Here is a 72,089-nt window from a genome sequence, read left to right as displayed (position 1 = left end):
CAGGATTCCCACGTGAGTCCCATGTGATTGACACATGATTCCCACGTGATTCCCATGGGATTCTCACGTGATTCCCATGTGATTGACACGTGATTCCCACGTGATTGACAGGTGATTCCCACAGGATTCCCACGTGACTCCGTCGTGATTCCCACGTGATTGACAAGTATTCCCACCTAATTCCGACGTGATTGACACGTGATTCCCACGTGATTGACACATTCCCACGTGATTCCCACGTGATTGACACGTGATTCCCACGGGATTCCCACGTGATTAACACGTGATTCCCACGTGATTCCCACGTGATTGACACGTGATTCCCACCTAATTCCCACGTGATTGACACGTGATTCCCACGTGATTCTCACGTGATTGACACATTCCCACGTGATTCCCACGTGATTGGCACATGATTCCCACGGGATTCCCTCATGATTCCCTCGTGATTCCCACGTGATTGACACGTGATTCCCACCTAATTCCCACGTGTTTGACATGTGATTCCCACGTGATTCCCACGTGATTGACACATTCCCACGTGATTCCCACGTATATAACAAGTGATTCCCACATGATTCCCACGTGATTGACATATTCCCACGTGATTCCCACGTGATTGACACGTGATTCCCACGTGAGTCCCATGTGATTGACACATGATTCCCACGTGATTTACACGTGATTCCCACGTGATTCCCACGTGATTCTCACGTGATTCCCATGTGATTGACACGTGATTCTCACGTGATTGACAGGTGATTCCCACGGGATTCCCACGTGACTTCCTCGTGATTCCCACGTGATTGATACGTGATTCCCACCTAATTCCCACGTGATTGACACGTGATTCCCACGTGATTCCCACGTGATTGACACATTGCCACGTGATTCCCCCTTGATTGACACGTGATTCCCAAGGGATTCCAATGTGACTCCCTCGTGACTCCCACGTGATTGACCCGTGATTCCCACCTAATTCCCACGTGATTGACACGTGATTCCCACGTGATTCCCACGTGATTGACACGTGATTCCCACGTGATTCCCACGTGATTGACACGTTATTCCCTCGTGATTGCCACGTGATTGACACAGGATTCCCACGTGAGTCCCATGTGATTGACACATGATTCCCACGTGATTCCCACGTGATTCCCACGTGATTCCCACGTGATTCTCACGTGATTCCCATGTGATTGACACGTGATTCCCACGTGATTGACAGGTGATTCCCACAGGATTCCCACGTGACTCCGTCGTGATTCCCACGTGATTGACAAGTATTCCCACCTAATTCCCACGTGATTGACACATTCCCACGTGATTCCCACGTGATTGACACGTGATTCCCACGGGATTCCCACGTGATTAACACGTGATTCCCACGTGATTCCCACGTGATTGACACGTGATTCCCACCTAATTCCCACGTGATTGACACGTGATTCCCACGTGATTCTCACGTGATTGACACATTCCCACGTGATTCCCACGTGATTGGCACATGATTCCCATGGGATTCCCTCATGATTCCCTCGTGATTCCCACGTGATTGACACGTGACTCCCCCGTGATTCCCACGTGATTAACACCTGATTCCCACGTGATTTCCACGTGATTACCACGTGATTGACACGTGATTTTCACGTGATTCCCATGTGAATGGCACTTGATTCCCACGTGATTCCCACGTGATTGACACGTGATTTTCACGTGATTCCCACGTGATTCCCACCTGATTGACACGTGATTCCCACGTGATTCCCACGGGATTGACACGTGATTCCCAAGGGATTCCCACGTGATTTTCCCGTGATTCGCACGTGATTGACACCTGATTCCCACGTGATTCCCACGTGATTGACACATTCCCACGTGATTCCCACGTGATTGACACGTGATTCCCACGGGAATCCAACGTGACACCCTCGTGATTCCCACGTGATTGACACGTGATTCCAACCTAATTCACACGTGATTGACACGTGATTCCCACGTCATTCCCACGTGATTCCCACGTAAATGACAAGTGATTCCCACATGATTCCCACGTGATTGACACATTCCCACGTGATTCCCACGTGATTGACACGTGATTCCCACGTGAGTCCCATGTGATTGACACATGATTCCCACGTGATTTACCCGTGAATCCCACGTGATTCCCACGTGATTCTCATGTGATTCCCATGTGATTGACACGTGATTCCCACGTGATTGACAGTTGATTTCCTCGGGATTCCCAGGTGACTCCCTCGTGATTGCCACGTGATTGACACGTGATTCCAACCTAATTCCCACGTGATTGACATGTGATTCCCTCGTGATTCCAACCTAATTACCACGTGATTGACACGTGATTCCCACGTGATTGACACGTGATTCCCTCGTGATTGCCACGTGACTGACACGTGATTCCCACGTGAGTCCCATGTGATTGACACATGATTCCCACGTGATTTACACGTGATTACCACGTGATTCCCACGTGATTCTCACGTGATTCCCCTGTGATTGACACGTGATTCCCACGTGATTGACAGGTGACTCCCACGGGATTCCAACGTGACTCCCTCGTGATTCCCACGTGATTGATACGTGATTTCCACCTAATTCCCACGTGATTGCCACGTGATTCCCACGTGATTCCCACGTGATTGACACATTCCCACGTGATTCCCACGTGATTGACACGTGACTCCCACGAGATTCCCACGTGACTCCCTCGTGATTCCCACGTGATTTACACGTGATTACCCCGTGATTCCCACGTGATTCTCACGTGATTCCCCTGTGATTGACACGTGATTCCCACGTGATTGACAGGTGACTCCCACGGGATTCCCACGTGTCTCCCTCGTGATTCCCACGTGATTGACACGTGATTCCCACCTTATTCCCACGTGATTGACACGTGATTCCCAGGTGATTCCCACGTAATTGACACATTCCCACGTGATTCCCACGTGATTGACACGTGATTCCCACGGGATTCCCACGTGACTCCCTCGTGATTCCCACGTGATTGACACGTGATTCCCACCTAATTAACAAGTGGTTGACACGTGATTCCCACCTGATTCCCACGTGATTGACACATTCCCACGTGATTCCCACGTGATTGACACGTGATTCCCACGGGATTCCCAGGTGACTCCCTCGTGTTTCCCTCGTGATTGACACGTGATTCCCACCTAATTCCCACGTGATTGACACGTGATTCCCACGTGATTGACACGTTATTCCCACGTGATTCCCACGTGATTGACACGTAATTCCCTCGTGATTGCCACGTGATTGCCACGTGATTCCCACGTGAGTTCCATGTGATTGACACATGATTCCCACGTAAATGACAAGTGATTCCCACATGATTCCCACGTGATTGATACATTCCCACGTGATTCCCACGTGATTGACACGTGATCCCACGTGAGTCCCATGTGATTAACACATGATTCCCACGTGATTTACACGTGATTCCCACGTGATTCCCACGTGATTCTCACGTGATTCCAATGTGATTGACACGTGATTCCCACGTGATTGACAGGTGATTCCCACGGGATTCCCATGTGACTCCCTCGTGAGTCCCACGTGATTGACAGGGGATTCCCACCTAATTCCCACGTGATTGACACGTGATTCCCACGTGATTCCCACGTGATTGACACATTTCCACGTGATTCCCCCTTGATTGACACGTTATTCCCAAGGGATTCCCACATGACTCCCTCGTGATTCCCACGTGATTGACACGTGGTTCCCACCTAATTTCCACGTGATTGACACGTGATTCCCACGTGATTCCCACGTGATTGACACGTGATTCCCTCGTGATTGCCAAGTGATTGACACATGATTCCCACGTGAGTCCCATGTGATTGACACATGATTCCAACGTGATTCCCACGTGAGTCCCATGTGATTGACACATGATTCCCACGTGATTTACACGTGATTCCCACGTGATTCCCATGTGATTCTCACGTGATTGCCATGTGATTGACCCGTGATTCCCACGTGATTGCCACGTGATTGCCACGTGATTCCCACGTGATTGACACATTCCCACGTGATTCCCACGTGATTGACACGTGATTCCCACGGGATTCCCACGTGACTCCCTCGTGATTCCCACGTGATTAACACGTGATTCCCACGTGATTCCCACGTGATTGACACGTGATTCCCACGTGATTCCCACGTGATTGACACGTGATTCCCACGGGATTTCAACGTGACTCCCTCGTGATTCCCACGTGATTGACACGTGATTCCCACCTAATTCCCACGTGATTGACACGTGATTCCCACGTGATTCCCACGTGATTGACACGTGATTCCCACGGGATTCCCACGTGACTCCCTCGTGATTCCCACGTTATTGACACGTGATTCCAACCTAATTCCCCCGTGATTGACACGTGATTCCCATGTCATACCCACGTGATTCCCACGTAAATGACAAGTGATTCCCACATGATTCCCACGTGATTGACACATTCCCACGTGATACCCACGTGATTGACACGTGATTCCCACTTGATTGACACGTGATTCCCACGTGATTCCCACGTGATTCCCATGTGATTTCCATGTGATTGCCATGTGATTGACACGTGATTCCCACGTGATACCCACGTGATTGACACGTGATTCCCACTTGATTGACACGTGATTCCCACGTGATTCCCACGTGATTCCCATGTGATTCCCATGTGATTGCCACGTGATTGACACGTGATTCCCACGTGATTCCCACGTGATTGATACGTGATTCCCACGTGAGTCCCATGTGATTGACACATGATTCCCACGTGATTTACACGTGATTCCCACGTGATTCCCACGTGATTCTCACGTGACTCCCATGTGATTGACACGTGATTCCCACGTGATTGACAGGTGATTTCCACGGGATTCCCACGTGACTCCCTCGTGATTCCCATGTGATTGACACGTGATTCCCACCTAATTCCCACGTGATTGACACGTGATTCCCACGTGATTCCCACGTGATTGACACATTGCCACGTGATTCCCCCTTGATTGACACGTGATTCCCAAGGGATTCCCATGTGACTCCCTCGTGACTCCCACGTGATTGACACGTGATTTCCACCTAATTCCCACGTGATTGACACGTGATTCCCACGTGATTCCCACGTGATTGACACGTGATTCCCACGTGATTCCCACGTGATTGACACGTGATTCCCTCGTGATTGCCACCTGATTGACACAGGATTCCCACGTGAGTCCCATGTGATTGACACATGATTCCCACGTGATTCCCACGTGATTCTCACGTGATTCCCATGTGATTGACACGTGATTCCCACGTGATTGACAGGTGATTCCCACAGGATTCCCACGTGACTCCGTCGTGATTCCCACGTGATTGACAAGTATTCCCACCTAATTCCGACGTGATTGACACGTGATTCCCACGTGATTGACACATTCCCACGTGATTCCCACGTGATTGACACGTGATTCCCACGGGATTCCCACGTGATTAACACGTGATTCCCACGTGATTCCCACGTGATTGACACGTGATTCCCACCTAATTCCCACGTGATTGACACGTGATTCCCACGTGATTCTCACGTGATTGACACATTCCCACGTGATTCCCACGTGATTGGCACATGATTCCCACGGGATTCCCTCATGATTCCCTCGTGATTCCCACGTGATTGACACGTGATTCCCACCTAATTCCCACGTGTTTGACATGTGATTCCCACGTGATTCCCACGTGATTGACACATTCCCACGTGATTCCCACGTATATAACAAGTGATTCCCACATGATTCCCACGTGATTGACATATTCCCACGTGATTCCCACGTGATTGACACGTGATTCCCACGTGAGTCCCATGTGATTGACACATGATTCCCACGTGATTTACACGTGATTCCCACGTGATTCCCACGTGATTCTCACGTGATTCCCATGTGATTGACACGTGATTCTCACGTGATTGACAGGTGATTCCCACGGGATTCCCACGTGACTTCCTCGTGATTCCCACGTGATTGATACGTGATTCCCACCTAATTCCCACGTGATTGACACGTGATTCCCACGTGATTCCCACGTGATTGACACATTGCCACGTGATGCCCCCTTGATTGACACGTGATTCCCAAGGGATTCCAATGTGACTCCCTCGTGACTCCCACGTGATTGACACGTGATTCCCACCTAATTCCCACGTGATTGACACGTGATTCCCACGTGATTCCCACGTGATTGACACGTGATTCCCACGTGATTCCCACGTGATTGACACGTTATTCCCTCGTGATTGCCACGTGATTGACACAGGATTCCCACGTGAGTCCCATGTGATTGACACATGATTCCCACGTGATTCCCACGTGATTCCCACGTGATTCCCACGTGATTCTCACGTGATTCCCATGTGATTGACACGTGATTCCCACGTGATTGACAGGTGATTCCCACAGGATTCCCACGTGACTCCGTCGTGATTCCCACGTGATTGACAAGTATTCCCACCTAATTCCCACGTGATTGACACATTCCCACGTGATTTCCACGTGATTGACACGTGATTCCCACGGGATTCCCACGTGATTAACACGTGATTCCCTCGTGATTCCCACGTGATTGACACGTGATTCCCACCTAATTCCCACGTGATTGACACGTGATTCCCACGTGATTCTCACGTGATTGACACATTCCCACTTGATTCCCACGTGATTGGCACATGATTCCCATGGGATTCCCTCATGATTCCCTCGTGATTCCCACGTGATTGACACGTGATTCCCACCTAATTCCCACGTGTTTGACATGTGATTCCCACGTGATTCCCACGTGATTGACACATTCCCACGTTATTCCCACGTAATTGACACGTGATTCCCACGGGATTCCCACGTGACTCCCTCGTGATTCCCACGTGATTGACACGTGATTCCAACCTAATTTCCACGTGATTGACACGTGATTTCCACGTGATATTCGCGTGATTGACACGTGATTCCCACGTGAGTCCCATGTGATTGACACATGATTCCCACGTGATTTACACGTGATTCCCACGGGATTCCCACGTGACTCCCTCGTGATTCCCACGTGATTGACACATGATTCCAACCTAATTCCCACGTGATTGACATGTTACTCCCTCGTGATTGCCACGTGATTGACACGTGACTCCAACCTAATTCCCACGTGATTGACACGTGATTCCCTCGTGATTCCCACGTGATTCTCACGTGATTCCAACGTGATTGTCACGTGATTCTCTCGTGATTCCCACGTGATTGACACGTGATTCCCCCGTAATTCCCACGTGATTTACAGGTGATTCCCTCGTGATTCCCACGTGATTGACACGTGATTCCCACGTGATTGACACTTGATTCCCACCTGATTCGCACGTGATTGACACGTGATTCCCTCGTGATTTCCACGTGATTAACACGTGATTCCCCTGTGACTGACACGTGATTCCCACGTGATTCCCACATGGTTCCTCGTGATTGACACTTGATTCGCACGTGATTCCCACGGGATTGACATGTGATTCCCACGTGATTCCCACGTGATTGACACGTGATTCCCTCGTGATTGCCACGTGATTGACACATGATTCCCACGTGAGTCCCATGTGATTGACACATGATTCTCACGTGATTCCCACATGATTCCCACGTGATTGACACATTCCCACATGATTCCCACGTGATTGACACGTGATTCACACGGGATTCCCACGTGACTCCCTCATGATTTCCACGTGATTGACACGTGATTCCCACGTCATTCCCACGTGATTCCCCCGTAAATGACAAGTGATTCCCACATGATTCCCACGTGATTGACACATTCCCACGTGATTCCCACGTGATTGACACGTGATTCCCATGTGAGTCCCATGTGATTGACACATGATTCCCACGTGATTTACACGTGATTCCCACGTGATTCCCACGTGATTCTCACGTGATTCCCATGTGATTGACACGTGATTCCCACGTGATTGACAGGTGATTCCCACGGGATTCCCACGTGACTCCCTCGTGATTCCCACGTGATTGACACGTGATTCCCACCAAATTCCCACGTGATTGACACGTGATTCCCACGTGTTTCCCACGTGATTGACACATTCCCACGTTTTTCCCCCTTGATTGACACGTGATTCCCAAGGGATTCCCACGTGACTCCCTCGTGAATCCCACGTGATTGACACATGATTCCCACCTAATTCCCACGTGATTGACACGTGATTCCCACGTGATTCCCACGTGATTGACACGTGATTCCCACGTGATTCTCACGTGATTGACACATTCCCACGTGATTCCCACGTGATTGGCACATGATTCCCACGGGATTCCCTCATGATTCCCTCGTGATTCCCACGTGATTGACACGTGATTCCCACCTAATTCCCACGTGTTTGACATGTGATTCCCACGTGATTCCCACGTGATTGACACATTCCCACGTGATTCCCACGTATATAACAAGTGATTCCCACATGATTCCCACGTGATTGACATATTCCCACGTGATTCCCACGTGATTGACACGTGATTCCCACGTGAGTCCCATGTGATTGACACATGATTCCCACGTGATTTACACGTGATTCCCACGTGATTCTCACGTGATTCCCATGTGATTGACACGTGATTCCCACGTGATTGACAGGTGATTCCCACGGGATTCCCACGTGACTCCCTCGTGATTCCCACGTGATTGACACGTGATTCCCACCTAATTCCCACGTGATTGACACGTGATTCCCAAGTGATTGACAGGTGATTCCCACGGGATTCCCACGTGACTCCCTCGTGATTCCCACGTGATTGACACATGATTCCCACGTGATTTACACGTGATTCCCACGTGATTCTCACGTGATTCCCATGTGATTGACACGTGATTCCCACGTGATTGACAGGTTATTCCCACGGGATTCCCACGTGACTCCCTCGTGATTCCCACGTGATTGACACGTGATTCCCACCTAATTCCCATGTGATTGACACGTGATTCCCACGTGATTGACAGGTGATTCCCACGGGATTCCCACGTGACTCCCTCGTGATTCCCACGTGATTGACACGTGATTCCCACCTAATTCCCACGTGATTGACACGTGATTCCCACGTGATTCCCACGTGATTGACACATTGCCACGTGATTCCCCCGTGATTGACACGTGATTCCCAAGGGATTCCAATGTGACTCCCTCGACACTCCCACGTGATTGACACGTGATTCCCACCTAATTCCCACGTGATTGACACGTGATTCCCACGTGATTCCCACGTGACTCCCTCGTGATTCCCACGTGATTGACACGTGATTCCAACCTAGTTCCCACGTGATTGACATGTGACTTCCTCGTGATTGCCACGTGATTCACACGTGATTCCAACCTAATTCCCACGTGATTGACACGTGATTCCCTCGTGATTCCCACGTGATTCTCAAGTGATTCCAACGTGATTGACACGTGATTCCCAACTAATTCCCACGTGATTGACACGTGATTCCCACGTGCTTCCCACGTGATTCCCATGTGATTGACAGGTGATTCCCACGTGATTCCCACGTGATTGACAAGTGATTCCCACGGGATTCAAACGTGACTCCCTCGTGATTCCCACGTGAGTCCCATGTGATTGACACGTGATTCCCACGTGATTTACACGTGATTCCCACGTGATTCCCACGTGATTCTCACGTGATTCCCATGTGATTGACTCGTGATTCCCAAGTGATTGACAGGTGATTCCCAAGGGAATCCCAGGTGACTCCCTCGTGATTCCCACGTGAGTCCCGTGTGATTGACACATGATTCCCACGTGATTCCCACGTGATTCCCACCTGATTGACACGTGATTCCCACGTGATTCCCACGTGATTGACACGTGATTCCCAAGGGATTCCCACGTGATTGTCCCGTGATTCGCACGTGATTGACACCTGATTCCCACGTGATTCCCACGTGATTGACACATTTCCACGTGATTCCCACGTGATTGACACGTGATTCCCACGGGAATCCAACGTGACACCCTCGTGATTCCCACGTGATTGACACGTGATTCCAACCTAATTCACACGTGATTGACACGTGATTCCCACGTCATTCCCACGTGATTCCCACGTAAATGACAAGTGATTCCCACATGATTCCCACGTGATTGACACATTCCCACGTGATTCCCACGTGATTGACACGTGATTCCCACGTGAGTCCCATGTGATTGACACATGATTCCCACGTGATTTACCCGTGAATCCCACGTGATTCCCACGTGATTCTCATGTGATTCCCATGTGATTGACACGTGATTCCCACGTGATTGACAGTTGATTTCCACGGGATTCCCAGGTGACTCCCTCGTGATTCCCACGTGATTGACACGTGATTCCCACCTAATTCCCACGTGCTTGACACGTGATTCCCATGTGATTCCCACGTGATTGACACGTGATTCCCACGTGACTCCCATGTGATTGACACATGATTCCCACGTGTTTCCCACGTGATTCACACATTCCCACGTGATTCCCACGTGATTGACACGTGATTCCCACGGGATTCCCACGTGAATCCCTCGTGATTCCCACGTGATTGACACGTGATCCCCACCTAATTCCCACGTGTTTGACACGTGATTCCCACGTGAGCCCCATGTGATTGACACATGAATGCGACGTGATTCCCACGTGATTGACACATTCCCACGTTTTTCCCCCGTGATTGACACGTGATTCCCTCGGGATTCCCACGTGACTCCGTCGTGATTCCCACGTGATTGACACGTGATTCCCACCTAATTCCCACGTGATTGACACGTGATTCCCACCTAATTCCCACATGATTGACACGTGATTCCCACCTAATTCCCACGTGATTGACACGTGATTCCCACGTGATTCCCACGTGATTGACACATGACTCCCCCGTGATTCCCACGTGATTAACACCTGATTCCCGCGTGATTTCCACGTGATTACCACGTGATTGTCAAGTGATTCCCACTTGATTCTCACATGATTTCCTCGTCATTGACACGTGATTCCAACGTGATTCTCACGTGATTGACAAGTGATTCCCACGTGATTCTCAAGTGACTCCCACGTGATTCCCACGTGATTGACACGTGATTCCCCCGTGATTCCCACATGATTGACACGTGGTTCCCACGTGATTCCCACGTGACTAACACGTTATCCCCACGTGATTAAAACGTGATTCCCCCTTGATTCCCACGTGATTGACACGTGATTCCCACGTGATTCCCACGTGATTGACACGTGATTCCCCCGTGATTCCCACATGATTGACACGTGGTTCCCACGTGATTCCCACGTGATTGACACGTGATTCCCCCGTGATTCCCACATGATTGACACGTGGTTCCCACGTGATTCCGACGTGATTAACACGTGATCCCCACGTGATTAAAACGTGATTCCCCCTTGATTCCCACGTGAATCACACGTGATTCCCACGTGATTCCCACCTGATTGACACGTGATTCCCACGTGATTCCCACGTGATTGACACGTGATTACCACGGGATTCCCAGGTGACTCCCTCGTGTTTCCCTCGTGATTGACACGTGATTCCCACCTAATTCCCACGTGATTGACACGTGATTCCCACGTGATTCCCACGTGATTGACACGTGATTCCCACGTGATTCCCACGTGATTGACACGTGATCACGTCGTGATTGCCACGTGATTGACACGTGATTCCCACGTGAGTCCCATGTGATTGACACATGATTCCCACGTGATTCCCACTTGATTGACACATTCCCACGTGATTCCCACGTGATTGACACGTGATTCCCACGGGATTCCCACGTGACTCCCTCGTGATTTCCACGTGAATGACACGTGATTCCCACCTAATTACCCTGTGTTTGACAAGTGATTCCCACGTGATTCCCACGTGATTGACACGTGATTCCCACCTTATTCCCACGTGATTGACACGCGATTTCCACGTGATTCCCAGGTAATTGACACATTCCGACGTGATTCCCACGTGATTGACCCGTGATTCCCACGGGATTCACACGTGACTCCCTCGTGATTCCCACGTGATTGACACGTGATTCCCACCTAATTCCCACGTGTTTGACACGTGATTCCCACCTGATTCTCACGTGACTCCCACGTGATTGGCACGTGATTCCCACGGGATTCCCACGTGATTCCCTCGTGATTCCCACGTGATTGACACGTGATTCCCACCTAATTCCCACGTGTTTGACACGTGATTCCCACGTGATTCCCACGTGATTGACACATTCCCACGTGATTCCCACGTGATTGACACATGATTCCCAAGGGATTCCCACGTGACTCCCTCGTGATTCCCATGTGATTGACACGTGATTCCAACATAATTCCCACGTGATTGACACGTGAATCCCAAGTGAATCCCACGTGATTGACACGTGATTCCCACGTGAGTCCCATGTGTTTGACACATGATTCCCACTTGATTTACACGTGATTCCCACGGTATTCCCATGTGACTCCCTCGTGATTCCCACGTGATTGACACTTGATTCCAACCTAATTCCCACGTGATTGACATGTGACTCCCTCGTGATTGCCACGTGATTTACACGTGATTCCAACCTAATTCCCACGTGATTGACATGTGATTCCCTCGTGATTCCAACCTAATTACCACGTGATTGACACGTGATTCCCACGTGATTCCCACGAGATTGACACGTGATTCCCACGTGATTCCCACGTGATTGACACGTGATTCCCTCGTGATTGCCACGTGACTGACACGTGATTCCCACGTGAGTCCCATGTGATTGACACATGATTCCCACGTGATTTACACGTGATTACCACGTGATTCCCACGTGATTCTCACGTGATTCCCCTGTGATTGACACGTGATTACCACGTGATTGACAGGTGACTCCCACGGGATTCCAACGTGACTCCCTCGTGATTCCCACGTGATTGATACGTGATTTCCACCTAATTCCCACGTGATTGCCACGTGATTCCCACGTGATTCCCACGTGATTGACACATTCCCACGTGATTCCCACGTGATTGACACGTGACTCCCACGAGATTCCCACGTGACTCCCTCGTGATTCCCACGTGATTTACACGTGATTACCCCGTGATTCCCACGTGATTCTCACGTGATTCCCCTGTGATTGACACGTGATTCCCACGTGATTGACAGGTGACTCCCACGGGATTCCCACGTGACTCCCTCGTGATTCCCACGTGATTGACACGTGATTCCCACCTTATTCCCACGTGATTGACACGTGATTCCCACGTGATTCCCACGTAATTGACACATTCCCACGTGATTCCCACGTGATTGACACGTGATTCCCACGGGATTCCCACGTGATTCCCTCGTGATTCCCACGTGATTGACACGTGATTCCCACCTAGTTAACAAGTGGTTGACACGTGATTCCCACCTGATTCCCACGTGATTGACACATTCCCACGTGATTCCCACGTGATTGACACGTGATTCCCACGGGATTCCCAGGTGACTCCCTCGTGTTTCCCTCGTGATTGACACGTGATTCCCACCTAATTCCCACGTGATTGACACGTGATTCCCACGTGATTCCCACGTGATTGACACGTTATTCCCACGTGATTCCCACGTGATTGACACGTAATTCCCTCGTGATTGCCACGTGATTGCCACGTGATTCCCACGTGAGTTCCATGTGATTGACACATGATTCCCACGTAAATGACAAGTGATTCCCACATGATTCCCACGTGATTGATACATTCCCACGTGATTCCCACGTGATTGACACGTGATCCCACGTGAGTCCCATGTGATTAACACATGATTCCCACGTGATTTACACGTGATTCCCACGTGATTCCCACGTGATTCTCACGTGATTCCAATGTGATTGACACGTGATTCCCACGTGATTGACAGGTGATTCCCACGGGATTCCCATGTGACTCCCTCGTGAGTCCCACGTGATTGACACGGGATTCCCACCTAATTCCCACGTGATTGACACGTGATTCCCACGTGATTCCCACGTGATTGACACATTCCCACGTGATTCCCCCTTGATTGACACGTGATTCCCAAGGGATTCCCACATGACTCCCTCGTGATTCCCACGTGATTGACACGTGGTTCCCACCTAATTTCCACGTGATTGACACGTGATTCCCACGTGATTCCCACGTGATTGACACGTGATTCCCTCGTGATTGCCAAGTGATTGACACATGATTCCCACGTGAGTCCCATGTGATTGACACATGATTCCAACGTGATTCCCACGTGAGTCCCATGTGATTGACACATGATTCCCACGTGATTTACACGTGATTCCCACGTGATTCCCATGTGATTCTCACGTGATTGCCATGTGATTGACCCGTGATTCCCACGTGATTGCCACGTGATTCCCACGTGATTCCCACGTGATTGACACATTCCCACGTGATTCCCACGTGATTGACACGTGATTCCCACGGGATTCCCACGTGACTCCCTCGTGATTCCCACGTGATTAACACGTGATTCCCACGTGATTCCCACGTGATTGACACCTTCCCACGTGATTCCCACGTGATTGACACGTGATTCCCACGGGATTTCAACGTGACTCCCTCGTGATTCCCACGTGATTGACACGTGATTCCCACCTAATTCCCACGTGATTGACACGTGATTCCCACGTGATTCCCACGTGATTGACACGTGATTCCCACGGGATTCCCACGTGACTCCCTCGTGATTCCCACGTTATTGACACGTGATTCCAACCTAATTCCCCCGTGATTGACACGTGATTCCCATGTCATACCCACGTGATTCCCACGTAAATGACAAGTGATTCCCACATGATTCCCACGTGATTGACACATTCCCACGTGATACCCACGTGATTGACACGTGATTCCCACTTGATTGACACGTGATTCCCACGTGATTCCCACGTGATTCCCATGTGATTTCCATGTGATTGCCATGTGATTGACACGTGATTCCCACGTGATACCCACGTGATTGACACGTGATTCCCACTTGATTGACACGTGATTCCCACGTGATTCCCACGTGATTCCCATGTGAATCCCATGTGATTGACACGTGATTGACACGTGATTCCCACGTGATTCCCACGTGATTGATACGTGATTCCCACGTGAGTCCCATGTGATTGACACATGATTCCCACGTGATTTACACGTGATTCCCACGTGATTCCCACGTGATTCTCACGTGACTCCCATGTGATTGACACGTGATTCCCACGTGATTGACAGGTGATTTCCACGGGATTCCCACGTGACTCCCTCGTGATTCCCATGTGATTGACATGTGATTCCCACCTAATTCCCACGTGATTGTCACGTGATTCCCACGTGATTCCCATGTGATTGACACATTGCCACGTGATTCCCCCTTGATTGACACGTGATTCCCAAGGGATTCCCATGTGACTCCCTCGTGACTCCCACGTGATAGACACGTGATTTCCACCTAATTCCCACGTGATTGACACGTGATTCCCACGTGATTCCCACGTGATTCCCATGTGATTGACACATTGCCACGTGATTCCCCCTTGATTGACACGTGATTCCCAAGGGATTCCCATGTGACTCCCTCGTGACTCCCACGTGATTGACACGTGATTTCCACCTAATTCCCACGTGATTGACACGTGATTCCCACGTGATTCCCACGTGATTGACACGTGATTCCCACGTGATTCCCACGTGATTGACACGTGATTCCCTCGTGATTGCCACCTGATTGACACAGGATTCCCACGTGAGTCCCATGTGATTGACACATGATTCCCACGTGATTCCCACGTGATTCTCACGTGATTCCCATGTGATTGACACGTGATTCCCACGTGATTGACAGGTGATTCCCACAGGATTCCCACGTGACTCCGTCGTGATTCCCACGTGATTGACAAGTATTCCCACCTAATTCCGACGTGATTGACACGTGATTCCCACGTGATTGACACACTCCCACGTGATTCCCACGTGATTGACACGTGATTCCCACGGGATTCCCACGTGATTAACACGTGATTCCCACGTGATTCCCACCTGATTGACACGTGATTCCCACCTAATTCCCACGTGATTGACACGTGATTCCCACGTGATTCTCACGTGATTGACACATTCCCACGTGATTCCCACGTGATTGGCACATGATTCCCACGGGATTCCCTCATGATTCCCTCGTGATTCCCACGTGATTGACACGTGATTCCCACCTAATTCCCACGTGTTTGACATGTGATTCCCACGTGATTCCCACGTGATTGACACATTCCCACGTGATTCCCACGTATATAACAAGTGATTCCCACATGATTCCCACGTGATTGACATATTCCCACGTGATTCCCACGTGATTGACACGTGATTCCCACGTGAGTCCCATGTGATTGACACATGATTCCCACGTGATTTACACGTGATTCCCACGTGATTCCCACGTGATTCTCACGTGATTCCCATGTGATTGACACGTGATTCTCACGTGATTGACAGGTGATTCCCACGGGATTCCCACGTGACTTCCTCGTGATTCCCACGTGATTGATACGTGATTCCCACCTAATTCCCACGTGATTGACACGTGATTCCCACGTGATTCCCACGTGATTGACACATTGCCACGTGATTCCCCCTTGATTGACACGTGATTCCCAAGGGATTCCAATGTGACTCCCTCGTGACTCCCACGTGATTGACACGTGATTCCCACCTAATTCCCACGTGATTGACACGTGATTCCCACGTGATTCCCACGTGATTGACACGTGATTCCCACGTGATTCCCACGTGATTGACACGTTATTCCCTCGTGATTCCCACGTAATTGACACGTGATTCCCACGGGATTCCCACGTGACTCCCTCGTGATTCCCACGTGATTGACACGTGATTCCAACCTAATTTCCACGTGATTGACACGTGATTTCCACGTGATATTCACGTGATTGACACGTGATTCCCACGTGAGTCCCATGTGATTGACACATGATTCCCACGTGATTTACACGTGATTCCCACGGGATTCCCACGTGACTCCCTCGTGATTCCCACGTGATTGACACATGATTCCAACCTAATTCCCACGTGATTGACATGTTACTCCCTCGTGATTGCCACGTGATTGACACGTGACTCCAACCTAATTCCCACGTGATTGACACGTGATTCCCTCGTGATTCCCACGTGATTCTCACGTGATTCCAACGTGATTGACACGTGATTCTCTCGTGATTCCCACGTGATTGACACGTGATTCCCCCGTAATTCCCACGTGATTTACAGGTGATTCCCTCGTGATTCCCACGTGATTGACACGTGATTCCCACGTGATTGACACTTGATTCTCACCTGACTCGCACGTGATTGACACGTGATTCCCTCGTGATTTCCATGTGATTGACACCTGATTCCCACGTGAGTCCCACGTGATTGACACATGATTCCCACGTGATTTCCACGTGATTTACACGTGATTCCCACGTGCTTCCCCCGTGATTCCCATGTGATTGACAGGTTATTCCTACGTGATTTTCACGTGATTGACACGTGATTCCCGCATCATTCCCCCATGATACCCACGTAAATGAAAAGTGATTCCCACATGATTCCCACGTGATTGACACATTCCCACGTGATTTCCACGTGATTGACACGTGATTCCCACGTCATACCCACGTGATTCACACGTAAATGACAAGTGATTCCCACATGATTCCCACGTGATTAACACATTCCCACGTGATTCCCACGTGATTGACACGTGATTCCCACGTGAGTCCCATGTGATTGACACATGATTCCCACGTGATTTACAAGTGATTCCCACGTGATTCCCACGTGATTCTCACGTGATTCCCATGTGATTGACACGTGATTCCCACGTGATTGACAGGTGATTCCCACGGGGTTCCCACGTGACTCCCTCGTGATTCCCACCTGATTGACACGTGATCCCCACGTGATTCCCACGTGATTGACACATTGCCTCGTGATCCCCCCTTGATTGACTCGTGATTCCCAAGGGATTCCCACGTGACTCCCTCGTGACTCCCACGTGATTGACACGTGATTCCCACCTAATTCCCACGTGATTGACACGTGATTCCCACGTGATTCCCACGTGATTGACACGTGATTCCCACGTGATTCCACCGTGATTGACACGTGATTTCCTCGTGATTGCCACGTGATTGACACATGATTCCCATGTGAGTCCCATGTGATTGATACATGATTCTCACGTGATTCCCACGTGAGTCCCATGTGATTGACACATGATTCCCACGTGATTCTCACGTGATTCCCACGTGATTCTCACGTGATTCCCATGTGATTGACACGTGATTCCCACGTGATTGACAGGTGATTCCCACAGGATTCCCACGTGACTCCGTCGTGATTGCCACCTGATTGACAAGTATTCCCACCTAATTCCCAAGTGATTGACACTGATTCCCACGTGATTGACACATTCCCACGTGATTCCCACGTGATTGACACGTGATTTCCACGGGATTTCCACGTGATTAACACGTGATTCCCCTGTGACTGACACGTGATTCCCACGTGATTCCCACATGGTTCCTCGTGATTGACACTTGATTCGCACGTGATTCCCACGGGATTGACATGTGATTCCCACGTGATTCCCACGTGATTGACACGTGATTCCCTCGTGATTGCCACGTGATTGACACATGATTCCCACGTGAGTCCCATGTGATTGACACATGATTCTCACGTGATTCCCACATGATTCCCACGTGATTGACACATTCCCACGTGATTCCCATGAGATTGACACGTGATTCACACGGGATTCCCACGTGACTCCCTCATGATTTCCACGTGATTGACACGTGATTCCCACGTCATTCCCACGTGATTCCCCCGTAAATGACAAGTGATTCCCACATGATTCCCACGTGATTGACACGTGATTCCCATGTGAGTCCCATGTGATTGACACATGATTCCCACGTGATTTACACGTGATTCCCACGTGATTCCCACGTGATTCTCACGTGATTCCCATGTGATTGACACGTGATTCCCACGTGATTGACAGGTGATTCCCACGGGATTCCCACGTGACTCCCTCGTGATTCCCACGTGATTGACACGTGATTCCCACCTAATTCCCACGTGATTGACACGTGATTCCCACGTGTTTCCCACATGATTGACACATTCCCACGTTTTTCCCCCTTGATTGACACGTGATTCCCAAGGGATTCCCACGTGACTCCCTCGTGAATCCCACGTGATTGACACGTGATTCCCACCTAATTCCCACGTGATTGACACGTGATTCCCACGTGATTCCCACGTGATTGACACGTGATTCCCAACTAATTCCCACGTGATTGACACATTCCCACGTGATTCCCACGTGATTGGCACATGATTCCCACGGGATTCCCTCATGATTCCCTCGTGATTCCCACGTGATTGACACGTGATTCCCATGTGAGTCCCATGTGATTGACACATGATTCCCACGTGATTTACACGTGATTCCCACGTGATTCCCATGTGATTGACAGGTGATTCCCACGTGATTCCCACGTGATTGACACGTGATTCCCACGTGATTCCAACGTGATTCCCATGTGATTGACAGGTGATTCCCACGTGATTCCCACGTGATTGACACGTGATTCCCACGTGATTGACACGTGATTCCCACCTGATTCGCACGTGATTGACACGTGATTCCCTCGTCATTCCCACGTGATTGACACGTGATTCCCACGTGATTTCCACGTGATTTACACGTGATTCCCACGTGCTTCCCACGTGATTCCCATGTGATTGACAGGTGATTCCCACGTGATTCCCACGTGATTGACACGTGATTCCCACGTGATTCCCACGTGATTCCCATGTGATTGACAGGTGATTCCCACGTGATTCCCACGTGATTGACAAGTGATTCCCACGGGATTCCCACGTGACTCCCTCGTGATTCCCACGTGATTGACACGTGATTCCCACCTAATTCCCACGTGATTGACACGTGATTCCCACGTGATTCCCACGTGATTGACACGTGATTCCCACGTGAGTCCCATGTGATTGACACATGATTCCCACGTGATTCCCACTTGATTGACACATTCCCACGTGATTCCCACGTGATTGACACGTGATTCCCACGGGATTCCCACGTGACTCCCTCGTGATTTCCACGTGAATGACACGTGATTCCCACCTAATTACCCTGTGTTTGACAAGTGATTCCCACGTGATTCCCACGTGATTGACACGTGATTCCCACCTTATTCCCACGTGATTGACACGCGATTTCCACGTGATTCCCCGGTAATTGAAACATTCCCACGTGATTCCCACGTGATTGACCCGTGATTCCCACGGGATTCACACGTGACTCCCTCGTGATTCCCACGTGATTGACACGTGATTCCCACCTAATTCCCACGTGTTTGACACGTGATTCCCACCTGATTCTCACGTGACTCCCACGTGATTGGCACGTGATTCCCACGGGATTCCCACGTGATTCCCTCGTGATTCCCACGTGATTGACACGTGATTCCCACCTAATTCCCACGTGTTTGACACGTGATTCCCACGTGATTCCCACGTGATTGACACATTCCCACGTGATTCCCACGTGATTGACACGTGATTCCCAAGGGATTCCCACGTGACTCCCTCGTGATTCCCATGTGATTGACACGTGATTCCAACATAATTCCCACATGATTGACACGTGAATCCCAAGTGAATCCCACGTGATTGACACGTGATTCCCACGTGAGTCCCATGTGATTGACACATGATTCCCACTTGATTTACACGTGATTCCCACGGTATTCCCATGTGACTCCCTCGTGATTCCCACGTGATTGACACTTGATTCCAACCTAATTCCCACGTGATTGACATGTGACTCCCTCGTGATTGCCACGTGATTTACACGTGATTCCAACCTAATTCCCACGTGATTGACATGTGATTCCCTCGTGATTCCAACCTAATTACCACGTGATTGACACGTGATTCCCACGTGATTCCCACGAGATTGACACGTGATTCCCACGTGATTCCCACGTGATTGACACGTGATTCCCTCGTGATTGCCATGTGACTGACACGTGATTCCCACGTGAGTCCCATGTGATTGACACATGATTCCCACGTGATTTACACGTGATTACCACGTGATTCCCACGTGATTCTCACGTGATTCCCCTGTGATTGACACGTGATTACCACGTGATTGACAGGTGACTCCCACGGGATTCCAACGTGACTCCCTCGTGATTCCCACGTGATTGATACGTGATTTCCACCTAATTCCCACGTGATTGCCACGTGATTCCCACGTGATTCCCACGTGATTGACACATTCCCACGTGATTCCCACGTGATTGACACGTGACTCCCACGAGATTCCCACGTGACTCCCTCGTGATTCCCACGTGATTTACACGTGATTACCCCGTGATTCCCACGTGATTCTCACGTGATTCCCCTGTGATTGACACGTGATTCCCACGTGATTGACAGGTGACTCCCACGGGATTCCCACGTGACTCCCTCGTGATTCCCACGTGATTGACACGTGATTCCCACCTTATTCACACGTGATTGACACGTGATTCCCACGTGATTCCCACGTAATTGACACATTCCCACGTGATTCCCACGTGATTGACACGTGATTCCCACGGGATTCCCACGTGACTCCCTCGTGATTCCCACGTGATTGACACGTGATTCCCACCTAATTAACAAGTGGTTGACACGTGATTCCCACCTGATTCCCACGTGATTGACACATTCCCACGTGATTCCCACGTGATTGACACGTGAATGACACGTGATTCCCACCTAATTACCCTGTGTTTGACAAGTGATTCCCACGTGATTCCCACGTGATTGACACGTGATTCCCACCTTATTCCCACGTGATTGACACGCGATTTCCACGTGATTCCCCGGTAATTGAAACATTCCCACGTGATTCCCACGTGATTGACCCGTGATTCCCACGGGATTCACACGTGACTCCCTCGTGATTCCCACGTGATTGACACGTGATTCCCACCTAATTCCCACGTGTTTGACACGTGATTCCCACCTGATTCTCACGTGACTCCCACGTGATTGGCACGTGATTCCCACGGGATTCCCACGTGATTCCCTCGTGATTCCCACGTGATTGACACGTGATTCCCACCTAATTCCCACGTGTTTGACACGTGATTCCCACGTGATTCCCACGTGATTGACACATTCCCACGTGATTCCCACGTGATTGACACGTGATTCCCAAGGGATTCCCACGTGACTCCCTCGTGATTCCCATGTGATTGACACGTGATTCCAACATAATTCCCACATGATTGACACGTGAATCCCAAGTGAATCCCACGTGATTGACACGTGATTCCCACGTGAGTCCCATGTGATTGACACATGATTCCCACTTGATTTACACGTGATTCCCACGGTATTCCCATGTGACTCCCTCGTGATTCCCACGTGATTGACACTTGATTCCAACCTAATTCCCACGTGATTGACATGTGACTCCCTCGTGATTGCCACGTGATTTACACGTGATTCCAACCTAATTCCCACGTGATTGACATGTGATTCCCTCGTGATTCCAACCTAATTACCACGTGATTGACACGTGATTCCCACGTGATTCCCACGAGATTGACACGTGATTCCCACGTGATTCCCACGTGATTGACACGTGATTCCCTCGTGATTGCCATGTGACTGACACGTGATTCCCACGTGAGTCCCATGTGATTGACACATGATTCCCACGTGATTTACACGTGATTACCACGTGATTCCCACGTGATTCTCACGTGATTCCCCTGTGATTGACACGTGATTACCACGTGATTGACAGGTGACTCCCACGGGATTCCAACGTGACTCCCTCGTGATTCCCACGTGATTGATACGTGATTTCCACCTAATTCCCACGTGATTGCCACGTGATTCCCACGTGATTCCCACGTGATTGACACATTCCCACGTGATTCCCACGTGATTGACACGTGACTCCCACGAGATTCCCACGTGACTCCCTCGTGATTCCCACGTGATTTACACGTGATTACCCCGTGATTCCCACGTGATTCTCACGTGATTCCCCTGTGATTGACACGTGATTCCCACGTGATTGACAGGTGACTCCCACGGGATTCCCACGTGACTCCCTCGTGATTCCCACGTGATTGACACGTGATTCCCACCTTATTCACACGTGATTGACACGTGATTCCCACGTGATTCCCACGTAATTGACACATTCCCACGTGATTCCCACGTGATTGACACGTGATTCCCACGGGATTCCCACGTGACTCCCTCGTGATTCCCACGTGATTGACACGTGATTCCCACCTAATTAACAAGTGGTTGACACGTGATTCCCACCTGATTCCCACGTGATTGACACATTCCCACGTGATTCCCACGTGATTGACACGTGATTCCCACGGGATTCCCAGGTGACTCCCTCGTGTTTCCCTCGTGATTGACACGTGATTCCCACCTAATTCCCACGTGATTGACACGTGATTCCCACGTGATTCCCACGTGATTGACACGTTATTCCCACGTGATTCCCACGTGATTGACACGTAATTCCCTCGTGATTGCCACGTGATTGCCACGTGATTCCCACGTGAGTTCCCTGTGATTGACACATGATTCCCACGTAAATGACCAGTGATTCCCACATGATTCCCACGTGATTGATACATTCCCACGTGATTCCCACGTGATTGACACGTGATTCCCACGTGATTCCCACGTGATTCTCACGTGATTCCAATGTGATTGACACGTGATTCCCACGTGATTGACAGGTGATTCCCACGGGATTCCCATGTGACTCCCTCGTGAGTCCCACGTGATTGACACGGGATTCCCACCTAATTCCCACGTGATTGACACGTGATTCCCACGTGATTACCACGTGATTGACACATTCCCACGTGATTCCCCCTTGATTGACACGTGATTCCCAAGGGATTCCCACATGACTCCCTCGTGATTCCCACGTGATTGACACGTGGTTCCCACCTAATTTCCACGTGATTGACACGTGATTCCCACGTGATTCCCACGTGATTGACACGTGATTCCCTCGTGATTGCCAAGTGATTGACACATGATTCCCACGTGATTCCCATGTGATTGACAGGTGATTCCCACGTGATTCCCACGTGATTGACACGTGATTCCCACGTGATTCCAACGTGATTCCCATGTGATTGACAGGTGATTCCCACGTGATTCCCACGTGATTGACACGTGATTCCCACGTGATTGACACGTGATTCCCACCTGATTCGCACGTGATTGACACGTGATTCCCTCGTCATTCCCACGTGATTGACACGTGATTCCCACGTGATTTCCACGTGATTTACACGTGATTCCCACGTGCTTCCCACGTGATTCCCATGTGATTGACAGGTGATTCCCACGTGATTCCCACGTGATTGACACGTGATTCCCACGTGATTCCCACGTGATTCCCATGTGATTGACAGGTGATTCCCACGTGATTCCCACGTGATTGACAAGTGATTCCCACGGGATTCCCACGTGACTCCCTCGTGATTCCCACGTGATTGACACGTGATTCCCACCTAATTCCCACGTGATTGACACGTGATTCCCACGTGATTCCCACGTGATTGACACGTGATTCCCACGTGAGTCCCATGTGATTGACACATGATTCCCACGTGATTCCCACTTGATTGACACATTCCCACGTGATTCCCACGTGATTGACACGTGATTCCCACGGGATTCCCACGTGACTCCCTCGTGATTTCCACGTGAATGACACGTGATTCCCACCTAATTACCCTGTGTTTGACAAGTGATTCCCACGTGATTCCCACGTGATTGACACGTGATTCCCACCTTATTCCCACGTGATTGACACGCGATTTCCACGTGATTCCCCGGTAATTGAAACATTCCCACGTGATTCCCACGTGATTGACCCGTGATTCCCACGGGATTCACACGTGACTCCCTCGTGATTCCCACGTGATTGACACGTGATTCCCACCTAATTCCCACGTGTTTGACACGTGATTCCCACCTGATTCTCACGTGACTCCCACGTGATTGGCACGTGATTCCCACGGGATTCCCACGTGATTCCCTCGTGATTCCCACGTGATTGACACGTGATTCCCACCTAATTCCCACGTGTTTGACACGTGATTCCCACGTGATTCCCACGTGATTGACACATTCCCACGTGATTCCCACGTGATTGACACGTGATTCCCAAGGGATTCCCACGTGACTCCCTCGTGATTCCCATGTGATTGACACGTGATTCCAACATAATTCCCACATGATTGACACGTGAATCCCAAGTGAATCCCACGTGATTGACACGTGATTCCCACGTGAGTCCCATGTGATTGACACATGATTCCCACTTGATTTACACGTGATTCCCACGGTATTCCCATGTGACTCCCTCGTGATTCCCACGTGATTGACACTTGATTCCAACCTAATTCCCACGTGATTGACATGTGACTCCCTCGTGATTGCCACGTGATTTACACGTGATTCCAACCTAATTCCCACGTGATTGACATGTGATTCCCTCGTGATTCCAACCTAATTACCACGTGATTGACACGTGATTCCCACGTGATTCCCACGAGATTGACACGTGATTCCCACGTGATTCCCACGTGATTGACACGTGATTCCCTCGTGATTGCCATGTGACTGACACGTGATTCCCACGTGAGTCCCATGTGATTGACACATGATTCCCACGTGATTTACACGTGATTACCACGTGATTCCCACGTGATTCTCACGTGATTCCCCTGTGATTGACACGTGATTACCACGTGATTGACAGGTGACTCCCACGGGATTCCAACGTGACTCCCTCGTGATTCCCACGTGATTGATACGTGATTTCCACCTAATTCCCACGTGATTGCCACGTGATTCCCACGTGATTCCCACGTGATTGACACATTCCCACGTGATTCCCACGTGATTGACACGTGACTCCCACGAGATTCCCACGTGACTCCCTCGTGATTCCCACGTGATTTACACGTGATTACCCCGTGATTCCCACGTGATTCTCACGTGATTCCCCTGTGATTGACACGTGATTCCCACGTGATTGACAGGTGACTCCCACGGGATTCCCACGTGACTCCCTCGTGATTCCCACGTGATTGACACGTGATTCCCACCTTATTCACACGTGATTGACACGTGATTCCCACGTGATTCCCACGTAATTGACACATTCCCACGTGATTCCCACGTGATTGACACGTGATTCCCACGGGATTCCCACGTGACTCCCTCGTGATTCCCACGTGATTGACACGTGATTCCCACCTAATTAACAAGTGGTTGACACGTGATTCCCACCTGATTCCCACGTGATTGACACATTCCCACGTGATTCCCACGTGATTGACACGTGAATGACACGTGATTCCCACCTAATTACCCTGTGTTTGACAAGTGATTCCCACGTGATTCCCACGTGATTGACACGTGATTCCCACCTTATTCCCACGTGATTGACACGCGATTTCCACGTGATTCCCCGGTAATTGAAACATTCCCACGTGATTCCCACGTGATTGACCCGTGATTCCCACGGGATTCACACGTGACTCCCTCGTGATTCCCACGTGATTGACACGTGATTCCCACCTAATTCCCACGTGTTTGACACGTGATTCCCACCTGATTCTCACGTGACTCCCACGTGATTGGCACGTGATTCCCACGGGATTCCCACGTGATTCCCTCGTGATTCCCACGTGATTGACACGTGATTCCCACCTAATTCCCACGTGTTTGACACGTGATTCCCACGTGATTCCCACGTGATTGACACATTCCCACGTGATTCCCACGTGATTGACACGTGATTCCCAAGGGATTCCCACGTGACTCCCTCGTGATTCCCATGTGATTGACACGTGATTCCAACATAATTCCCACATGATTGACACGTGAATCCCAAGTGAATCCCACGTGATTGACACGTGATTCCCACGTGAGTCCCATGTGATTGACACATGATTCCCACTTGATTTACACGTGATTCCCACGGTATTCCCATGTGACTCCCTCGTGATTCCCACGTGATTGACACTTGATTCCAACCTAATTCCCACGTGATTGACATGTGACTCCCTCGTGATTGCCACGTGATTTACACGTGATTCCAACCTAATTCCCACGTGATTGACATGTGATTCCCTCGTGATTCCAACCTAATTACCACGTGATTGACACGTGATTCCCACGTGATTCCCACGAGATTGACACGTGATTCCCACGTGATTCCCACGTGATTGACACGTGATTCCCTCGTGATTGCCATGTGACTGACACGTGATTCCCACGTGAGTCCCATGTGATTGACACATGATTCCCACGTGATTTACACGTGATTACCACGTGATTCCCACGTGATTCTCACGTGATTCCCCTGTGATTGACACGTGATTACCACGTGATTGACAGGTGACTCCCACGGGATTCCAACGTGACTCCCTCGTGATTCCCACGTGATTGATACGTGATTTCCACCTAATTCCCACGTGATTGCCACGTGATTCCCACGTGATTCCCACGTGATTGACACATTCCCACGTGATTCCCACGTGATTGACACGTGACTCCCACGAGATTCCCACGTGACTCCCTCGTGATTCCCACGTGATTTACACGTGATTACCCCGTGATTCCCACGTGATTCTCACGTGATTCCCCTGTGATTGACACGTGATTCCCACGTGATTGACAGGTGACTCCCACGGGATTCCCACGTGACTCCCTCGTGATTCCCACGTGATTGACACGTGATTCCCACCTTATTCACACGTGATTGACACGTGATTCCCACGTGATTCCCACGTAATTGACACATTCCCACGTGATTCCCACGTGATTGACACGTGATTCCCACGGGATTCCCACGTGACTCCCTCGTGATTCCCACGTGATTGACACGTGATTCCCACCTAATTAACAAGTGGTTGACACGTGATTCCCACCTGATTCCCACGTGATTGACACATTCCCACGTGATTCCCACGTGATTGACACGTGATTCCCACGGGATTCCCAGGTGACTCCCTCGTGTTTCCCTCGTGATTGACACGTGATTCCCACCTAATTCCCACGTGATTGACACGTGATTCCCACGTGATTCCCACGTGATTGACACGTTATTCCCACGTGATTCCCACGTGATTGACACGTAATTCCCTCGTGATTGCCACGTGATTGCCACGTGATTCCCACGTGAGTTCCATGTGATTGACACATGATTCCCACGTAAATGACAAGTGATTCCCACATGATTCCCACGTGATTGATACATTCCCACGTGATTCCCACGTGATTGACACGTGATTCCCACGTGATTCCCACGTGATTCTCACGTGATTCCAATGTGATTGACACGTGATTCCCACGTGATTGACAGGTGATTCCCACGGGATTCCCATGTGACTCCCTCGTGAGTCCCACGTGATTGACACGGGATTCCCACCTAATTCCCACGTGATTGACACGTGATTCCCACGTGATTACCACGTGATTGACACATTCCCACGTGATTCCCCCTTGATTGACACGTGATTCCCAAGGGATTCCCACATGACTCCCTCGTGATTCCCACGTGATTGACACGTGGTTCCCACCTAATTTCCACGTGATTGACACGTGATTCCCACGTGATTCCCACGTGATTGACACGTGATTCCCTCGTGATTGCCAAGTGATTGACACATGATTCCCACGTGAGTCCCATGTGATTGACACATGATTCCAACGTGATTCCCACGTGAGTCCCATGTGATTGACACATGATTCCCACGTGATTTACACGTGATTCCCACGTGATTCCCATGTGATTCTCACGTGATTGCCATGTGATTGACCCGTGATTCCCACGTGATTGCCACGTGATTCCCACGTGATTCCCACGTGATTGACACATTCCCACGTGATTCCCACGTGATTGACACGTGATTCCCACGGGATTCCCACGTGACTCCCTCGTGATTCCCACGTGATTAACACGTGATTCCCACGTGATTCCCACGTGATTGACACCTTCCCACGTGATTCCCACGTGATTGACACGTGATTCCCACCTAATTCCCACGTGATTGACACGTGATTCCCACGTGATTCCCACGTGATTGACACGTGATTCCCACGGGATTCCCACGTGACTCCCTCGTGATTCCCACGTTATTGACACGTGATTCCAACCTAATTCCCCCGTGATTGACACGTGATTCCCATGTCATACCCACGTGATTCCCACGTAAATGACAAGTGATTCCCACATGATTCCCACGTGATTGACACATTCCCACGTGATACCCACGTGATTGACACGTGATTCCCACCTAATTCCCACGTGTTTGACACGTGATTCCCACCTGATTCTCACGTGACTCCCACGTGATTGGCACGTGATTCCCACGGGATTCCCACGTGATTCCCTCGTGATTCCCACATGATTGACACGTGATTCCCACCTAATTCCCACGTGTTTGACACGTGATTCCCACGTGATTCCCACGTGATTGACACATTCCCACGTGATTCCCACGTGATTGACACGTGATTCCCAAGGGATTCCCACGTGACTCCCTCGTGATTCCCATGTGATTGACACGTGATTCCAACATAATTCCCACGTGATTGACACGTGAATCCCAAGTGAATCCCACGTGATTGACACGTGATTCCCACGTGAGTCCCATGTGATTGACACATGATTCCCACTTGATTTATATGTGATTCCCACGGTATTCCCATGTGACTCCCTCGTGATTCCCACGTGATTGACACTTGATTCCAACCTAATTCCCAAGTGATTGACATGTGACTCCCTCGTGATTGCCACGTGATTTACACGTGATTCCAACCTAATTCCCACGTGATTGACATGTGATTCCCTCGTGATTCCAACCTAATTACCACGTGATTGACACGTGATTCCCACGTGATTCCCACGAGATTGACACGTGATTCCCACGTGATTCCCACGTGATTGACACGTGATTCCCTCGTGATTGCCACGTGACTGACACGTGATTCCCACGTGAGTCCCATGTGATTGACACATGATTCCCACGTGATTTACACGTGATTACCACGTGATTCCCACGTGATTCTCACGTGATTCCCCTGTGATTGACACGTGATTACCACGTGATTGACAGGTGACTCCCACGGGATTCCAACGTGACTCCCTCGTGATTCCCACGTGATTGATACGTGATTTCCACCTAATTCCCACGTGATTGCCACGTGATTCCCACGTGATTCCCACGTGATTGACACATTCCCACGTGATTCCCACGTGATTGACACGTGACTCCCACGAGATTCCCACGTGACTCCCTCGTGATTCCCACGTGATTTACACGTGATTACCCCGTGATTCCCACGTGATTCTCACGTGATTCCCCTGTGATTGACACGTGATTCCCACGTGATTGACAGGTGACTCCCACGGGATTCCCACGTGACTCCCTCGTGATTCACACGTGATTGACACGTGATTCCCACCTTATTCCCACGTGATTGACACGTGATTCCCACGTGATTCCCACGTAATTGACACATTCCCACGTGATTCCCACGTGATTGACACGTGATTCCCACGGGATTCCCACGTGACTCCCTCGTGATTCCCACGTGATTGACACGTGATTCCCACCTAATTAACAAGTGGTTGACACGTGATTCCCACCTGATTCCCACGTGATTGACACATTCCCACGTGATTCCCACGTGATTGACACGTGATTCCCACGGGATTCCCAGGTGACTCCCTCGTGTTTCCCTCGTGATTGACACGTGATTCCCACCTAATTCCCACGTGATTGACACGTGATTCCCACGTGATTCCCACGTGATTGACAGGTTATTCCCACGTGATTCCCACGTGATTGACACGTAATTCCCTCGTGATTGCCACGTGATTGCCACGTGATTCCCACGTGAGTTCCATGTGATTGACACATGATTCCCACGTAAATGACAAGTGATTCCCACATGATTCCCACGTGATTGATACATTCCCACGTGATTCCCACGTGATTGACACGTGATCCCCCGTGAGTCCCATGTGATTAACACATGATTCCCACGTGATTTACACGTGATTCCCACGTGATTCCCACGTGATTCTCACGTGATTCCAATGTGATTGACACGTGATTCCCACGTGATTGACAGGTGATTCCCACGGGATTCCCATGTGACTCCCTCGTGAGTCCCACGTGATTGACACGGGATTCCCACCTAATTCCCACGTGATTGACACGTGATTCCCACGTGATTCCCACGTGATTGACACATTCCCACGTGATTCCCCCTTGATTGACACGTGATTCCCAAGGGATTCCCACATGACTCCCTCGTGATTCCCACGTGATTGACACGTGGTTCCCACCTAATTTCCACGTGATTGACACGTGATTCCCACGTGATTCCCACGTGATTGACACGTGATTCCCTCGTGATTGCCAAGTGATTGACACATGATTCCCACGTGAGTCCCATGTGATTGACACATGATTCCAACGTGATTCCCACGTGAGTCCCATGTGATTGACACATGATTCCCACGTGATTTACACGTGATTCCCACGTGATTCCCATGTGATTCTCACGTGATTGCCATGTGATTGACCCGTGATTCCCACGTGATTGCCACGTGATTCCCACGTGATTCCCACGTGATTGACACATTCCCACGTGATTCCCACGTGATTGACACGTGATTCCCACGGGATTCCCACGTGACTCCCTCGTGATTCCCACGTGATTAACACGTGATTCCCACGTGATTCCCACGTGATTGACACCTTCCCACGTGATTCCCACGTGATTGACACGTGATTCCCACGGGATTTCAACGTGACTCCCTCGTGATTCCCACGTGATTGACACGTGATTCCCACCTAATTCCCACGTGATTGACACGTGATTCCCACGTGATTCCCACGTGATTGACACGTGATTCCCACGGGATTCCCACGTGACTCCCTCGTGATTCCCACGCTATTGACACGTGATTCCAACCTAATTCCCCCGTGATTGACACGTGATTCCCATGTCATACCCACGTGATTCCCACGTAAATGACAAGTGATTCCCACATGATTCCCACGTGATTGACATATTCCCACGTGATACCCACGTGATTGACACGTGATTCCCACCTAATTCCCACGTGTTTGACACGTGATTCCCACCTGATTCTCACGTGACTCCCACGTGATTGGCACGTGATTCCCACGGGATTCCCACGTGATTCCCTCGTGATTCCCACGTGATTGACACGTGATTCCCACCTAATTCCCACGTGTTTGACACGTGATTCCCACGTGATTCCCACGTGATTGACACATTCCCACGTGATTCCCACGTGATTGACACGTGATTCCCAAGGGATTCCCACGTGACTCCCTCGTGATTCCCATGTGATTGACACGTGATTCCAACATAATTCCCACGTGATTGACACGTGAATCCCAAGTGAATCCCACGTGATTGACACGTGATTCCCATGTGAGTCCCATGTGATTGACACATGATTCCCACTTGATTTACACGTGATTCCCACGGTATTCCCATGTGACTCCCTCATGATTCCCACGTGATTGACACTTGATTCCAACCTAATTCCCACGTGATTGACATGTGACTCCCTCGTGATTGCCACGTGATTTACACGTGATTCCAACCTGATTCCCACGTGATTGACATGTGATTCCCTCGTGATTCCAACCTAATTACCACGTGATTGACACGTGATTCCCACGTGATTCCCACGAGATTGACACGTGATTCCCACATGATTCCCACGTGATTGACACGTGATTCCCTCGTGATTGCCACGTGACTGACACGTGATTCCCACGTGAGTCCCATGTGATTGACACATGATTCCCACGTGATTTACACGTGATTACCACGTGATTCCCACGTGATTCTCACGTGATTCCCCTGTGATTGACACGTGATTCCCACGTGATTGACAGGTGACTCCCACGGGATTCCAACGTGACTCCCTCGTGATTCCCACGTGATTGATACGTGATTTCCACCTAATTCCCACGTGATTGCCACGTGATTCCCACGTGATTCCCACGTGATTGACACATTCCCACGTGATTCCCACGTGATTGACACGTGACTCCCACGAGATTCCCACGTGACTCCCTCGTGATTCCCACGTGATTTACACGTGATTACCCCGTGATTCCCACGTGATTCTCACGTGATTCCCCTGTGATTGACACGTGATTCCCACGTGATTGACAGGTGACTCCCACGGGATTCCCACGTGACTCCCTCGTGATTCCCACGTGATTGACACGTGATTCCCACCTTATTCCCACGTGATTGACACGTGATTCCCACGTGATTCCCACGTAATTGACACATTCCCACGTGATTCCCACGTGATTGACACGTGATTCCCACGGGATTCCCACGTGACTCCCTCGTGATTCCCACGTGATTGACACGTGATTCCCACCTAATTAGAAGTGGTTGACACGTGATTCCCACCTGATTCCCACGTGATTGACACATTCCCACGTGATTCCCACGTGATTGACACGTGATTCCCACGGGATTCCCAGGTGACTCCCTCGTGTTTCCCTCGTGATTGACACGTGATTCCCACCTAATTCCCACGTGATTGACACGTGATTCCCACGTGATTCCCACGTGATTGACACGTTATTCCCACGTGATTCCCACGTGATTGACACGTAATTCCCTCGTGATTGCCACGTGATTGCCACGTGATTCCCACGTGAGTTCCATGTGATTGACACATGATTCCCACGTAAATGACAAGTGATTCCCACATGATTCCCACGTGATTGATACATTCCCACGTGATTCCCACGTGATTGACACGTGATCCCACGTGAGTCCCATGTGATTAACACATGATTCCCACGTGATTTACACGTGATTCCCACGTGATTCCCACGTGATTCTCACGTGATTCCAATGTGATTGACACGTGATTCCCACGTGATTGACAGGTGATTCCCACGGGATTCCCATGTGACTCCCTCGTGAGTCCCACGTGATTGACACGGGATTCCCACCTAATTCCCACGTGATTGACACGTGATTCCCACGTGATTCCCACGTGATTGACACATTCCCACGTGATTCCCCCTTGATTGACACGTGATTCCCAAGGGATTCCCACATGACTCCCTCGTGATTCCCACGTGATTGACACGTGGTTCCCACCTAATTTCCACGTGATTGACACGTGATTCCCACGTGATTCCCACGTGATTGACACGTGATTCCCTCGTGATTGCCAAGTGATTGACACATGATTCCCACGTGAGTCCCATGTGATTGACACATGATTCCAACGTGATTCCCACGTGAGTCCCATGTGATTGACACATGATTCCCACGTGATTTACTCGTGATTCCCACGTGATTCCCATGTGATTCTCACGTGATTGCCATGTGATTGACCCCTGATTCCCACGTGATTGCCACGTGATTCCCACGTGATTCCCACGTGATTGACACATTCCCACGTGATTCCCACGTGATTGACACGTGATTCCCACGGGATTCCCACGTGACTCCCTCGTGATTCCCACGTGATTAACACGTGATTCCCACGTGATTCCCACGTGATTGACACCTTCCCACGTGATTCCCACGTGATTGACACGTGATTCCCACGGGATTTCAACGTGACTCCCTCGTGATTCCCACGTGATTGACACGTGATTCCCACCTAATTCCCACGTGATTGACACGTGATTCCCACGTGATTCCCACGTGATTGACACGTGATTCCCACGGGATTCCCACGTGACTCCCTCGTGATTCCCACGTTATTGACACGTGATTCCAACCTAATTCCCCCGTGATTGACACGTGATTCCCATGTCATACCCACGTGATTCCCACGTAAATGACAAGTGATTCCCACATGATTCCCACGTGATTGACACATTCCCACGTGATACCCACGTGATTGACACGTGATTCCCACTTGATTGACACGTGATTCCCACGTGATTCCCATGTGATTCCCATGTGATTGCCACGTGATTGACACGTGATTCCCACGTGATTCCCACGTGATTGATACGTGATTCCCACGTGAGTCCCATGTGATTGACACATGATTCCCACGTGATTTACACGTGATTCCCACGTGATTCCCACGTGATTCTCACGTGACTCCCATGTGATTGACACGTGATTCCCACGTGATTGACAGGTGATTTCCACGGGATTCCCACGTGACTCCCTCGTGATTCCCATGTGATTGACATGTGATTCCCACCTAATTCCCACGTGATTGACACGTGATTCCCACGTGATTCCCACGTGATTGACACATTGCCACGTGATTCCCCCTTGATTGACACGTGATTCCCAAGGGATTCCCATGTGACTCCCTCGTGACTCCCACGTGATTGACACGTGATTTCCACCTAATTCCCACGTGATTGACACGTGATTCCCACGTGATTCCCACGTGATTGACACGTGATTCCCACGTGATTCCCACGTGATTGACACGTGATTCCCTCGTGATTGCCACCTGATTGACACATGATTCCCACGTGAGTCCCATGTGATTGACACATGATTCCCACGTGATTCCCACGTGATTCTCACGTGATTCCCATGTGATTGACACGTGATTCCCACGTGATTGACAGGTGATTCCCACAGGATTCCCACGTGACTCCGTCGTGATTCCCACGTGATTGACAAGTATTCCCACCTAATTCCGACGTGATTGACACGTGATTCCCACGTGATTGACACATTCCCACGTGATTCCCACGTGATTGACACGTGATTCCCACGGGATTCCCACGTGATTCCCACGTGATTGACACGTGATTCCCACCTAATTCCCACGTGTTTGACACGTGATTCCCACCTGATTCTCACGTGACTCCCACGTGATTGGCACGTGATTCCCACGGGATTCCCACGTGATTCCCTCGTGATTCCCACGTGATTGACACGTGATTCCCACCTAATTCCCACGTGTTTGACACGTGATTCCCACGTGATTCCCACGTGATTGACACATTCCCACGTGATTCCCACGTGATTGACACGTGATTCCCAAGGGATTCCCACGTGACTCCCTCGTGATTCCCATGTGATTGACACGTGATTCCAACATAATTCCCACATGATTGACACGTGAATCCCAAGTGAATCCCACGTGATTGACACGTGATTCCCACGTGAGTCCCATGTGATTGACACATGATTCCCACTTGATTTACACGTGATTCCCACGGTATTCCCATGTGACTCCCTCGTGATTCCCACGTGATTGACACTTGATTCCAACCTAATTCCCACGTGATTGACATGTGACTCCCTCGTGATTGCCACGTGATTTACACGTGATTCCAACCTAATTCCCACGTGATTGACATGTGATTCCCTCGTGATTCCAACCTAATTACCACGTGATTGACACGTGATTCCCACGTGATTCCCACGAGATTGACACGTGATTCCCACGTGATTCCCACGTGATTGACACGTGATTCCCTCGTGATTGCCATGTGACTGACACGTGATTCCCACGTGAGTCCCATGTGATTGACACATGATTCCCACGTGATTTACACGTGATTACCACGTGATTCCCACGTGATTCTCACGTGATTCCCCTGTGATTGACACGTGATTACCACGTGATTGACAGGTGACTCCCACGGGATTCCAACGTGACTCCCTCGTGATTCCCACGTGATTGATACGTGATTTCCACCTAATTCCCACGTGATTGCCACGTGATTCCCACGTGATTCCCACGTGATTGACACATTCCCACGTGATTCCCACGTGATTGACACGTGACTCCCACGAGATTCCCACGTGACTCCCTCGTGATTCCCACGTGATTTACACGTGATTACCCCGTGATTCCCACGTGATTCTCACGTGATTCCCCTGTGATTGACACGTGATTCCCACGTGATTGACAGGTGACTCCCACGGGATTCCCACGTGACTCCCTCGTGATTCCCACGTGATTGACACGTGATTCCCACCTTATTCACACGTGATTGACACGTGATTCCCACGTGATTCCCACGTAATTGACACATTCCCACGTGATTCCCACGTGATTGACACGTGATTCCCACGGGATTCCCACGTGACTCCCTCGTGATTCCCACGTGATTGACACGTGATTCCCACCTAATTAACAAGTGGTTGACACGTGATTCCCACCTGATTCCCACGTGATTGACACATTCCCACGTGATTCCCACGTGATTGACACGTGATTCCCACGGGATTCCCAGGTGACTCCCTCGTGTTTCCCTCGTGATTGACACGTGATTCCCACCTAATTCCCACGTGATTGACACGTGATTCCCACGTGATTCCCACGTGATTGACACGTTATTCCCACGTGATTCCCACGTGATTGACACGTAATTCCCTCGTGATTGCCACGTGATTGCCACGTGATTCCCACGTGAGTTCCATGTGATTGACACATGATTCCCACGTAAATGACAAGTGATTCCCACATGATTCCCACGTGATTGATACATTCCCACGTGATTCCCACGTGATTGACACGTGATTCCCACGTGATTCCCACGTGATTCTCACGTGATTCCAATGTGATTGACACGTGATTCCCACGTGATTGACAGGTGATTCCCACGGGATTCCCATGTGACTCCCTCGTGAGTCCCACGTGATTGACACGGGATTCCCACCTAATTCCCACGTGATTGACACGTGATTCCCACGTGATTCCCACGTGATTGACACATTCCCACGTGATTCCCCCTTGATTGACACGTGATTCCCAAGGGATTCCCACATGACTCCCTCGTGATTCCCACGTGATTGACACGTGGTTCCCACCTAATTTCCACGTGATTGACACGTGATTCCCACGTGATTCCCACGTGATTGACACGTGATTCCCTCGTGATTGCCAAGTGATTGACACATGATTCCCACGTGAGTCCCATGTGATTGACACATGATTCCAACGTGATTCCCACGTGAGTCCCATGTGATTGACACATGATTCCCACGTGATTTACACGTGATTCCCACGTGATTCCCATGTGATTCTCACGTGATTGCCATGTGATTGACCCGTGATTCCCACGTGATTGCCACGTGATTCCCACGTGATTCCCACGTGATTGACACATTCCCACGTGATTCCCACGTGATTGACACGTGATTCCCACGGGATTCCCACGTGACTCCCTCGTGATTCCCACGTGATTAACACGTGATTCCCACGTGATTCCCACGTGATTGACACCTTCCCACGTGATTCCCACGTGATTGACACGTGATTCCCACCTAATTCCCACGTGATTGACACGTGATTCCCACGTGATTCCCACGTGATTGACACGTGATTCCCACGGGATTCCCACGTGACTCCCTCGTGATTCCCACGTTATTGACACGTGATTCCAACCTAATTCCCCCGTGATTGACACGTGATTCCCATGTCATACCCACGTGATTCCCACGTAAATGACAAGTGATTCCCACATGATTCCCACGTGATTGACACGTGATTCCAACCTAATTCCCCCGTGATTGACACGTGATTCCCATGTCATACCCACGTGATTCCCACGTAAATGACAAGTGATTCCCACATGATACCCACGTGATTGACACGTGATTCCCACCTAATTCCCACGTGTTTGACACGTGATTCCCACCTGATTCTCACGTGACTCCCACGTGATTGGCACGTGATTCCCACGGGATTCCCACGTGATTCCCTCGTGATTCCCACATGATTGACACGTGATTCCCACCTAATTCCCACGTGTTTGACACGTGATTCCCACGTGATTCCCACGTGATTGACACATTCCCACGTGATTCCCACGTGATTGACACGTGATTCCCAAGGGATTCCCACGTGACTCCCTCGTGATTCCCATGTGATTGACACGTGATTCCAACATAATTCCCACGTGATTGACACGTGAATCCCAAGTGAATCCCACGTGATTGACACGTGATTCCCACGTGAGTCCCATGTGATTGACACATGATTCCCACTTGATTTATACGTGATTCCCACGGTATTCCCATGTGACTCCCTCGTGATTCCCACGTGATTGACACTTGATTCCAACCTAATTCCCACGTGATTGACATGTGACTCCCTCGTGATCGCCACGTGATTTACACGTGATTCCAACCTAATTCCCACGTGATTGACATGTGATTCCCTCGTGATTCCAACCTAATTACCACGTGATTGACACGTGATTCCCACGTGATTCCCACGAGATTGACACGTGATTCCCACGTGATTCCCACGTGATTGACACGTGATTCCCTCGTGATTGCCACGTGACTGACACGTGATTCCCACGTGAGTCCCATGTGATTGACACATGATTCCCACGTGATTTACACGTGATTACCACGTGATTCCCACGTGATTCTCACGTGATTCCCCTGTGATTGACACGTGATTACCACGTGATTGACAGGTGACTCCCACGGGATTCCAACGTGACTCCCTCGTGATTCCCACGTGATTGATACGTGATTTCCACCTAATTCCCACGTGATTGCCACGTGATTCCCACGTGATTCCCACGTGATTGACACATTCCCACGTGATTCCCACGTGATTGACACGTGACTCCCACGAGATTCCCACGTGACTCCCTCGTGATTCCCACGTGATTTACACGTGATTACCCCGTGATTCCCACGTGATTCTCACGTGATTCCCCTGTGATTGACACGTGATTCCCACGTGATTGACAGGTGACTCCCACGGGATTCCCACGTGACTCCCTCGTGATTCCCACGTGATTGACACGTGATTCCCACCTTATTCCCACGTGATTGACACGTGATTCCCACGTGATTCCCACGAAATTGACACATTCCCACGTGATTCCCACGTTATTGACACGTGATTCCAACCTAATTCCCCCGTGATTGACACGTGATTCCCATGTCATACCCACGTGATTCCCACGTAAATGACAAGTGATTCCCACATGATTCCCACGTGATTGACACGTGATTCCAACCTAATTCCCCCGTGATTGACACGTGATTCCCATGTCATACCCACGTGATTCCCACGTAAATGACAAGTGATTCCCACATGATACCCACGTGATTGACACGTGATTCCCACCTAATTCCCACGTGTTTGACACGTGATTCCCACCTGATTCTCACGTGACTCCCACGTGATTGGCACGTGATTCCCACGGGATTCCCACGTGATTCCCTCGTGATTCCCACATGATTGACACGTGATTCCCACCTAATTCCCACGTGTTTGACACGTGATTCCCACGTGATTCCCACGTGATTGACACATTCCCACGTGATTCCCACGTGATTGACACGTGATTCCCAAGGGATTCCCACGTGACTCCCTCGTGATTCCCATGTGATTGACACGTGATTCCAACATAATTCCCACGTGATTGACACGTGAATCCCAAGTGAATCCCACGTGATTGACACGTGATTCCCACGTGAGTCCCATGTGATTGACACATGATTCCCACTTGATTTATACGTGATTCCCACGGTATTCCCATGTGACTCCCTCGTGATTCCCACGTGATTGACACTTGATTCCAACCTAATTCCCACGTGATTGACATGTGACTCCCTCGTGATTGCCACGTGATTTACACGTGATTCCAACCTAATTCCCACGTGATTGACATGTGATTCCCTCGTGATTCCAACCTAATTACCACGTGATTGACACGTGATTCCCACGTGATTCCCACGAGATTGACACGTGATTCCCACGTGATTCCCACGTGATTAACACGTGATTCCCTCGTGATTGCCACGTGACTGACACGTGATTCCCACGTGAGTCCCATGTGATTGACACATGATTCCCACGTGATTTACACGTGATTACCACGTGATTCCCACGTGATTCTCACGTGATTCCCCTGTGATTGACACGTGATTACCACGTGATTGACAGGTGACTCCCACGGGATTCCAACGTGACTCCCTCGTGATTCCCACGTGATTGATACGTGATTTCCACCTAATTCCCACGTGATTGCCACGTGATTCCCACGTGATTCCCACGTGATTGACACATTCCCACGTGATTCCCACGTGATTGACACGTGACTCCCACGAGATTCCCACGTGACTCCCTCGTGATTCCCACGTGATTTACACGTGATTACCCCGTGATTCCCACGTGATTCTCACGTGATTCCCCTGTGATTGACACGTGATTCCCACGTGATTGACAGGTGACTCCCACGGGATTCCCACGTGACTCCCTCGTGATTCCCACGTGATTGACACGTGATTCCCACCTTATTCCCACGTGATTGACACGTGATTCCCACGTGATTCCCACGTAATTGACACATTCCCACGTGATTCCCACGTGATTGACACGTGATTCCCACGGGATTCCCACGTGACTCCCTCGTGATTCCCACGTGATTGACACGTGATTCCCACCTAATTAACAAGTGGTTGACACGTGATTCCCACCTGATTCCCACGTGATTGACACATTCCCACGTGATTCCCACGTGATTGACACGTGATTCCCACGGGATTCCCAGGTGACTCCCTCGTGTTTCCCTCGTGATTGACACGTGATTCCCACCTAATTCCCACGTGATTCCCACGTGATTGACACGTTATTCCCACGTGATTCCCACGTGATTGACACGTAATTCCCTCGTGATTGCCACGTGATTGCCACGTGATTCCCACGTGAGTTCCATGTGATTGACACATGATTCCCACGTAAATGACAAGTGATTCCCACATGATTCCCACGTGATTGATACATTCCCACGTGATTCCCACGTGATTGACACGTGATCCCACGTGAGTCCCATGTGATTAACACATGATTCCCACGTGATTTACACGTGATTCCCACGTGATTCCCACGTGATTCTCACGTGATTCCAATGTGATTGACACGTGATTCCCACGTGATTGACAGGTGATTCCCACGGGATTCCCATGTGACTCCCTCGTGAGTCCCACGTGATTGACACGGGATTCCCACCTAATTCCCACGTGATTGACACGTGATTCCCACGTGATTCCCACGTGATTGACACATTCCCACGTGATTCCCCCTTGATTGACACGTGATTCCCAAGGGATTCCCACATGACTCCCTCGTGATTCCCACGTGATTGACACGTGGTTCCCACCTAATTTCCACGTGATTGACACGTGATTCCCACGTGATTCCCACGTGATTGACACGTGATTCCCTCGTGATTGCCAAGTGATTGACACATGATTCCCACGTGAGTCCCATGTGATTGACACATGATTCCAACGTGATTCCCACGTGAGTCCCATGTGATTGACACATGATTCCCACGTGATTTACACGTGATTCCCACGTGATTCCCATGTGATTCTCACGTGATTGCCATGTGATTGACCCGTGATTCCCACGTGATTGCCACGTGATTCCCACGTGATTCCCACGTGATTGACACATTCCCACGTGATTCCCACGTGATTGACACGTGATTCCCACGGGATTCCCACGTGACTCCCTCGTGATTCCCACGTGATTAACACGTGATTCCCACGTGATTCCCACGTGATTGACACCTTCCCACGTGATTCCCACGTGATTGACACGTGATTCCCACGGGATTTCAACGTGACTCCCTCGTGATTCCCACGTGATTGACACGTGATTCCCACCTAATTCCCACGTGATTGACACGTGATTCCCACGTGATTCCCACGTGATTGACACGTGATTCCCACGGGATTCCCACGTGACTCCCTCGTGATTCCCACGCTATTGACACGTGATTCCAACCTAATTCCCCCGTGATTGACACGTGATTCCCATGTCATACCCACGTGATTCCCACGTAAATGACAAGTGATTCCCACATGATTCCCACGTGATTGACACATTCCCACGTGATACCCACGTGATTGACACGTGATTCCCACCTAATTCCCACGTGTTTGACACGTGATTCCCACCTGATTCTCACGTGACTCCCACGTGATTGGCACGTGATTCCCACGGGATTCCCACGTGATTCCCTCGTGATTCCCACGTGATTGACACGTGATTCCCACCTAATTCCCACGTGTTTGACACTTGATTCCCACGTGATTCCCACGTGATTGACACATTCCCACGTGATTCCCACGTGATTGACACGTGATTCCCAAGGGATTCCCACGTGACTCCCTCGTGATTCCCATGTGATTGACACGTGATTCCAACATAATTCCCACGTGATTGACACGTGAATCCCAAGTGAATCCCACGTGATTGACACGTGATTCCCATGTGAGTCCCATGTGATTGACACATGATTCCCACTTGATTTACACGTGATTCCCACGGTATTCCCATGTGACTCCCTCATGATTCCCACGTGATTGACACTTGATTCCAACCTAATTCCCACGTGATTGACATGTGACTCCCTCGTGATTGCCACGTGATTTACACGTGATTCCAACCTGATTCCCACGTGATTGACATGTGATTCCCTCGTGATTCCAACCTAATTACCACGTGATTGACACGTGATTCCCACGTGATTCCCACGAGATTGACACGTGATTCCCACATGATTCCCACGTGATTGACACGTGATTCCCTCGTGATTGCCACGTGACTGACACGTGATTCCCACGTGAGTCCCATGTGATTGACACATGATTCCCACGTGATTTACACGTGATTACCACGTGATTCCCACGTGATTCTCACGTGATTCCCCTGTGATTGACACGTGATTCCCACGTGATTGACAGGTGACTCCCACGGGATTCCAACGTGACTCCCTCGTGATTCCCACGTGATTGATACGTGATTTCCACCTAATTCCCACGTGATTGCCACGTGATTCCCACGTGATTCCCACGTGATTGACACATTCCCACGTGATTCCCACGTGATTGACACGTGACTCCCACGAGATTCCCACGTGACTCCCTCGTGATTCCCACGTGATTTACACGTGATTACCCCGTGATTCCCACGTGATTCTCACGTGATTCCCCTGTGATTGACACGTGATTCCCACGTGATTGACAGGTGACTCCCACGGGATTCCCACGTGACTCCCTCGTGATTCCCACGTGATTGACACGTGATTCCCACCTTATTCCCACGTGATTGACACGTGATTCCCACGTGATTCCCACGTAATTGACACATTCCCACGTGATTCCCACGTGATTGACACGTGATTCCCACGGGATTCCCACGTGACTCCCTCGTGATTCCCACGTGATTGACACGTGATTCCCACCTAATTAGAAGTGGTTGACACGTGATTCCCACCTGATTCCCACGTGATTGACACATTCCCACGTGATTCCCACGTGATTGACACGTGATTCCCACGGGATTCCCAGGTGACTCCCTCGTGTTTCCCTCGTGATTGACACGTGATTCCCACCTAATTCCCACGTGATTGACACGTGATTCCCACGTGATTCCCACGTGATTGACACGTTATTCCCACGTGATTCCCACGTGATTGACACGTAATTCCCTCGTGATTGCCACGTGATTGCCACGTGATTCCCACGTGAGTTCCATGTGATTGACACATGATTCCCACGTAAATGACAAGTGATTCCCACATGATTCCCACGTGATTGATACATTCCCACGTGATTCCCACGTGATTGACACGTGATCCCACGTGAGTCCCATGTGATTAACACATGATTCCCACGTGATTTACACGTGATTCCCACGTGATTCCCACGTGATTCTCACGTGATTCCAATGTGATTGACACGTGATTCCCACGTGATTGACAGGTGATTCCCACGGGATTCCCATGTGACTCCCTCGTGAGTCCCACGTGATTGACACGGGATTCCCACCTAATTCCCACGTGATTGACACGTGATTCCCACGTGATTCCCACGTGATTGACACATTCCCACGTGATTCCCCCTTGATTGACACGTGATTCCCAAGGGATTCCCACATGACTCCCTCGTGATTCCCACGTGATTGACACGTGGTTCCCACCTAATTTCCACGTGATTGACACGTGATTCCCACGTGATTCCCACGTGATTGACACGTGATTCCCTCGTGATTGCCAAGTGATTGACACATGATTCCCACGTGAGTCCCATGTGATTGACACATGATTCCAACGTGATTCCCACGTGAGTCCCATGTGATTGACACATGATTCCCACGTGATTTACACGTGATTCCCACGTGATTCCCATGTGATTCTCACGTGATTGCCATGTGATTGACCCCTGATTCCCACGTGATTGCCACGTGATTCCCACGTGATTCCCACGTGATTGACACATTCCCACGTGATTCCCACGTGATTGACACGTGATTCCCACGGGATTCCCACGTGACTCCCTCGTGATTCCCACGTGATTAACACGTGATTCCCACGTGATTCCCACGTGATTGACACCTTCCCACGTGATTCCCACGTGATTGACACGTGATTCCCACGGGATTTCAACGTGACTCCCTCGTGATTCCCACGTGATTGACACGTGATTCCCACCTAATTCCCACGTGATTGACACGTGATTCCCACGTGATTCCCACGTGATTGACACGTGATTCCCACGGGATTCCCACGTGACTCCCTCGTGATTCCCACGTTATTGACACGTGATTCCAACCTAATTCCCCCGTGATTGACACGTGATTCCCATGTCATACCCACGTGATTCCCACGTAAATGACAAGTGATTCCCACATGATTCCCACGTGATTGACACATTCCCACGTGATACCCACGTGATTGACACGTGATTCCCACTTGATTGACACGTGATTCCCACGTGATTCCCATGTGATTCCCATGTGATTGCCACGTGATTGACACGTGATTCCCACGTGATTCCCACGTGATTGATACGTGATTCCCACGTGAGTCCCATGTGATTGACACATGATTCCCACGTGATTTACACGTGATTCCCACGTGATTCCCACGTGATTCTCACGTGACTCCCATGTGATTGACACGTGATTCCCACGTGATTGACAGGTGATTTCCACGGGATTCCCACGTGACTCCCTCGTGATTCCCATGTGATTGACATGTGATTCCCACCTAATTCCCACGTGATTGACACGTGATTCCCACGTGATTCCCACGTGATTGACACATTGCCACGTGATTCCCCCTTGATTGACACGTGATTCCCAAGGGATTCCCATGTGACTCCCTCGTGACTCCCACGTGATTGACACGTGATTTCCACCTAATTCCCACGTGATTGACACGTGATTCCCACGTGATTCCCACGTGATTGACACGTGATTCCCACGTGATTCCCACGTGATTGACACGTGATTCCCTCGTGATTGCCACCTGATTGACACATGATTCCCACGTGAGTCCCATGTGATTGACACATGATTCCCACGTGATTCCCACGTGATTCTCACGTGATTCCCATGTGATTGACACGTGATTCCCACGTGATTGACAGGTGATTCCCACAGGATTCCCACGTGACTCCGTCGTGATTCCCACGTGATTGACAAGTATTCCCACCTAATTCCGACGTGATTGACACGTGATTCCCACGTGATTGACACATTCCCACGTGATTCCCACGTGATTGACACGTGATTCCCACGGGATTCCCACGTGATTAACACGTGATTCCCACGTGATTCCCACGTGATTGACACGTGATTCCCACCTAATTCCCACGTGATTGACACGTGATTCCCACGGGATTCCCACGTGACTCCCTCGTGATTCCCACGTGATTAACACGTGATTCCCACGTGATTCCCACGTGATTGACACCTTCCCACGTGATTCCCACGTGATTGACACGTGATTCCCACGGGATTTCAACGTGACTCCCTCGTGATTCCCACGTGATTGACACGTGATTCCCACCTAATTCCCACGTGATTGACACGTGATTCCCACGTGATTCCCACGTGATTGACACGTGATTCCCACGGGATTCCCACGTGACTCCCTCGTGATTCCCACGTTATTGACACGTGATTCCAACCTAATTCCCCCGTGATTGACACGTGATTCCCATGTCATACCCACGTGATTCCCACGTAAATGACAAGTGATTCCCACATGATTCCCACGTGATTGACACATTCCCACGTGATACCCACGTGATTGACACGTGATTCCCACCTAATTCCCACGTGTTTGACACGTGATTCCCACCTGATTCTCACGTGACTCCCACGTGATTGGCACGTGATTCCCACGGGATTCCCACGTGATTCCCTCGTGATTCCCACGTGATTGACACGTGATTCCCACCTAATTCCCACGTGTTTGACACGTGATTCCCACGTGATTCCCACGTGATTGACACATTCCCACGTGATTCCCACGTGATTGACACGTGATTCCCAAGGGATTCCCACGTGACTCCCTCGTGATTCCCATGTGATTGACACGTGATTCCAACATAATTCCCACGTGATTGACACGTGAATCCCAAGTGAATCCCACGTGATTGACACGTGATTCCCACGTGAGTCCCATGTGATTGACACATGATTCCCACTTGATTTACACGTGATTCCCACGGTATTCCCATGTGACTCCCTCGTGATTCCCACGTGATTGACACTTGATTCCAACCTAATTCCCACGTGATTGACATGTGACTCCCTCGTGATTGCCACGTGATTTACACGTGATTCCAACCTAATTCCCACGTGATTGACATGTGATTCCCTCGTGATTCCAACCTAATTACCACGTGATTGACACGTGATTCCCACGTGATTCCCACAAGATTGACACGTGATTCCCACGTGATTCCCACGTGATTGACACGTGATTCCCTCGTGATTGCCACGTGACTGACACGTGATTCCCACGTGAGTCCCATGTGATTGACACATGATTCCCACGTGATTTACACGTGATTACCACGTGATTCCCACGTGATTCTCACGTGATTCCCCTGTGATTGACACGTGATTACCACGTGATTGACAGGTGACTCCCACGGGATTCCAACGTGACTCCCTCGTGATTCCCACGTGATTGATACATGATTTCCACCTAATTCCCACGTGATTGCCACGTGATTCCCACGTGATTCCCACGTGATTGACACATTCCCACGTGATTCCCACGTGATTGACACGTGACTCCCACGAGATTCCCACGTGACTCCCTCGTGATTCCCACGTGATTTACACGTGATTACCCCGTGATTCCCACGTGATTCTCACGTGATTCCCCTGTGATTGACACGTCATTCCCACGTGATTGACAGGTGACTCCCACGGGATTCCCACGTGACTCCCTCGTGATTCCCACGTGATTGACACGTGATTCCCACCTTATTCCCACGTGATTGACACGTGATTCCCACGTGATTCCCACGTAATTGACACATTCCCACGTGATTCCCACGTGATTGACACGTGATTCCCACGGGATTCCCACGTGACTCCCTCGTGATTCCCACGTGATTGACACGTGATTCCCACCTAATTAACAAGTGGTTGACACGTGATTCCCACCTGATTCCCACGTGAATGACACATTCCCACGTGATTCCCACGTGATTGACACGTGATTCCCACGGGATTCCCAGGTGACTCCCTCGTGTTTCCCTCGTGATTGACACGTGATTCCCACCTAATTCCCACGTGATTGACACGTGATTCCCACGTGATTCCCACGTGATTGACACGTTATTCCCACGTGATTCCCACGTGATTGACACGTAATTCCCTCGTGATTGCCACGTGATTGCCACGTGATTCCCACGTGAGTTCCATGTGATTGACACATGATTCCCACGTAAATGACAAGTGATTCCCACATGATTCCCACGTGATTGATACATTCCCACGTGATTCCCACGTGATTGACACGTGATCCCACGTGAGTCCCATGTGATTAACACATGATTCCCACGTGATTTACACGTGATTCCCACGTGATTCCCACGTGATTCTCACGTGATTCCAATGTGATTGACACGTGATTCCCACGTGATTGACAGGTGATTCCCACGGGATTCCCATGTGACTCCCTCGTGAGTCCCACGTGATTGACACGGGATTCCCACCTAATTCCCACGTGATTGACACGTGATTCCCACGTGATTCCCACGTGATTGACACATTCCCACGTGATTCCCCCTTGATTGACACGTGATTCCCAAGGGATTCCCACATGACTCCCTCGTGATTCCCACGTGATTGACACGTGGTTCCCACCTAATTTCCACGTGATTGACACGTGATTCCCACGTGATTCCCACGTGATTGACACGTGATTCCCTCGTGATTGCCAAGTGATTGACACATGATTCCCACGTGAGTCCCATGTGATTGACACATGATTCCAACGTGATTCCCACGTGAGTCCCATGTGATTGACACATGATTCCCACGTGATTTACACGTGATTCCCACGTGATTCCCATGTGATTCTCACGTGATTGCCATGTGATTGACCCGTGATTCCCACGTGATTGCCACGTGATTCCCACGTGATTCCCACGTGATTGACACATTCCCACGTGATTCCCACGTGATTGACACGTGATTCCCACGGGATTCCCACGTGACTCCCTCGTGATTCCCACGTGATTAACACGTGATTCCCACGTGATTCCCACGTGATTGACACCTTCCCACGTGATTCCCACGTGATTGACACGTGATTCCCACGGGATTTCAACGTGACTCCCTCGTGATTCCCACGTGATTGACACGTGATTCCCACCTAATTCCCACGTGATTGACACGTGATTCCCACGTGATTCCCACGTGATTGACACGTGATTCCCACGGGATTCCCACGTGACTCCCTCGTGATTCCCACGTTATTGACACGTGATTCCAACCTAATTCCCCCGTGATTGACACGTGATTCCCATGTCATACCCACGTGATTCCCACGTAAATGACAAGTGATTCCCACATGATTCCCACGTGATTGACACATTCCCACGTGATACCCACGTGATTGACACGTGATTCCCACCTAATTCCCACGTGTTTGACACGTGATTCCCACCTGATTCTCACGTGACTCCCACGTGATTGGCACGTGATTCCCACGGGATTCCCACGTGATTCCCTCGTGATTCCCACGTGATTGACACGTGATTCCCACCTAATTCCCACGTGTTTGACACGTGATTCCCACGTGATTCCCACGTGATTGACACATTCCCACGTGATTCCCACGTGATTGACACGTGATTCCCAAGGGATTCCCACGTGACTCCCTCGTGATTCCCATGTGATTGACACGTGATTCCAACATAATTCCCACGTGATTGACACGTGAATCCCAAGTGAATCCCACGTGATTGACACGTGATTCCCACGTGAGTCCCATGTGATTGACACATGATTCCCACTTGATTTACACGTGATTCCCACGGTATTCCCATGTGACTCCCTCGTGATTCCCACGTGATTGACACTTGATTCCAACCTAATTCCCACGTGATTGACATGTGACTCCCTCGTGATTGCCACGTGATTTACACGTGATTCCAACCTAATTCCCACGTGATTGACATGTGATTCCCTCGTGATTCCAACCTAATTACCACGTGATTGACACGTGATTCCCACGTGATTCCCACGAGATTGACACGTGATTCCCACATGATTCCCACGTGATTGACACGTGATTCACTCGTGATTGCCACGTGACTGACACGTGATTCCCACGTGAGTCCCATGTGATTGACACATGATTCCCACGTGATTTACACGTGATTACCACGTGATTCCCACGTGATTCTCACGTGATTCCCCTGTGATTGACACGTGATTCCCACGTGATTGACAGGTGACTCCCACGGGATTCCAACGTGACTCCCTCGTGATTCCCACGTGATTGATACGTGATTTCCACCTAATTCCCACGTGATTGCCACGTGATTCCCACGTGATTCCCACGTGATTGACACATTCCCACGTGATTCCCACGTGATTGACACGTGACTCCCACGAGATTCCCACGTGACTCCCTCGTGATTCCCACGTGATTGACACGTGATTCCCACCTAATTAGAAGTGGTTGACACGTGATTCCCACCTGATTCCCACGTGATTGACACATTCCCACGTGATTCCCACGTGATTGACACGTGATTCCCACGGGATTCCCAGGTGACTCCCTCGTGTTTCCCTCGTGATTGACACGTGATTCCCACCTAATTCCCACGTGATTGACACGTGATTCCCACGTGATTCCCACGTGATTGACACGTTATTCCCACGTGATTCCCACGTGATTGACACGTAATTCCCTCGTGATTGCCACGTGATTGCCACGTGATTCCCACGTGAGTTCCATGTGATTGACACATGATTCCCACGTAAATGACAAGTGATTCCCACATGATTCCCACGTGATTGATACATTCCCACGTGATTCCCACGTGATTGACACGTGATCCCACGTGAGTCCCATGTGATTAACACATGATTCCCACGTGATTTACACGTGATTCCCACGTGATTCCCACGTGATTCTCACGTGATTCCAATGTGATTGACACGTGATTCCCACGTGATTGACAGGTGATTCCCACGGGATTCCCATGTGACTCCCTCGTGAGTCCCACGTGATTGACACGGGATTCCCACCTAATTCCCACGTGATTGACACGTGATTCCCACGTGATTCCCACGTGATTGACACATTCCCACGTGATTCCCCCTTGATTGACACGTGATTCCCAAGGGATTCCCACATGACTCCCTCGTGATTCCCACGTGATTGACACGTGGTTCCCACCTAATTTCCACGTGATTGACACGTGATTCCCACGTGATTCCCACGTGATTGACACGTGATTCCCTCGTGATTGCCAAGTGATTGACACATGATTCCCACGTGAGTCCCATGTGATTGACACATGATTCCAACGTGATTCCCACGTGAGTCCCATGTGATTGACACATGATTCCCACGTGATTTACACGTGATTCCCACGTGATTCCCATGTGATTCTGACGTGATTGCCATGTGATTGACCCGTGATTCCCACGTGATTGCCACGTGATTCCCACGTGATTCCCACGTGATTGACACATTCCCACGTGATTCCCACGTGATTGACACGTGATTCCCACGGGATTCCCACGTGATTAACACGTGATTCCCACGTGATTCCCACGTGATTGACACCTTCCCACGTGATTCCCACGTGATTGACACGTGATTCCCACGGGATTTCAACGTGACTCCCTCGTGATTCCCACGTGATTGACACGTGATTCCCACCTAATTCCCACGTGATTGACACGTGATTCCCACGTGATTCCCACGTGATTGACACGTGATTCCCACGGGATTCCCACGTGACTCCCTCGTGATTCCCACGTTATTGACACGTGATTCCAACCTAATTCCCCCGTGATTGACACGTGATTCCCATGTCATACCCACGTGATTCCCACGTAAATGACAAGTGATTCCCACATGATTCCCACGTGATTGACACATTTCCACGTGATACCCACGTGATTGACACGTGATTCCCACTTGATTGACACGTGATTCCCACGTGATTCCCATGTGATTTCCATGTGATTGCCATGTGATTGACACGTGATTCCCACGTGATACCCACGTGATTGACACGTGATTCCCACTTGATTGACACGTGATTCCCACGTGATTCCCACGTGATTCCCATGTGATTCCCATGTGATTGCCACGTGATTGACACGTGATTCCCACGTGATTCCCACGTGATTGATACGTGATTCCCACGTGAGTCCCATGTGATTGACACATGATTCCCACGTGATTTACACGTGATTCCCACGTGATTCCCACGTGATTCTCACGTGACTCCCATGTGATTGACACGTGATTCCCACGTGATTGACAGGTCATTTCCACGGGATTCCCACGTGACTCCCTCGTGATTCCCATGTGATTGACATGTGATTCCCACCTAATTCCCACGTGATTGACACGTGATTCCCACGTGATTCCCACGTGATTGACACATTGCCACGTGATTCCCCCTTGATTGACACGTGATTCCCAAGGGATTCCCATGTGACTCCCTCGTGACTCCCACGTGATTGACACGTGATTTCCACCTAATTCCCACGTGATTGACACGTGATTCCCACGTGATTCCCACGTGATTGACACGTGATTCCCACGTGATTCCCACGTGATTGACACGTGATTCCCTCGTGATTGCCACCTGATTGACACATGATTCCCACGTGAGTCCCATGTGATTGACACATGATTCCCACGTGATTCCCACGTGATTCTCACGTGATTCCCATGTGATTGACACGTGATTCCCACGTGATTGACAGGTGATTCCCACAGGATTCCCACGTGACTCCGTCGTGATTCCCACGTGATTGACAAGTATTCCCACCTAATTCCGACGTGATTGACACGTGATTCCCACGTGATTGACACATTCCCACGTGATTCCCACGTGATTGACACGTGATTCCCACGGGATTCCCACGTGATTAACACGTGATTCCCACGTGATTCCCACGTGATTGACACGTGATTCCCACCTAATTCCCACGTGATTGACACGTGATTCCCACGTGATTCTCACGTGATTGACACATTCCCACGTGATTCCCACGTGATTGGCACATGATTCCCACGGGATTCCCTCATGATTCCCTCGTGATTCCCACGTGATTGACACGTGATTCCCACCTAATTCCCACGTGTTTGACATGTGATTCCCACGTGATTCCCACGTGATTGACACATTCCCACGTGATTCCCACGTATATAACAAGTGATTCCCACATGATTCCCACGTGATTGACATATTCCCACGTGATTCCCACGTGATTGACACGTGATTCCCACGTGAGTCCAATGTGATTGACACATGATTCCCACGTGATTTACACGTGATTCCCACGTGATTCCCACGTGATTCTCACGTGATTCCCATGTGATTGACACGTGATTCTCACGTGATTGACAGGTGATTCCCACGGGATTCCCACGTGACTTCCTCGTGATTCCCACGTGATTGATACGTGATTCCCACCTAATTCCCACGTGATTGACACGTGATTCCCACGTGATTCCCACGTGATTGACACATTGCCACGTGATTCCCCCTTGATTGACACGTGATTCCCAAGGGATTCCAATGTGACTCCCTCGTGACTCCCACGTGATTGACACGTGATTCCCACCTAATTCCCACGTGATTGACACGTGATTCCCACGTGATTCCCACGTGATTGACACGTGATTCCCACGTGATTCCCACGTGATTGACACGTTACTCCCTCGTGATTGCCACGTGATTGACACAGGATTCCCACGTGAGTCCCATGTGATTGACACATGATTCCCACGTGATTCCCACGTGATTCCCACGTGATTCCCACGTGATTCTCACGTGATTCCCATGTGATTGACACGTGATTCCCACGTGATTGACAGGTGATTCCCACAGGATTCCCACGTGACTCCGTCGTGATTCCCACGTGATTGACAAGTATTCCCACCTAATTCCCACGTGATTGACACATTCCCACGTGATTCCCACGTGATTGACACGTGATTCCCACGGGATTCCCACGTGATTAACACGTGATTCCCACGTGATTCCCACGTGATTGACACGTGATTCCCACCTAATTCCCACGTGATTGACACGTGATTCCCACGTGATTCTCACGTGATTGACACATTCCCACGTGATTCCCACGTGATTGGCACATGATTCCCACGGGATTCCCTCATGATTCCCTCTTGATTCCCACGTGATTGACACGTGATTCCCACCTAATTCCCACGTGTTTGACATGTGATTCCCACGTGATTCCCACGTGATTGACACATTCCCACGTTATTCCCACGTAATTGACACGTGATTCCCACGGGATTCCCACGTGACTCCCTCGTGATTCCCACGTGATTGACACGTGATTCCAACCTAATTTCCACGTGATTGACACGTGATTTCCACGTGATATTCACGTGATTGACACGTGATTCCCACGTGAGTCCCATGTGATTGACACATGATTCCAACCTAATTCCCACGTGATTGACACGTGATTCCCTCGTGATTCCCACGTGATTCTCATGTGATTCCAACGTGATTGACACGTGATTCTCTCGTGATTCCCACGTGATTGACACGTGATTCCCCCGTAATTCCCACGTGATTTACAGGTGATTCCCTCGTGATTCCCACGTGATTGACACGTGATTCCCACGTGATTGACACTTGATTCCCACCTGATTCGCACGTGATTGACACGTGATTCCCTCGTGATTTCCACGTGATTAACACGTGATTCCCCTGTGACTGACACGTGATTCCCACGTGATTCCCACATGGTTCTCGTGATTGACACTTGATTCCCACCTGATTCGCACGTGATTGACACGTGATTCCCTCGTGATTTCCATGTGATTGACACCTGATTCCCACGTGAGTCCCACGTGATTGACACATGATTCCCACGTGATTTCCACGTGATTTACACGTGATTGCCACGTGCTTCCCCCGTGATTCCCATGTGATTGACAGGTTATTCCTACGTGATTTTCACGTGATTGACACGTGATTCCCGCATCATTCCCCCATGATACCCACGTAAATGACAAGTGATTCCCACATGATTCCCACGTGATTGACACATTCCCACGTGATTCCCACGTGATTGACACGTGATTCACACGGGATTCCCACGTGACTCCCTCGTGATTTCCACGTGATTGACACGTTATTCCCACGTCATACCCACGTGATTCACACGTAAATGACAAGTGATTCCCACATGATTCCCACGTGATTAACACATTCCCACGTGATTCCCACGTGATTGACACGTGATTCCCACGTGAGTCCCATGTGATTGACACATGATTCCCACGTGATTTACAAGTGATTCCCACGTGATTCCCACGTGATTCTCACGTGATTCCCATGTGATTGACACGTGATTCCCACGTGATTGACAGGTGATTCCCACGGGATTCCCACGTGACTCCCTCGTGATTCCCACCTGATTGACACGTGATCCCCACGTGATTCCCACGTGATTGACACATTGCCTCGTGATCCCCCCTTGATTGACTCGTGATTCCCAAGGGATTCCCACGTGACTCCCTCGTGACTCCCACGTGATTGACACGTGATTCCCACCTAATTCCCACGTGATTGACACGTGATTCCCACGTGATTCCCACGTGATTGACACGTGATTCCCACGTGATTCCCACGTGATTGACACGTGATTTCCTCGTGATTGCCACGTGATTGACACATGATTCCCATGTGAGTCCCATGTGATTGATACATGATTCTCACGTGATTCCCACGTGAGTCCCATGTGATTGACACATGATTCCCACGTGATTCTCACGTGATTCCCACGTGATTCTCACGTGATTCCCATGTGATTGACACGTGATTCCCACGTGATTGACAGGTGATTCCCACAGGATTCCCACGTGACTCCGTCGTGATTGCCACCTGATTGACAAGTATTCCCACCTAATTCCCAAGTGATTGACACTGATTCCCACGTGATTGACACATTCCCACGTGATTCCCACGTGATTGACACGTGATTTCCACGGGATTTCCACGTGATTAACACGTGATTCCCCTGTGACTGACACGTGATTCCCACGTGATTCCCACATGGTTCCTCGTGATTGACACTTGATTCGCACGTGATTCCCACGGGATTGACATGTGATTCCCACGTGATTCCCACGTGATTGACACGTGATTCCCTCGTGATTGCCACGTGATTGACACATGATTCCCACGTGAGTCCCATGTGATTGACACATGATTCTCACGTGATTCCCACATGATTCCCACGTGATTGACACATTCCCACGTGATTCCCATGTGATTGACACGTGATTTACACGGGATTCCCACGTGACTCCCTCATGATTTCCACGTGATTGACACGTGATTCCCACGTCATTCCCACGTGATTCCCCCGTAAATGACAAGTGATTCCCACATGATTCCCACGTGATTGACACATTCCCACGTGATTCCCACGTGATTGACACGTGATTCCCATGTGAGTCCCATGTGATTGACACATGATTCCCACGTGATTTACACGTGATTCCCACGTGATTCCCACGTGATTCTCACGTGATTCCCATGTGATTGACACGTGATTCCCACGTGATTGACAGGTGATTCCCACGGGATTCCCACGTGACTCCCTCGTGATTCCCACGTGATTGACACGTGATTCCCACCTAATTCCCACGTGATTGACACGTGATTCCCACGTGATTCCCACATGATTGACACATTCCCACGTTTTTCCCCCTTGATTGACACGTGATTCCCAAGGGATTCCCACGTGACTCCCTCGTGAATCCCACGTGATTGACACGTGATTCCCACCTAATTCCCACGTGATTGACACGTGATTCCCACGTGATTCCCATGTGATTGACACGTGATTCCCAACTAATTCCCACGTGATTGACACATTCCCACGTGATTCCCACGTGATTGGCACATGATTCCCACGGGATTCCCTCATGATTCCCTCGTGATTCCCACGTGATTGACACGTGATTCCCATGTGAGTCCCATGTGATTGACACATGATTCCCACGTGATTTACACGTGATTCCCACGTGATTCCCATGTGATTGACAGGTGATTCCCACGTGATTCCCACGTGATTGACCCGTGATTCCCACGTGATTCCCACGTGATTCCCATGTGATTGACAGGTGATTCCCACGTGATTCCCACGTGATTGACACGTGATTCCCACGTGATTGACACGTGATTCCCACCTGATTCGCACGTGATTGACACGTGATTCCCTCATCATTCCCACGTGATTGACACGTGATTCCCACGTGATTTCCACGTGATTTAAACGTGATTCCCACGTGCTTCCCACGTGATTCCCATGTGATTGACAGGTGATTCCCACGTGATTCCCACGTGATTGACACGTGATTCCCACGTGATTCCCACGTGATTCCCATGTGATTGACAGGTGATTCCCACGTGATTCCCACGTGATTGACAAGTGATTCCCACGGGATTCCCATGTGACTCCCTCGTGACTCCCACGTGATTGACACGTGATTTCCACCTAATTCCCACGTGATTGACACGTGATTCCCACGTGATTCCCACGTGATTGACACGTGATTCCCACGTGATTGACACTTGATTCCCACCTGATTCGCACGTGATTGACACGTGATTCCCTCGTGATTTCCATGTGATAGACACCTGATTCCCACGTGATTTCCACGTGATTTACACGTGATTCCCACGTGCTTCCCCCGTGATTCCCATGTGATTGGCAGGTTATTCCTACGTGATTTTCACGTGATTGACACGTGATTCCCGCATCATTCCCCCATGATACCCACGTAAATGACAAATGATTCCCACATGATTCCCACGTGATTGGCACATTCCCACGTGATTCCCACGTGATTGACACGTGATTCACACGGGATTCCCACGTGACTCCCTCGTGATTTCCACGTGATTGACACGTGATTCCCACGTCATACCCACGTGATTCACACGTAAATGACAAGTGATTCCCACATGATTCCCACGTGATTAACACATTTCCACGTGATTCCCACGTGATTGACACGTGATTCCCACGTGAGTCCCAATTGATTGACACATGATTCCCACGTGATTTACAAGTGATTCCCACGTGATTCCCACGTGATTCTCACGTGATTCCCATGTGATTGACACGTGATTCCCACGTGATTGACAGGTGATTCCCACGGGATTCCCACGTGACTCCCTCGTGATTCCCACCTGATTGACACGTGATCCCCACGTGATTCCCACGTGATTGACACATTGCCTCGTGATCCCCCCTTGATTGACTCGTGATTCCCAAGGGATTCCCACGTGACTCCCTCGTGACTCCCACGTGATTGACACGTGATTCCCACCTAATTCCCACGTGATTGACACGTGATTCCCACGTGATTCCCACGTGATTGACACGTGATTCCCACGTGATTCCCACGTGATTGACACGTGATTTCCTCGTGATTGCCACGTGATTGACACATGATTCCCATGTGAGTCCCATGTGATTGATACATGATTCTCACGTGATTCCCACGTGAGTCCCATGTGATTGACACATGATTCCCACGTGATTCTCACGTGATTCCCACGTGATTCTCACGTGATTCCCATGTGATTGACACGTGATTCCCACGTGATTGACAGGTGATTCCCACAGGATTCCCACGTGACTCCGTCGTGATTGCCACCTGATTGACAAGTATTCCCACCTAATTCCCAAGTGATTGACACTGATTCCCACGTGATTGACACATTCCCACGTGATTCCCACGTGATTGACACGTGATTTCCACGGGATTTCCACGTGATTAACACGTGATTCCCCTGTGACTGACACGTGATTCCCACGTGATTCCCACATGGTTCCTCGTGATTGACACTTGATTCGCACGTGATTCCCACGGGATTGACATGTGATTCCCACGTGATTCCCACGTGATTGACACGTGATTCCCTCGTGATTGCCACGTGATTGACACATGATTCCCACGTGAGTCCCATGTGATTGACACATGATTCTCACGTGATTCCCACATGATTCCCACGTGATTGACACATTCCCACGTGATTCCCATGTGATTGACACGTGATTCACACGGGATTCCCACGTGACTCCCTCATGATTTCCACGTGATTGACACGTGATTCCCACGTCATTCCCACGTGATTCCCCCGTAAATGACAAGTGATTCCCACATGATTCCCACGTGATTGACACATTCCCACGTGATTCCCACGTGATTGACACGTGATTCCCATGTGAGTCCCATGTGATTGACACATGATTCCCACGTGATTTACACGTGATTCCCACGTGATTCCCACGTGATTCTCACGTGATTCCCATGTGATTGACACGTGATTCCCACGTGATTGACAGGTGATTCCCACGGGATTCCCACGTGACTCCCTCGTGATTCCCACGTGATTGACACGTGATTCCCACCTAATTCCCACGTGATTGACACGTGATTCCCACGTGATTCCCACGTGTTTCCCACATGATTGACACATTCCCACGTTTTTCCCCCTTGATAGACACGTGATTCCCAAGGGATTCCCACGTGACTCCCTCGTGAATCCCACGTGATTGACACGTGATTCCCACCTAATTCCCACGTGATTGACACGTGATTCCCACGTGATTCCCACGTGATTGACACGTGATTCCCAACTAATTCCCACGTGATTGACACATTCCCACGTGATTCCCACGTGATTGGCACATGATTCCCACGGGATTCCCTCATGATTCCCTCGTGATTCCCACGTGATTGACACGTGATTCCCATGTGAGTCCCATGTGATTGACACATGATTCCCACGTGATTTACACGTGATTCCCACGTGATTCCCATGTGATTGACAGGTGATTCCCACGTGATTCCCACGTGATTGACACGTGATTCCCACGTGATTGACACGTGATTCCCACCTGATTCGCACGTGATTGACACGTGATTCCCTCGTCATTCCCACGTGATTGACACGTGATTCCCACGTGATTTCCACGTGATTTACACGTGATTCCCACGTGCTTCCCACGTGATTCCCATGTGATTGACAGGTGATTCCCACGTGATTCCCACGTGATTGACACGTGATTCCCACGTGATTCCCATGTGATTGACAGGTGATTCCCACGTGATTCCCACGTGATTGACAAGTGATTCCCACGGGATTCCCACGTGACTCCTTCGTGAATCCCACGTGATTGACACGTGATTCCCACCTAATTCCCACGTGATTGACACGTGATTCCCACGTGATTCCCACGTGATTGACACGTGATTCCCACGTGATTCTCACGTGATTGACACATTCCCACGTGATTCCCACGTGATTGGCACATGATTCCCACGGGATTCCCTCATGATTCCCTCGTGATTCCCACGTGATTGACACGTGATCCCCACCTAATTCCCACGTGTTTGACATGTGATTCCCACGTGATTCCCACGTGATTGACACATTCCCACGTGATTCCCACGTATATAACAAGTGATTCCCACATGATTCCCACGTGATTGACATATTCCCACGTGATTCCCACGTGATTGACACGTGATTCCCACGTGAGTCCCATGTGATTGACACATGATTCCCACGTGATTTACACGTGATTCCCACGTGATTCTCACGTGATTCCCATGTGATTGACACGTGATTCCCACGTGATTGACAGGTGATTCCCACGTGATTCCCACGTGATTGACACATTGCCACGTGATTCCCCCGTGATTGACACGTGATTCCCAAGGGATTCCAATGTGACTCCCTCGTGACTCCCACGTGATTGACACGTGATTCCCACCTAATTCCCACGTGATTGACACGTGATTCCCACGTGATTCCCACGTGATTGACACATTGCCACGTGATTCCCCCGTGATTGACACGTGATTCCAGAGGGATTCCAATGTGACTCCCTCGTGACTCCCACGTGATTGACACGTGATTCCCACCTAATTCCCACGTGATTGACACGTGATTCCCACGTGATTCCCACGTGATTGACACGTGATTCCCACGTGATTCCCACGAGATTAACACTTTATTCCCTCGTGATTGCCACGTGATTGACACAGGATTCCCACGTGAGTCCCATGTGATTGACACATGATTCCCACGTGATTCCCACGTGATTCCCACGTGATTCCCACGTGATTCTCACGTGATTCCCATGTGATTGACACGTGATTCCCACGTGATTGACAGGTGATTCCCACAGGATTCCCACGTGACTCCGTCGTGATTCCCACGTGATTGACAAGTATTCCCACCTAATTCCCACGTGATTGACACATTCCCACGTGATTCCCACGTGATTGACACGTGATTCCCACGGGATTCCCACGTGATTAACACGTGATTCCCACGTGATTCCCACGTGATTGACACGTGATTCCCACCTAATTCCCACGTGATTGACACGTGATTCCCACGTGATTCTCACGTGATTGACACATTCCCACGTGATTCCCACGTGATTGGCACATGATTCCCACGGGATTCCCTCATGATTCCCTCGTGATTCCCACGTGATTGACACGTGATTCCCACCTAATTCCCACGTGTTTGACATGTGATTCCCACGTGATTCCCACGTGATTGACACATTCCCACGTTATTCCCACGTAATTGACACGTGATTCCCACGGGATTCCCTCGTGACTCCCTCGTGATTCCCACGTGATTGACACGTGATTCCAACCTAATTTCCACGTGATTGACACGTGTTTTCCACGTGATATTCACGTGATTGACACGTGATTCCCACGTGAGTCCCATGTGATTGACACATGATTCCCACGTGATTTACACGTGATTCCCACGGGATTCCCACGTGACTCCCTCGTGATTCCCACGTGATTGACACATGATTCCAACCTAATTCCCACGTGATTGACATGTTACTCCCTCGTGATTGCCACGTGATTGACACGTGACTCCAACCTAATTCCCACGTGATTGACACGTGATTCCCTCGTGATTCCCACGTGATTCTCACGTGATTCCAACGTGATTGACACGTGATTCCCTCGTGATTCCCACGTGATTGACACGTGATTCCCCCGTAATTCCCACGTGATTTACAGGTGATTCCCTCGTGATTCCCAAGTGATTGACACGTGATTCCCACGTGATTGACACTTGATTCCCACCTGATTCGCACGTGATTGACACGTGATTCCCTCGTGATTTCCATGTGATTGACACCTGATTCCCATGTGAGTCCCACGTGATTGACACATGATTCCCACGTGATTTCCACGTGATTTACACGTGATTCCCACGTGCTTCCCCCGTGATTCCCATGTGATTGACAGGTTATTCCTATGTGATTTTCACGTGATTGACACGTGATTCCCGCATCATTCCCCCATGATACCCACGTAAATGACAAGTGATTCCCACATGATTCCCACGTGATTGACACATTCCCACGTGATTCCCACGTGATTGACACGTGATTCACACGGGATTCCCACGTGACTCCCTCGTGATTTCCACGTGATTGACACGTGATTCCCACGTCATACCCACGTGATTCCCACGTAAATGACAAGTGATTCCCACATGATTCCCACGTGATTAACACATTCCCACGTGATTCCCACGTGATTGACACGTGATTCCCACGTGAGTCCCATGTGATTGACACATGATTCCCACGTGATTTACAAGTGATTCCCATGTGATTGACACGTGATTCCCACGTGATTGACATGTGATTCCCACGGGATTCCCACGTGACTCCCTCGTGATTCCCAACTGATTGACACGTGATTCCCACGTGATTCCCACGTGATTGACACATTGCCTCGTGATTCCCCCTTGATTGACTCGTGATTCCCAAGGGATTCCCACGTGACTCCCTCGTGACTCCCACGTGATTGACACGTGATTCCCACCTAATTCCCACGTGATTGACACGTGATTCCCACGTGATTCCCACGTGATTGACACGTGATTCCCACGTGAATCCCACGTGATTGACACGTGATTCCCTCGTGATTGCCACGTGATTGACACATGATTCCCATGTGAGGCCCATGTGATTGATACATGATTCTCACGTGATTCCCACGTGAGTCCCATGTGATTGACACATGATTCCCACGTGATTCTCACGTGATTCCCACGTGATTCTCACGTGATTCCCATGTGATTGACACGTGATTCCCACGTGATTGACAGGTGATTCCCACAGGATTCCCACGTGACTCCGTCGTGATTCCCACCTGATTGACAAGTATTCCCACCTAATTCCCAAGTGATTGACACTGATTCCCACGTGATTGACACATTCCCACGTGATTCCCACGTGATTGACACGTGATTTCCACGGGATTTCCACGTGATTAACACGTGATTCCCCTGTGACTGACACGTGATTCCCACGTGATTCCCACATGGTTCCTCGTGATTGACACTTGATTCGCACGTGATTCCCACGGGATTGACACGTGATTCCCACGTGATTCCCACGTGATTGACACGTGATTCCCTCGTGATTGCCACGTGATTGACACATGATTCCCACGTGAGTCCCATGTGATTGACACATGATTCTCACGTGATTCCCACATGATTCCCACGTGATTGACACATTACCACGTGATTCCCACGTGATTGACACGTGATTCACACGGGATTCCCACGTGACTCCCTCATGATTTCCACGTGATTGACACGTGATTCCCACGTCATTCCCACGTGATTCCCCCGTAAATGACAAGTTGTACCCACATGATTCCCACGTGATTGACACATTCCCACGTGATTCCCACGTGATTGACACGTGATTCCCATGTGAGTCCCATGTGATTGAAACATGATTCCCACGTGATTTACACGTGATTCCCACGTGATTCCCACGTGATTCTCACGTGATTCCCATGTGATTGACACGTGATTCCCACGTGATTGACAGGTGATTCCCACGGGATTCCCACGTGACTCCCTCGTGATTCCCACGTGATTGACACGTGATTCCCACCTAATTCCCACGTGATTGACACGTGATTCCCACGTGATTCCAACGTGATTGACACATTCCCACGTTTTTCCCCCTTGATTGACACGTGATTCCCAAGGGATTCCCACGTGATTCCCTCGTGACTCCCACGTGATTGACACGTGATTCCCACCTAATTCCCACGTGATTGACACGTGATTCCCACGTGATTCCCACGTGATTGACACGTGATTCCCACATGATTCCCACATGATTGACACGTGATTCCCTCGTGATTGCCACGTGATTGACACATGATTCCCACGTGAGTCCCATGTGATTGACACATGATTCCCACGTGATTCCCACGTGATTCCCACGTGATTCCCACGTGATTCTCACGTGATTCCCATGTGATTGACACGTGATTCCCACGCGATTGACAAGTATTCCCACCTAATTCCCATGTGATTGACACGTGATTCCCACGTGATTGACACATTCCCACGTGATTCCCACGTGATTGACACGTGATTCCCACGGGATTCCCACGTGATTCCTCGTGATTGACACTTGATTCGCACGTGATTCCCACGGGATTGACACGTGATTCCCACATGATTCCAACGTAATTACCACGTGATTCGAACTTGACTCTCCCGTGATTCCCACGTGATTGACACGTGATTCCCTCGTGATTCCCACGTGATTGACACGTGATTCCCATGTCATTCCCACGTAATTGACACGTGATTCCCTCGTGATTACCACGTGATTGACACGTGATTCCCATGTGATTCCCACGTGATTCTCACGATATCGACACGTGATTCCCACGTGATTCCCAAGTGATTGACACGTGATTCCCAACTAATTCCCACGTGTTTGACACGTGATTCCCACGTGAGTCCCATGTGATTGACACATTTACACGTGATTACCACGTGATTGACACGTGATTCCCACGGGATTCCCACGTGAATCCCTCGTGATACCCACGTGATTGACACGTGATTCCCACGTGATTCCCACGTGATTGACACATTCCCACGTTTTTCCCCCTTGATTGACACGTGATTCCCAAGGGATTCCCACGTGATTCCCTCGTGACTCCCACGTGATTGACACGTGATTCCCACCTAATTCCCACGTGATTGACACGTGATTCCCACGTGATTCCCACGTGATTGACACGTGATTCCCACATGATTCCCACATGATTGACACGTGATTCCCTCGTGATTGCCACGTGATTGACACATGATTCCCACGTGAGTCCCATGTGATTGACACATGATTCTCACGTGATTCCCACGTGAGTCCCGTGTGATTGAAACATGATTCAAACGTGATTCCCACGTGATTCCCACGTGATTCTCACGTGATTCCCATGTGATTGACACGTGATTCCCACGCGATTGACAAGTATTCCCACCTAATTCCCATGTGATTGACACGTGATTCCCACGTGATTGACACATTCCCACGTTATTCCCACGTGATTGACACGTGATTCCCACGGGATTCCCACGTGATTCCTCGTGATTGACACTTGATTCGCACGTGATTCCCACGGGATTGACACGTGATTCCCACATGATTCCAACGTAATTACCACGTGATTCGAACTTGACTCTCCCGTGATTCCCACGTGATTGACACGTGATTCCCTCGTGATTCCCACGTGATTGACACGTGATTCCCATGTCATTCCCACGTAATTGACACGTGATTCCCTCGTGATTACCACGTGATTGACACGTGATTCCCATGTGATTCCCACGTGATTCTCACGATATCGACACGTGATTCCCACGTGATTCCCACGTGATTGACACGTGATTCCCAACTAATTCCCACGTGTTTGACACGTGATTCCCACGTGAGTCCCATGTGATTGACACATTTACACGTGATTACCACGTGATTGACACGTGATTCCCACGGGATTCCCACGTGAATCCCTCGTGATACCCACGTGATTGACACGTGATTCCCACGTGATTCCCACGTGATTGACACGTGATTCCCACGTGATTCCCACATAATTGACACATTCCCACGTGATTCCCACGTGATTGACACGTGATTCCCACGGGATTCCCACGTGACTCCCTCGTGATTCCCACGTGATTGACACGTGATTCACTCGTGATTCCCACGTGATTGACACGTGATTCCCATGTGATTCACACGTAATTGACACGTGATTCCCTCGTGATTCCCACGTGATTGACACGTGATTCCCACGTGATTCCCACGTGATTCTCACGATATCGACACGTGATTACCACGTGATTCCCACGTGAGTCCCATGTTATTGACACATGATTCCCACGTGATTTACACGTGATTCCCACGGGATTCCCACGTGACTCCCTCGTGATTCCCACGTGATTGACACGTGATTCCCACCTAATTCCCACGTGTTTGACACGTGATTGCCACGTGAGTCCCATGTGATTGACACATTCCCACGTGATTACCACGTGATTGACACGTGATTCCCACGGGATTCCCACGTGACTCCCTTGTGATTCCCACGTGATTGACACGTGATTCCCCCGTGATTCCCACGTGATTGACACATTCCCACGTGATTACCACGTGATTGACAAGTGATTCCCTCGGGATTCCCACGTGACTCCCTTGTGATTCCCACGTGATTGACACGTGATTGCCACGTGATTCCCACGTGATTGACACATTCCCACGTGATTCCCACGTGATTGACACGTGATTCCCACGGGATTCCCACGTGACTCCCTCGTGATCCCCACGTGATTGACACGTGATACCCACGGGATTCCCACGTGACACCCACCTAATTCCCACGTGTTTGACACGTGATTCCCATGTGGTTCCCACGTGATTGACACATTCCCACGTGATTCCCACGTGATTGACACGTGATTCCCACGGGATTCCCACGTGACTCCCTCGTGATTCCCACGTGATTGACACGTGATTCCAACCTAGTTCCCACGTGATTGACATGTGACTTCCTCGTGATTGCCACGTGATTGACACGTGATTCCAACCTAATTCCCACGTGATTGACACGTGATTCCCTCGTGATTCCCACGTGATTCTCAAGTGATTCCAACGTGATTGACACGTGATTCCCAACTAATTCCCACGTGATTGACACGTGATTCCCACGTGCTTCCCACGTGATTCCCATGTGATTGACAGGTGATTCCCACGTGATTCCCACGTGATTGACAAGTGATTCCCACGGGATTCAAACGTGACTCCCTCGTGATTCCCACGTGAGTCCCATGTGATTGACACGTGATTCCCACGTGATTGACAGGTGATTCCCACGGGATTCCCACGTGACTCCCTCGTGATTCCCACGTGATTGACACGTGATTTCCACCTAATTCCCACGTGATTGACACGTAATTCCCACGTGATTCCCACGTGGTTTACACATTCCCACGTGATTCCCACGTGATTGTCACGTGATTCCCACGGGATTCCCACGTGACTCCCTCGTGATTCCCACGTGATTGACACGTGATTCCCACGTGCTTCCCACGTGATTGACACATTCCCACGTGATTCCCACGTGATTGACAGGTGATTCCCACGGGATTCCCACGTGACTCCCTCGTGATTCCCACGTGATTGACACGTGATTTCCACCTAATTCCCACGTGATTGACACGTAATTCCCACGTGATTCCCACGTGGTTTACACATTCCCACGTGATTCCCACGTGATTGACACGTGATTCCCACGGGATTCCCACGTGACTCCCTCGTGATTCCCACGTGACTGACACGTGATTCCCACGTGATTCCCACGTGATTGACACATTCCCACGTGATTCCCTCGTGATTGACACGTGATTCCCACGGGATTCCCACGTGACTCCCTCGTGATTCCCACGTGATTGACACGTGATTCCCACCTAATTCCCACGTGATTGACACGTGATTCCCACGTGTTTCCCACGTGATTGACACGTGATTCCCACGTGACTCCCACGTGATTGACACGTGATTCCCTCGTGATTGCTACGTGATTGACACGTGATTCCCACGTGAGTCCCATATGATTGACACATGATTCCCACGTGATTCCCACGTGAGTCCCATGTGATTGACACATGATTCCCACGTGATTTACACGTGATTCCCACGTGATTCCCACGTGATTCTCACGTGCGTCCCATGTGATTGACACGTGATTCCCACGTGATTGACAGGTGATTCCCACGGGATTCCCACGTGACTCCCTAGTGATTCCCACGTGATTGACACGTGATTCCCACGTGATTCCCACGTGATTGACACATTCCCACGTGATTCCCACGTGATTGACACGTGATTCCCACGGGATTCCCACGTGACTCCCTCGTGATTCCCACGTGATTGACACGTGATTCCCACCTTATTCCCACGTGATTGACACGTGATTCCCACGTGATTCCGACGTAATTGACACATTCCCACGTGATTCCCACGTGATTGACACGTGATTCCCACGGGATTCCCACGTGACTCACTCGTGATTCCCACGTGATTGACACGTGATTCCCACCTAATTCCCACGTATTTGAACTTGATTCCCACCTGATTCCCACGTGATTGACACATTCCCACGTGATTCCCACGTTATTGACACGTGATTCCCACGGGATTCCCACGTGACTCGCTCGTGACTGACACGTGATTCCCACGGGATTCCCACGTGACTCCCTCGTGATTCCCCATGATTGACACGTGATTCCCACCTAATTTCCAAGTGATTGACACGTGATTCCCACGTGATTCCAACGTGATTGACACATTCCCACGTGACTTAAACGTGATTGACACGTGATTCCCACGGGATTCTCACGTGACTCCCTCATGATTCCCACGTGATTGACACGTGATTCCCACCTAATACCCACGTGATTGACACGTGATTCCTACGTCATTCCCACGTGATTCCCAAGTAAATGACAAGTGATTCCCACATGATTCCCACGTGATTGACACATTCCCACGTGATTCCCACGTGATTGACACGTGATTCCCACGTGAGTCCCATGTGATTGACACATGATTCCCACGTGATTCCCACGTGATTCCCACGTGATTCCCACGTGATTCCCACGTGATTCTCACGTGATTCCCATGTCATTGACACGTGATTCCCACGTGATTGACAGGTGATTTCCACGGGATTCCCACGTTACTCCCTCGTGATACCAATGTGATTGACACGTGATTCCGACCTTATTCCCACGTGATTGACACGTGATTCCCACGTTATTCCCACGTGATTGACACGTGATTCCCACGGGATTCCCACGTGACTCCCTCGTGATTGACACGTGATTCCCACGTGATTCCCACGTGAGTCCCACGTGATTGACACATTCCCACGTGATTCCCACGTGATTGACACGTGATTCCCACGGGATTCCCACGTGACTCCCTCGTGATTGACACGTGATTCCCACGTGATTCCCACGTGATTCCCACGTGATTGATACATTCCCACGTGATTCCCCCGTGATTGACACGTGATTCCCACCGGATTCCCACGTGATTGACACATTCCCACGTGATTCCCACGTGATTGACACGTGATTCCCACCTAATACCCACGTGATTGACACGTGATTCCCACGTGATTCCCACGTGATTGACACGTGATTCCCACGTGATTCCCACGTGATTGACACGTGATTCCCACGTGATTCCCACGTGATTGACACGTGATTCCCTCGTGATTGCCACGTGATTGACAGGTGATTCCCACGTTAGTCCCGTATGATTGACACATGATTCCCACGTGATTCCCACGTGATTGACACATTCCCACGTGATTACCACGTGATTGACAGGTGATTCCCACAGGATTCCCACGTGACTCTCTCGTGATTCCCACGTGATTGACACGTGATTCCCACCTAATTCCCACGTGATTGACACGTGATTCCCACGTGTTTCCCACGTGATTGACACGTGATTGACACGTGATTCCCTCGTGATTGCTACGTGATTGACAGGTGATTCCCACGTGAGTCCCATGTGATTGACACATGATTCCCACGTGATTCCCACGTGAGTCCCATGTGATTGACACATGATTCCCACGTGATTTACACTTGATTCCCACGTGATTCCCATGTGATTCTCACGTGCTACCCATGTGAGTGACACGTGATTCCCACGTGATTGACAGGTGATTCCCACGGGATTCCCACGTGACTCCCTAGTGATTCCCACGTGATTGACACGTGATTCCCACGTGATTCCCACGTTATTGACACATTCCCACGTGATTCCCACGTGATTGACACGTGATTCCCATGGGATTCCCACGTGACTCCCTCGTGATTCCCACGTGATTGACACGTGATTCCCACGTGATTCCCACGTGATTGACACATTCCCACGTGATTCCCACGTGATTGACACGTGATTCCCACGGGATTCCCACGTGACTCCCTCGTGATTCCCACGTGATTGACACGTGATTCCCACTTTATTCCCACGTGATTGACACGTGATTCCCACGTGATTCCCACGTAACTGACACATTCCCACGTGATTCCCACGTCATTGACACGTGATTCCCACGGGATTCCCACGTGACTCCCTCGTGATTCCCACGTGATTGACACGTGATTCCAACCTAATTCCCACGTATTTTACACTTGATTCCCACCTGATTCCCACGTGATTGACACATTACCACGTGATTCCCACGTGATTGACACGTGATTCCCATGGGATTCCCACGTGACTCGCTCGTGATTGACACGTGATTCCCACGGGATTCCCACGTGACTCCCTCATGATTCCCACGTGATTGACACGTGATTCCCACCTAATTCCCACGTGATTGACATGTGATTCCCACGTGATTCCCACGTGATTGACACGTGATTTCCACGGGATTCCCACGTTACTCCCTCGTGATTCCAATGTGATTGACACGTGATTCCGACCTTATTCCCACGTGATTGACACGGGATTGCCACGTGATTTCCACGTGATTGACACATTCCCACGTGATTCCCCCGTGAATGACACGTGATTCCCACGGGATTCCCACGTGACTCCCTCGTGATTCCCACGTGATTGACACGTGATTCCCACCTAATTCCCACGTGATTTACACGTGATTCCCATGTGATTCCCACGTGATTGACACGTGATTCCCACGGGATTCCCACGTGACTCCCTCGTGATTCCCACGTGATTGACACGTGATTCCCACCTAATTCCCACGTGATTGACACATTCCCACGTGATTCCCACGTGATTGACACGTGATTCCCACGGGATTCC

Source organism: Muntiacus reevesi, unplaced genomic scaffold, assembly GCF_963930625.1.
Source record: "Muntiacus reevesi unplaced genomic scaffold, mMunRee1.1 SCAFFOLD_33, whole genome shotgun sequence".
Lineage (NCBI taxonomy): Eukaryota > Metazoa > Chordata > Mammalia > Artiodactyla > Cervidae > Muntiacus > Muntiacus reevesi.
Note: the sequence above shows the minus strand (reverse complement) of the source record.